Source organism: Nilaparvata lugens, chromosome 3 (assembly GCF_014356525.2).
Source record: "Nilaparvata lugens isolate BPH chromosome 3, ASM1435652v1, whole genome shotgun sequence".
Taxonomy (NCBI): domain Eukaryota; kingdom Metazoa; phylum Arthropoda; class Insecta; order Hemiptera; family Delphacidae; genus Nilaparvata; species Nilaparvata lugens.
Genome location: NC_052506.1, coordinates 29832202 through 29904290, shown reverse-complemented (window position 1 = coordinate 29904290; position 72089 = coordinate 29832202). Strand labels below are relative to the sequence as shown.

The window sequence follows — 72089 nt, the reverse complement described above, 5'->3', positions numbered from 1 at the left end:
TAGATGAATTGATCTATCTATTCCGTCAGGTGCCGAATCTTGCACCCTGAGATAAAAAAATATTTATTATAAGGAAATCTATTGGAAACCATAGAATTTAATATATATTTGGATTATTAATTTGTCAATTCATCCTGCTGATTTAAGAAATTTATTCGAAATAGAATTGTCCAAGTCGACAAGTATCAGCAAGCTGATATCGAAGCTACATGCAAATAGATGCATATGATCATGAAATGAAAGCACATGGTAACATTTCGTGCTATAGAACTTAAAGAATAATATTAATCTGTGATATTTTATTGATTTCGTTTCTTGTTATATTATACATTTCTGTTGCTCTATATATTTTTTTTTGACTTATTTTTTGAGATATTTGTTTATATATGTATCAAATTTTTTATGGTGTACGATTTATTTTTATTCCTCAATACTATAGGATAAGTTTTATATATATTTTTTTATAAATTATCAGTATTATTGTGGAAGCTCATAATTGGGCCTATAAAGATTTTTATGAGACTATATCCTAGTAAAACCACGATCAGATTTTATAATTATTGAAATATTTCTCATGCTCTACCGATTGATGCCAAGCAGGAGGCTAATCGTTATTTAAAAATATAAAAAATAACGTGACAACGGGCAAAAATGTTTTTCCGGCTCTCGAACGCTTCAAGTTCTCGACTTTGGTTCGAACTTGAAAACCGCGATCTCGAGCCGGAAAACGTACATTTTCGACCCTAGGTGCGAAATATACTATTACGGCCCTAGGGCTGTAAAATAGCCATGAAGTCAGCTGATTCTAATTTGATGTGAACGTGTTTACAAAATAGTTTTTGAAATGGAATCAGTTTATGCTTCTAGAATTGAATAAAGTATTATGCAATAATATAATATCATTTTATTTGGATGAATGAAATACAGATAAGATATATATATATTATAAACTATTCAAATTCGATTTTCAGAGTAGGATAGAACTTCTAACCTGAACTTCCAAAGTCGACAACAAGCATTGTTGATGTTGACATTCAGATTGGCCAAATTTCAAGTGTGCTAAAACAGCTGATCAAAAAACTTTTCATCATTCTTGTTTATTATTCAATAATAATTAAAACGATTATTATAATATCATCTTATCGTTATTTAAAAGAAAAAAAAGTATAAACTCAACCTTTCACATAATTGAACATAATCTTTTAGGTTATTTAGACAAATCAGAATGAAAAATAAAAGTACTTGGACAATTTCCTGATATTCAGATTACCTCAGATTTGCTAGAGCTATGACCTTCCACTTTTGCTTTTGGAAGTGCATAATAAACAACTATCCTCATATATATATTGTTTATTTTTCTGTGTGGCGAAAAATAGCGTTCACACCACGGGCAAAAATGTTTTTCTGGCTCTCAATCTTTTCTAGTCCTCGGCCTACAGCCTCGGACTTGAAAACTGATTTCGAGCCGGAAAAGTCTCATTTTCGGCCCTAGGTGCGAAATATACTATAAATGAATTTTTTCAAGTTATGATAGGAGGTAATAGGTAGGACCCATTATAAGCAAGTTAGTGAAATCGTTTTCTATCTTTTTTTCTAGTTGAACGGCCATGACATCTAAACCATAGATAAAGGATAAGCGTAAGCGATACTATATTTCTTGTCTCTGATCTAAACCCAAACAAGCTTCCCAGGATAGATATTTGAAAATCTTGGCTCCTAGTTGTCGGGAAAGTAGATAATAGAATAATCTCTTAATTCAACCTTTTTGGCCTGACATAGAACTCGCAATCTAATGTAGGGCAGGTGGGGCCATGTTTCATCTATTCTTGTTACATTGAGAATAGCTTTAGAATTGCTCAATATTCTGTTTTAGTGAATTAAGGATTCAGCAGTTCTTACGATCGCCCAATGTCCTGGAAGCAACGCGATGATTGGCTGAATCTGTTCCCCATCAATAGGGTAAATAGGATACCAGTTTCAGGAGTTTTTAGTGGGACGAATCCCCCAACTGAGAGACCAGATTACGTTCGAAGGATACTTCGATGGAAGAAGTACCAAAGTAATGATGAGATGTGAATTTTTCATTCTCCTCCTTTTGGCAAGTTGATTAGTAATAGGTAGCTTCCTTTTTCTTAGTGTTTTATATTGTCTTAGTAGTGCCATGTCCTTGATAAGTTGATTTAGTTGAATTTGAGACCGTAGTTTTATATTTTCTGACTGTATTTTCTTATGACGTTAAGTACTTCCAGTACATGTTGACTAGTTGTTCTGGAATCTTGAATCATACCAAAACTTTTAAATTATATGTGAAGGAAGATCCATCAATTCTGATACAATAAATGATTGTAAGGTAATTAAATGACCTGATTTGAATTTACATGAATTCCAATTTCATCAACCTTATGTCAATTCACATGTAATTAATAGTATATTTCGCACCTAGAGCAGAAAATGAGATTTTTCCGGCTCGAAATCAGTTTTCAAGTCGGAGGCCGTAGGCCACTAGAAAAGATTGAGAGCCGGAAAAACATTTTTACCCATGGTGCAAATGATATTTTTTGCCACACTACAGGTATTGCTGACAAAATAAATAAAGAATACTTGTTATCGTACCTATCTCTTGATTCTAGTGGTAGAAGATTTTGAAGTCAGGATTTCAGATTCTTTTAAAATTTCACTTGGAATATCACGGGCATCGTCATCTTCAAGCATTTTTGGAAATTTAGAATGAGCTAATCAATAATAAATAATAGAATAAGAATGGTTGCAAAGCGAATGCTGAATTAGTTTGATTAGTTTGAATTCGAAACTCGAACTGAAATCATGGCGACTTTGTTGGAGAAATTGGCCACTCGCCCGATCTAGCAGATGACTTATAAACTACAGACTTCCATGTTAGCGGCTAGAAAGAGTACGTTTTCCGGTCTAGGCCGGAAAGAAACCTTTTTCTGACGTCAGACGAGAGTCGTCTGCAAACAAGGTCTTTCAGATCTACGTAGGGACTGGAAAGCAGCTGCTTTCTGTGCAGTGTGGCGAAAACAAATAATAGGTGAATTTACCTAATATGGTAAGGCTTATAGGTTTCAAGTTGACAGAATTATTATGCATTATTGTAGAGAATTCATAGAAGGAAAAAGTAAGTTTTCAAGTTCTGTAAAATTGACTGATAATAATTATAGACATTGATTAATTCTTGAAATAAATTCAGATGTAAATAATAATTATATGTTGGGTTTGAAACTCTCTATACTTGATGTAGTGTCGCGAAAAAAAATAATAGGTGAATTTACCTAATATGGTAAGGCTTATAGGTTCCAAGTTGACAGAATTATTATGCATTATTGTAGAGAATTCATAGAAGGAAAAAATAAGTTTTCATGTTCTGTAAAATTGACTGATAATAATTATAGTCATTGATTAATTCTTGAAATAAATTCAGAAGTAAATAATAATTATATGTTGGGTTTAAGACTCTCTATACTTGATTATGTTTCTTTTTTATAACAAGATAATTTTTGTTTTAGCTAATCATGAATAGTAGGTAGATTAGGTTAGTATAGTGAGGTCCACGTTATAATGGCAGTGCTTGATCAGCAATGGTATTGCTATCCTTGTCTATCATTCAACAAAACGGATAGCGATCAGCTCTGTTGCCAGATCGTCTTTTAAGAATGTAGAATTGATAATTAATTGATAAAATAGTTCATCTTAGTTATGGAAATTCATTATAAAATTATTGAAAAATATGATTTCTTGCTTAATAAAATATAAATGATCACTTCAAACGAGAATGAACCTTTAATATTACATCAATAAACCTGCATCAGCTACCGTCTATAGAAGGCATTGACAAGACAGATGATCGGCAACTTTTTTCTCCTATCTTTCTCCACTGACATTATAACGTAGACCTCACTGTAATGCTATGAATACATTTATTTACAGCGTTAATATTTTATCCTTCCACAAACCAACTCCAAGACCACCACTTTAAGAACTAAACCTCCTAGATTAACAACGCAGGACACCCCATCAAAAGTCACCACTTCAAGAATTACTTCTTCAAATCACAGATCAAGGGCGTACGATGACGTCGCTCTCAAGCCAGATTCAGCCGCAAAAAAAAGGTAACCTCGACGACAAAACGATGAAACGATCAACGAAAGTTCAGTGCAGTGAAAAAAGGTTTTTACAAAATTTCAAAGATGAAAGGGGCTCTGAAATTCAGTGATGGATTATCGACGAAAATTGGTTTAATTGTGTTTTTTTCAATTAAGGGCTTAAGTACACTCAACAATGAATCTTCCATTTTCCGACCGAATTGGATTTATGATGCATGATTTTGGACCGCCTTGACGAGCCGAGAAGAATGAAGTGTAGTACGATGAAATCTGAACATTGTGTCAGAAGTTTAAAGTGTTTGAAATTTGGATCCTTGAGGTGTCCTTAAGCACGCCTGTCCACTAGGAAATACTGAAATGAAGTGCATCTAACGGGTGATTCTCAAACAAAATAATCTCATGAACTTATGTCATTGACTCATCAATGTGAAGTATCAATGTGAGGACAATGTAGTTGGTGATGATGGTTGAAGCTGAAAATTAGGTGCTTTTCACAATACAAGGAGCATTGTTGTCAGGTGTACATGGAAATCTATATGGGATGGAGCGCTCTACCTGATCTCGAATTGTACAGCACAAAAATACGCCCAGAGGGATTTTGAATTATACATCTAAATGATAACAATCGGGAGATATTGTTGATCGAAATCTAAAATTCTTCAAAATTGATTTTTCCTCAAATTTCACTCATTTTTGAAAAATCATAACTCAGTACTCATTGGAGATAGAGAGTTCCGAATGATTTCATTTTATTCAGAATTTTATAATGTAAAAAAAGGCGAGTCCGATTACGAGATTTGGCAGGAATAGCTGAAAACTAGAAAATGACCCGAAAATACGAGGTTTTTGGGCCACCCTGTATCTAGCACAAGGGAATTTGGCATGAAAAAATTGGTTCTGGACTTCTATTATATACCCAAACAATATATCAAAAAATCAGAACTACAATATAAATTGCAAGCACACCCCCTTTTTTATGTCTATATTGACTGGACTAGATATACTTTTCTTTGTTCAAAGTGTTTAAATTGTGAGTAGAGAAGCTACTATTAGTGTTCACTTGGTGAACACTTGATTATTCAATGTATAGGTACTCATTCATTTCATTCTTGTATCATTCATTAGTATAGGCCTATTAAATTGTTAAGATCATTAATTTGATATGAAGATTGAATGTGGAATAGCATTAAAAAACTCGACGAATGGCTCCAGGCTAACCTATTAGCACTGAATTATAAAAAGACCAAAGCTCTTGCATTCAGGTGTAACAAGAATGAGGCATTGGAGGTGAATAATCATGAGATTGGGAGAGTACATGAAGTTGAAATTCCAGGAGTCACAATAGACAGTAAACTTTCATGGAAACCTCATTTAGAATGTTTGAAAAAGGAATTAAACTCTGCTGTATATATGTGCTTAGGACAATGAAAAATCTGCTAGATATTCAAACTTTGGAAGAAGTCTATTACGCGCTATTCCATTCACATATGGCATTGCATTTTGGGGTAATTCTACGGATGTCAGCCAGATCTTTAAGTTGCAGAAATGGGCAATTCGCGTTATGGTAGAAGAGTCAATAAGAACTAGTTGCAGAACCTTTTTTAAGCAATTGAAAATTCCCCCACTTCCTAGTTTATATAATATGTTGGAAGCAATTTTTACGACGTATACTTACAAAGAATATTATTCTCATAGAGATAGTCATTGAACAGATCAAGGGTGTGCAGGAGTTTATGCCTCCCGCGATTTGGACTATAAAATTTAATCTTATATTGAATCTCTCAGTCTGGTGTTCAGTAGAATTCATCCACATACTCATAAATTTGAGATTACAACACCGAGGGTTCAGTGTAAGATCTTATACCTGTGTGACGGCATTTAAATAAGGCCACCTCACAAACTTCAGATAGAATGTTGAAGGAAATACTTTCTTGTATAGAATGAACCATCTAACTGCACGTAATTCAGAAAAACAACTAAATCGAAAATTCTTATGCCATTACTTCTGTATCCGATAGGATTTCATCGGCAAACTTACGCTCACATTCGATTTATATAATTATATACCAACAACTTCAACAGTTCTACTCAGAGAGAACCCAGTGTAACAAATATGAGCCTACTGAGTTGTATATGAAACTGAAACTTGGTGCTTGAACTGTGATTTCTGAAAGGTTGAATGCTTGAAGCATTGGCCCATCAGTTCAGCTATAACACAGCTTTACAAGCATGTTGCAGGCATAATAGCAAAGGTACAAGGCCATCAGCCGTAATGGATTCTTCAACGATGGAAAGTCAAGAAGAGTGAGCAGCTATTGAATTTAAAACGTTTAAAAAGTTCAATTTGCAGTAAACGTTTTATTACAGCGCAGGAAATCGCTCTGCGTTGATGACTCGTATTTTCAACTCTTTTGTATCGAGGGTAGGGTCATTCTTTTTATTCGTTCCAAGAGATTAAGGGAAAAGGAATGAAGGGACGTTTTAATGCAGAACAAAGCTGTGCTCCACTTTCAATTCATTGATATCTTATTGATTTCAGACTAGCAGCTGATAAATACTGAAAAAAATTCTTGAATCTAATCTGAAATTTTCCGTTGGCCATTAGTTTCATGAAATAGTGTTGGGTACCTACATCTCTGAAAAATGAATACCAATGACCTCCGATGATAAACTTAGAAATTTTAACTAACAAAAAAATATTTATAATTATGCAATAAAATGGGCAAAAATTTACTATTTATTCTATCTATGAAATTCAACATTTCTCGCTTTTTAAGTGTTTGCTTGCGATTTCGACTGATCATCATTATTATATGTTCCTTATTACACTAGTCTTAACGCAGAAATTGAAACAGCTTACATGGTTGTTACTCAATAATATCACCACAGAGTGCTTCTTCAGTATGTTTGAGCCCGGACTAATTTGCAGTATATGCATATGGAAACTGCTCTTACAATTGTATTAATTTTCTGTTTAACTTGAGTAGTGCTCACAATGATGTTTGCATGTCTGAGCATCACAATGATTCTCTGGTAAGGTCACCGTTGTGTGAGATGCAACCTTATTGGTGTGCGTTTGCAACGCTACTGATACCTATTTCTTATTGATATTTTGAAAAAATATAATGCACTGGATGGGCAGTGGTCTGAAGTTTCGATTGGCATAAAAATATGACAACAATGATTCACAGTCTTCTCCTTCTTCTGGTTTCTATCAGTTCCGGATGTTGGCAACCATTCTGGCTATGATGACCCTGTTGACTGCAGCCCTGAACAGATGTGCTGTGCTCATTCCATACCATGTCATCAGGTTCCTAAGCTACAATATTCTCCTTCTTCCAGGAGCTCTTTTACTTCCCACCTTGCCCTGCAATACAAGTTGGAGTAGCTCGTATCTGCTTCCATTTCTCATATGTTCGAGGTATTGGAGCTTCCTCGCTTCTACGGTAATAAGAATTTCTTTTTCCTCTCCCATTTTTATTGAGATCTCTTCATTAGAGACATGGTCCACCCATGACATCCTCAGCATCCTCCGGTAGAGCAACAATTCAAATACCTCTAGTTTGCGCACAGTTGCAGCTGTCAATGTCCATGACTCCACACCACATAGAAGAACGGAGAAAACATAACATCGAAGAAATCTCATTCTTGAATCGCAAGTCAAATCGCAACTTTTTAACATGGTACATTTTTAAAAAACACAGATCTGGCCTTTTCGATACGGATCTTGATTTCTCGTGAGTGATCCCACTGGTCGTTCTGAGTGGCACCCAGGTAAATTCACAGTAGTTTGATGAATTGAATTCTATTTGTTTGATAGTCATGGTTTAGAGCTATGACCTGCTATTCTGTCATCGACTTGTGTCGAGCACTGTTTTTATTCAGGCCTTTTCCCAAGTTATAATAGTAAATTTTTAATACTCAATAGGCTGGAGCCTTTATTCTAAGTGAGTTGGCGAAATTGTTTTCGCTCTCTATTATGAACGGCCATGACTTTCCCAGGATAGATATTCAAAAATTGTGACTCCGAGTCGTCAAGGAATGTAGATTATGGAATTATCACTAAGGCCTACCATACACGTTTCGATCGGTCTTAAGGCCCGGACTCGTTTCGATCGGTCTTAAGACCGGGCCTCAATGGCGGTCTCCCCATTCACGTACCGATCGGCCTTGGGGCCATTGCGTATCCAGTAGGCTACCGTATCCAGTAGCGCGGTAGCTCTATTGGAAGGTGGGCGTTTGTGCAGATTTGTGAAATATTTTAGTGCAATTTTAGTCAAATTTTAGTGCAATACATTCTGTGATAGTAAGTTCAGTTCAAGACGACATGTCATCTATTGAGGACCTACAAGCAATTGCTGTTATAATGTGTGCAGTGTCCAAAAGAAAAAAACGTAAAAGGAGCATGTGGGTGAAGTCATGGCTTCAGAGGACGAAGTTCACCCACGTAAATTTATTGACAGAGTTGCAATGTCATCCAAAAGATTTGAAAAACTATCTAAGAATGAATGAGCCAACTTATTTGGAATTATTGAGAATGAGTGTGGTCACCCCGTTAATTTCAAAACAAGACTCTTTGATGAGGAAAGCAATAACGCCGCATGAAAAATTGACTGCAACATTGCGTTACTTGGCAACGGGGAGAACATTGGAAGATATGAAGTTCGACACCAGAATCTCTCCTCAATGCTTGGGGAAAATAATACCAGAGACTTGCTTGGCTTTGGCGAAAGCACTAAAGGACTACTGCAAGGTAAATATAGTTCCATTCAAGGGGCTATTCACACTGAATTATTCTATTGCCATACGAATTTATTTTATTTTTATTCTATTGTGTATTAAGTTTACAAATTTGTCTATGATGCTATAAAAATAATGCTAGATAAAATAATTATGATTATGATCTTGAATATTTATCATATGTTATCATAGAGACAAGTTTTTGAAACATGTGGCTTAAATACACGATACAATACACCAATGTGAATGCCCTAGTGATTTTGTATCTATTTAGCTCTAAATTTTTCATGTGAATTCAAAATGGTGTATTTTTTTGGATAACTTCTCTAGTTTTTGTTTAGAACTATTAAGTTATCTTTACCAAAATTCGAAATTGTTCCAAGTGAAAGATAATGGCTTTTTGAAAGTGGAAATTATTACTATTAAGTTTTATGATAACACAACTTTTTTGAACTGTCTTAGTATGTATATTAAATTGGTACAAGAGCTGTTTTGGGCAAAATGCCCAAATGGGTGTTTGAGAGCATTCACTCATGTATAGTTATTGATGAATGATGATGATCATTATGAAATTCAATTAAATGTTGCATTCACACTGCAAAATAATATTAACAGATGGAATGATTAATAAAACAAAATCAATATCATTCATCTTTAATAGTGTAACTTGCTATACAGCTGATGAAAGAATCTTTATTTTGATTTTTTCCACACTAATTCCTCCATATCAATTAATCAAGTATTTATTCAATTAATATATTTAAATATTTTAATTTCCAATTAAGTTGATAAACGTCAGCTGTCAGGTGACAAGAAATTTTGGCTTAACTGTACATGCAGCAAACCGAAATTGTGAGATACATCATTTCAGACGATTACATTCAGATATTAATATTGATATAAATCAATGTGAACGCTGTGATTTAAAAACGTTGTTTGGTTCTAACCTAAAATTAAAAAAAAGATAAAAGGGCATTCTGTTTATTCTACTAAATATTCTTAATGCAAAAGTACATATAATCCAAATGGGCTTACATAAACATGAGAATTATATTTTTATATTGAAAGGATATTTACATATAAATTACATATTTTTGAAATTTATAAATTTAGGGCTACTTTCTTGTATTTATTAAATAGAATTACAGTACTCATTGGAACAGATAAAATAATAAAACAAAAATGTAAATTGTAATGTAATTACTAGTTATCCATAACACGTGCAAAACATATTGACCAAGGGTATAATTGATTTTTCAAGAAATCGATTTTAAGAATGATTTTGCTATCCATAATACGTGCAAAACGTGTTGACCGAGGGTAGAAAATATGGCAGAGGGGGAAGAGCGGGTGTTTTGGCCTCAAGACAAAACCAGGTTTCCCCATTCACGTTCAGATCCGTCTCAAGAGCAATTAAAATTAATCTGTCTTGAGGCCGACCTCACTTGATTCCAGTGCGGCCGAAATCCGGCCTTGAGATCACTTTTCGTCTTGAGGCCACACCATACACGTTTCGATCGGCCTTAAGACCCGGATGCTTCATAATGTAGGAATAATTGTTTCTCCAAAAATAACCGCTTAGGTACGTGATATAAGGTTAAATATAATTTAGGGAATTCTACTAATTGAAACTTCCATCAGAGTATTGAATCATGTTATTGTTCAAGTTAATAATATCGATTGAGAATAGTCCTTTTGTTCTTATTAGTAATGGTAGATAATTATAATTTTTTCTAAAGAAGTATATAGAAAGTTTTCAGTTATGTTACATTTGAGTTATTGCTTCTGAAGATTTATTATTGTAGAGAATTGCTGAAAGTCAGGAAGACAGACTTTAAATTGGAATGTGATTTTGAATATTATGTCAAGTTTGAGACTTGCTAAAGTTTTATATTTTCCTGACTGTGTTTTCTCATGGCGTTAAGGATTCTAACTGAACGATAATTATTAAATTTCAACAGAACTTTTGAATTATCTGTGAACGAGGATCCTTCAATTCTTAGACAACGACTCAGTAGTTTAAAAGTAAAAATCTATACAGAGTGATTCATAATTATGGTGAAATAATTTATTACGTAATAGTAGAGGTAAAAATTAAAAAAAAAGTTCTCATAAACATATATCCATGAACGCTTCATTAGCGAGCTATACAGAGTGAAAGATTTCGCCCGGAATTCAGTTCCTCTGGTGAAATACACCGATGCTGAATTGTTTGGGGACTAGTTTTTGAAAAACTTATGCTGGATTCATATGGAAAAATATCTGAAAAATTTAATAGAACTAGTCTGGAAGCTGTAGTGTGAGTAGTTTTTGAGAAAAAAGTTGATATATGCAGAAAATCCAAGTAGAAAATCACAGACGTCTACGTTTGATGCCCAATAACTTTCTTTAATGACAAGTAAACAAAAATTTTTTGCAATAAAAATTGTAGAGAATTTAATTTTCAAAAGAATTATGTAAGCTGTGTGAACTAAATTTGAATAAAAGTTGGATAAAATGTATTCTTATGTAGTACATTACACCACAAAAATTTGCTGCTTCATGAGGAGAGAACTAATAACTTATAGGTGTAGCTGATTGCAAATAGAACATGGATTTTAATAACAGCTGTTCCAAAACAGCTGATTTATTTTGTTTTGAATGAGTAAATATTTGAAAGAAATTATCAGCTGAAAATTATTTTCAGAAATATCTTTGCTCACTGTTGAACAAAAAAATAAACTGTAAGTTATGCCTACTGTAGCTGCGCTGTGTTTTTTGTTTAATCTATTAACCAGTTATTATTTGTAATCATTTCACTTTGCTTTTGTGTTGAGTGTTAACTTTTGAAAAAATGGCAGGTGATTTTAGACATGATTCATACTCCAAATTAGCTGACATGCATTTAATGTGTGGAATGGGACACTACTGTAATAGTACTGAAGCAAGACCTTTGTAGCAAGAGAACTTACCTAACCGAGTATGTCCAAGTTCAAGATTTTTTGCCACTATCCATCAACATCTGTCTGAAACAGATTCTTTGATATTCAAAGAGCACATTTATGCAAACAGAACCCGATCTTATGACTGTTGAGTTAGAAGAACAAGTTCTTGATGAAATTTATGAACATCCAGAGAAGAGCACAAGAGAATTGTCAGTGCAGTTCAATGTCAATCAATCTATTATTTGGAGGATACTAAAAGAGCAACAATTACATCCATACCACCTCCAGAAAGTTCATACTCTATTGCCACGAGACTGTATTCCCCGTGCTGGTATTTGCCGATGGTTTTTAGTAAAACTTGTTTACCCAAACTCTTTAACAACCGTTTTATTTACCGACGAGGCACACTTTACAAGAACAGCTATCGTTTACATCCACAACCAACATATTTGGGCAGCTGAGAATCCTCATGCCATCAATCCTCATCTTCCACAACATCAGTTTTTAGTGAACATTTGGGCAGGAATCATAGTAGATCTGTTCGAGCTTCCTCCCAGGCTTAATGGCATAATCTACTAGTCTTTTGGTATAAGTTTAATGTCATTTAGATATGCTACTTCCATATAAAAGAAAACTTTTCATAAAAAACCGAATATTTTATCTGCAATCAGCTACAACTTATGAGTTATTAGTTCTCTCCTCATAAGACAGCAAATTTTTGTGGTGTGATGTACTACATAAGAATACATTTTATCCAACTTTTATTCAAATTTAGTTTACACAGCTTACATAATTCTTTTCAGAATTAAATTCTCTACAATTTTTTTTGCGAAAATTATTTGTTTACTGATCATTAAAGAAAGTTATTGGGCATCAAACGTGGAAGTCTGTGTTTTTCTACTTAGATTTTTTGCATATTTCAACTTTTTTCTCAAAAAACTACTCACACTACAGCTTCCAGATTTAGTTTTATTCAATTTTTCAGATATTTTTCCATATGAATCCAGCATAAGTTTTTCAAAAACTAGTCCCCAAACAATTCAGCATCGGTGTATTTCACCAGAGGAACTGAATTCCGGGCGAAATCTTTCACCCTTTATAGCTCGCTAATGAAGCGTTTTTGGATATATGTTTAAAAGAACTTTTTTTTAATTTTTACCTCTACTATCACGTATTAAATTATTTTACCATAATTATGAATCACCCTGTATAAAACGAGGATGCAAATAGAATGAGAGAATTTTAATAATCAGCAATCAATAGATAACTCCTGTCTTAGCTTTTGATGAATTGTAGGAAGAGTTAGAAATTAATGCTGTAAAACATTTATTTACAGCGGTTCATGTGTGACCCAAACCAACTTCATGTACCACCCCTTTGGCTCCGCAACTTTATGTAACACCGCTTCAAGACACCCGTTCAGATGACAGGATCGTCTAGGGACGTAAGATGTCGCCGTCAAGCCAAATTCAACCGGTAAAAGTTCACCGCCAAAAACAAGGTACTGTAACCTCGAAGATAAAGCACCGTACAGACCAACGAAAGTGCAGTGTAGTAAAACAAAAGCTTCATTCAAGAATGTCAATAAAAAGTGGGGATTTGAAATTTATGAAATGTGTTATATGGGTTATTATCGACGAAAATTGGGTTCAACCGGCTTTTCTTTCTTGAGTTATTGCATTGAAATAAATTTGTTATTTTATGACTGATATCGTTCGATTTTGTGACGTATTGCTATGTAAACGAGAGATAGTAATGCGCCCTCAAATCAGATGAAGAATGTCAACAAAGTAGCATGAAATTGTTGTTTCCTTTGTCCGATTTTAGTTGCCAATGTTATTGAAGTTGTTTGTATTTTCCAATTATTTCAAAGTTTAGTGTTAGTTTATAGTAGAAATCTATGAAATCAGGCATGGCAAAATTAATTGATGTTTTCGTGACTCTAGCCCGTTCACCTGCATGGATTGAGTATAGGCTCAGGTATTTTCAAGATGTGTCGGCCTATTCTCAAATTCTAAATTATATTCAAACATTTTTTTTTTAATTCTGTTTCAAAAGGCCAGGCACAGACTGCTAATGTCTGCTCAGTGCTAAGCCACCCTCACGTTCATATCATTGATTGATTTTTAATTTAATTTTAGTTCTATATTAGGCAATTCTCCTTTTTATCGAATTTATCGACAGAATTGCAGTATAGCATATACAGTATAGCACAGTACAGAATTGCATATAGGGTTAAAATCGTGTTAAAACATTAATTGGTAATATTTCACATTGATCTACTTATTCATAATGAAAAATTATAATGTATAGAGAGTATAATAATATATAGAGACTCAGACAGAGATTAAAACCAGATTTTTGTCATGGTAATGACTTTGGAAAAAATTTCATACAGTAGAAGAGTTGAGTTATTTTTCTCAAAATAGTTCTTGAGAGGATCACGCAAATTTCAGCCACATATTTGATCTTCTATTGTTTTCGCTCATAAATCGAATCATGAAATCCAAAGCAGAATAGTATGTAGATTATTCTATGATCTATGCCATGGATCGCCATAGATCAATTCGTACATTGATTCTTCCATTTGTACATAAGAATTGCATTCTTTCACATTCGAAAGCAGGAACTCAAAATTAATTCACAGATGGGGAAAGAAAATCAGGCAATCACTGGATACAATTCACGCAATTCATATGATTATCATGATAATTATATTACTTTCTCTAGTCAAAGTGTTTTCATTCGTGGAATCTCTCAAATTTCAGGATGAGTTTTTAACTCTGTGGTTTCCTCGCCATTTCATCTCACTGTCATATGTGTATTTTGCTCTCCATACATCAATCATGATTTCTTGTTTGCCAGAGAATTTCATACTTTTCCTTCTCACCGGAGTAACAGGTACACTGCTACTCCATTAGCATTATAGAAAAAACGAATGATGAATGGTGAAAAATAGCCTGAGGCGAATTGAAAATTACTATCTTACTCTTTCAATTTTAAATGCAGCAGCCTACCGTACTTCAATCATCAGAAAACCGAAATACTCATAATATGAAGAGTTTCACTCGTGATCGTGGGAAGGTGGAAAATAACAATGCTGAGGGCCATCAAAGTGTTCAAAAATTATGTTCAGTTCGTGATCTGTGTTCAAAATTTCTCATTTAATCAACTCATCAAAGTGTTTCCATTCGTAAAATCTCTCAAAGAACACACTTTTCCGCTAAAATATTACAATCTGATAAAAAAACTAAATTCGAATGATGAAGGAGCGTTATCTTACATTTGCATTTTAATTATCAATAATAAAAAATAAATTTCATGAAGTGAATAGAATGAGAGAGAATGATGATATCAAATATATCATGCAGAGCGCTTCATGTAGAGCGCTGTTCCGTAGATTGAGGTTATTGACTCTGCCTTAACTTCATGTGTTTTCATGTTGTTTATAATGTTGAAAAGCACCTTAGTAATTTTAGAGTGAATGGTGATATCCACAGTTACCCCACAAGAAGCAGTCTTAATGTTAGAATTGAGAGCAATCAATATACAAGCTCTAAGGAAAAATGGAAATACATGTCATGTGGCATATTTGTGCTCCAGACTGAGAAAATTGATTCATAAATTTGTTCAGTTGAGGAATATTTTGCCTCTACACCAACTAAGAATGGTATTCTTAGCCTTAATACAGTCTATTGTGAGCTATGGAATCATTGGTTGGGGAAACTGTGGGGCTTCTATTATGCAGCCACTAATTCTATTACACAAAAAAATTATAAAAATCTGTCTTAAAAAACCAATAAGATACCCTTCTGAATATATATACAGAGAATTTCTGGTATTTAGTATACCACATCTTTTTGAATTTGAATTATTAAAGTTTATCTATTTGAGACCACATAAATCTTCCTTTATCTGCGGTACACATGTATGGTACACGAAGACAACTTAGAGAACTCCTTGAGGAGCCCCGTCTCAGGACTACTGCAGTTGCAGATCATGCTTTTTCCAGGGGGCCCCGTTTATTCAATCAACTTCCTCTATCAATAGTTCCTGCATCAAGCTTCTCTATATTCAAAAATGGTGTCCGTTGTTTCTTTGAAATGAGGCAAAATTGAAGATTGATGTATAAGGCCTTTATGTTTACTTATGTCTCTCTCTTTTTCATCCTAAATGTTTCATTACATTGAATTGAGGATTAAGTGCATGAGAGTCTTTTCTTTGTTGCTTTTTATCCTTTCTATGCATTCTGTTAGTTTTTCTCACTGTGTCCATTATCATTATTTTGATTTTATATACCAGTTTCATTTGATTTTCAGTGACTCTGAAAGAACAATATTTCAATATAATACGGTAATGAAGAAAATTATTCTATTTATTTTCTTCTTTAAGATTAGATTAGATATGGATAGGTATGATTTTGTTTATACCAAAATAGATTGTAAATTTAGTTCTGTTGAAAGAGTTCTTTGTTGATTAAAAAATTATTTTTCTTGTTTCGTTTTTTTAAATATTGGTACAAATGTTTAAAATATTTATAACAAATAGTGTAAATGTATAACACAATTGATTCAGTTTATTTTAGTTTTGTTGGAGGAATTTTTAGTTTATTTTGTTGTAGTTAGTTTTTTGTTTAGTTGAATGATATTCCGGTTTGTTTGAATGTGTTCTGGTTTATTGTACTGTAGTCCAAGATAAAATTATTATGTTAAGCGACTCATCCCTCAGCACAAGCATTATGCTTAAAGAGGGATGAGCCATTAATATTTCTTCAAGGGCACTTACCTTTCATTGTTTTTATCTTTCATTATTATATCCTATTTTATTTTTTTTTTAAATATTGTATTATTTTATTTATTTTATCTACACATAGGGTTCTGTTCATTTATTATTTCATTATTGAATGTTTAATGATTGTGAAATTTGTTTGTGTTCTTGAATGTGATTGTAATGTAATTTATTTATTTTTATTGGTTGAATAAAGCATTTATTATTATTATGTCAGTAAAGCTATTCAAGGAACTTGATGTAGACGTTCGAACGATGAACGTTCCAAAATTCAAGACTCACTTGAGGGATTTGCTAATAAAAAGGAGGGATTCTGTGAGAGAGATTTTTGTCTGACAGTTATATATTGTTAATTGTTTTAGGCGTCCAAGTGTCTGCTATCATTATATTGTATTATTTTACTGTTCACTAATTGTATTGTCGGTCTTTGTATAAGCTATTGTAGAAAATGACGTTGTTTGTAACATTTTTATGTTCCTTGACAATAAAAGATTGATTGATTGATTGAATATAACAATAATAGTAATTTAATATGAATATTTGATATTTCAAAGAATGTTGGAAATTAATTATATAACAGCTCTTACTTCGCTCATAAATCACCAAATCAGCACTAATACAGCAGCACTAAAGCAGCACTAATACAGCAGCGCTAATACAAATCAGCATTAAAGGCCTTGTCAGACCGACTACAACAGCTACCAGTAGCGAGCTAGAGGATGACAATGTTGAAGGCCATTGAAGTTTTTACAAATTATGTTTTCAATTTTCCTCATTTCCTCAACTCATCGAAGTGTTTTCATTCCTGAAATCACCACTAAAAGGCCTTGCCAGACCGACTACTGCCAGTAGCGGATGATTTTAGCAAAGCCATGTGTGAGCGCCGGTGTTTGTAGATATTCTCAAGTAGTGGGAGAAGCCGGCTGCTTGTTATGGGAATCTATTTCCGTATATACATATTCAATCAATCCATTCTTGAAATTAATTTGTTTTTGTAATATTAAATTGAGACAAGTTTCACCGTTCACTTCGCATCCGCTCCACAAGAAAAATCACCTAGCAAGCGGTAGTGCGCAGTACTTGGTGGTACTTTCTCCTGCTAAGCAACCTCTATTTGACCTGGCATACTTCTTGATAACACAGAGAGAGATTATAGAATAATTGCTCCCGGTACAAGTCGGGTCGAAGTCGGTTTGACATGGCCTTTGAGTAACACTATACGATTTACTGAATAAATTGAACATTTCATCTCTTTCTGAATTCCAGAATAATATGTATTTTTAGAGCCTTATTTTAATGAGAATCAATTGAAAGAGATTATCTTTCTTTCATCTACCTATTTTTCCAACCATTAGATTTTTCATTCATTGAATGTGTCTTATGCTCGTCTATATTGCTCTCCCCAGCTAAAACATTTATTCCAAATATAACTAACTCTGATAACTCTTCAAATATCAAATCATTTAATAATATCAATAATAATATCAATCACTTCAGTACCGTAGTGTGCAAAGATACTGTTGAAAAACAGTTTTGATTGCTATCAATATTGAACAATGAATTATTCTATATGGCTGGAGTCCAGTCATTGCTATTTCAAAGACAATGTTTTTCAGCCGTCTTCTTTATGAAATTATTCGAGTTTGTAAATTCATCTTCGATGATCGAGCTCAAGTTCACTCATGGCTCTCCCTTGTAGGCACTTACATACCATGAGTCTCGTACTAAATGATGATAAAATAATAATAATACATGAATTTATTTCCTTAAAAAAATACAATCAAGCAATTAAAACATACTTCAAAAAAGTCTAAAGTTTTTTTTTCAATTGCCGTCAGCTACTTGAAAACGGAAATTTGAAGAGCTTTGAAGTAAATTATAATTCTTTGACAGTTTCACCCCTATGTTGGTGGGTACACCAAACTTCCCATATTCAATCTGGTAGCATAGGCTCATTCACTGGTGTAAGAATTTCTCGAACTCAATAGTTCCCTGACAAAACGAAGAGTTTGGCGATAGGTGTCATTTTGATATTGATCGAAAAATACTCTTTATGATTCGATGACAAATAATAATCTATTAAAATCGATCAATTGCAAGGTCACAATGTTTCAATTGAAGACTGTTCGTTTCCACTGCATGGTTAGATGTTTATGATACTCGTATGATTTGTTGTGCTATGCTGTTAATTTGGTTTCATAATAATACTGTTTCCATATAATGAATCTATTATTTCTACTTAGTTCTTATATCAAATATTATTTAGCTGTGAATATGTGAATGATTATTAAACTTCTTCATTCAGTGGCGTCACAGTCCCTAACATACGCCTCTATCACAACGTTATTATCTGGATAAAATGTATTCCCAATTCGAGTAAGTGATTTATTAATTGCAATCTCAGTATTAAACAGTAAACGATTTGCATCCCTTACAAGAACAAGGGCGAATACAAATGAATACATGCATTGAGTTTTGAGTATGACAAGCCCCTACAAGATCTTACAATACGAGGCTAGGGAACGCTCGTTTCCATGCAAACATCCACTCCACACCTGTGCGCTGTGCATGCATGCAGGTTACTGGGTCTGTGCCGAGTGTGAGTCGCTTGTGCTGAGCATGTTACAAACGTTGTTATATCTGGCAAATTGCTCGTCTAATTTACATTTCTTATGACACAAAGCCTTGCTGCCAGTCGTCTCAGATTTCCGTGCCATTTGTTCACAAAGGATGAGGTGGATGGGATGCAGGCATACCAACAGTAACTACATCCACTGTACTTCTAACGACGCTCCTTCTACAAACACTCGACGGAGTGCCGGCTATTTGCTTGTCATCTCCTTTGCTGATGCCAGCTACTCTGCATGCTAACATTCCAATAATAAACTTATTGACGCTCTCAAGATCCTGGACGCTGTCACCACATAATCCCCTATCATCTTGTGGATCTCTCGATGAGTGAGCAAACCTACTGAACAAACAAATGCTCAGTTGTTTCCATTGCAGTTTTGACCCACTGTTCAAATAGAAAGTACAAGGTCCACATTATTCAGTCAGGACTAAGGAGTGCGCCACAATACACCAGGGAATACTCCCAGGATATGCCTATTGTTTTCCATATGATTCCATATGATTTCCATATGAGTCAATTCAAGTCGGATATATTCATGATGAGCGGGGATAAAACAATATCCTATGTCAGAAAGAATTGAATCAAGTATTTCTATTGTATCAAGAGAACATCATAGAGTTTTCCATTTACATTTTCAAGACAGACAATTGATATTTCAATGTTGCGTGAACATGCTCTTGAGTCATAAACGTTGTTGAGCTATACTCTTCTTCTTGCCTGTTTTTTTTCTGGCGTTGAGGAGTGAGAAGGGATTGGCGATTGTGACAAGAAACTTCTAGTGACTTGTAGTGAGGATTCAGGCCCATGATGGTGTATCAAGATGATGGAAGTGGTTTGTGGTAGACAACAGCTTGAGAGTTTCAACAAAGGCGACAACTGAACACGATGAATGAAGAATGTGTGTGTTGGCGAACAAAGTAGTGGTTGGTTGTGTTTCTAACTGAAAAGAAAAGGCTGCTGCGTGTGCGTGTGAGAGTATGAGTTGAGACAAGTGAGAGAAAGAAGAAACGATAAAAGGAAGAAAATAGAAAAATCGGCAAGTGAGGTGAAGAATGAAGAGTGGAAATCTGACTCATGATGAAGAAGGGACAAAATGGAAATACTTATGACAAATACAGTATTGGGAAGAGCATTTGAGGGAAAAGAAAAAGCGAAAAGATCAATAGTCACTTTGAATGAACAATGGAAATGCGGTTGAAGAAAAAGGCCTATGTGGAAGAAAAGGTGAAGTAATAAGGTGATGAACAAATGAAGAGAAAAACTAAAGTTTTTGAATAAGAAAATTTCTCACATGAATAAAAATAAGAAAATTTTCCACTTGAATGATGATTGATTGGGAAGAAAAATATTCAAAAATAGACAAATAGAACCTTGAGAATCGGGACTCACATTATATTATTAGAGAATTTATAGGTGTGGATTGGAAAGATCCACATTGATATAGATGAGAAGAAAATAAAGGAAAGAGGAACACTGGAAAAATTATTGTGTGATTCAGAGGAAGAGAGAGAATGAATGTTTTATAAGAAAGAAAATGTTTGTTACGTGAGGAAAACTTGGGTGGAAAAAACGAGGAGAAAGGGCCGTCTAGAATGAATTGAAGAAAACAAATGAATAAGATGGTGCATGAGGAAAAGTTGAGTGAGAAGATGACGTAAAGAAAGTGTTTGCAAGCAGCGTGCCTATTTGCCGCGCCGTTGCACCTCAAACATGTGAACACGATTACATAATTTATCGGCTGTTCGTCCTTCTCGCAATCCCTCTCCTCTCGTGAGTTTCGCCTCACTCGCCAGCCAAACCCTCACTTTTACCGACACTTGAGCAGTTTTGCACCCACTTATCCCTAGCTTTGTTTCTCGAACAAGCAGGCTGAGGGCTGAGAAGCGGTGCAAAAGTGCAGCTCAACCTTTGAGTTGCCTTCTCCAGGTAGCAGACGCCAGCCACTAAAGTTATTCGATATCCAAGGAAAAAAAGGCGTCGAATATGCGTACGTCTTTTAAATTGGCGTCGTCATGCGTGTAAGCCCGCGACTACGCGTCACTCCAGGTGGGCTTGTGTTTCAGTGGTGGATGTTGTGGCAAATCATGCTTTTATCGTACATGGATACTTAAGAAAAATCGAGAGATGTTGGTGAAGTACTGACAGTTCAAAAATCGTAAGGTATTATAGCGATCGAGAACGAAAGGAATTCTGTTCGAATTGGATGTCAATATGGTTAAAGTTTCAGCAATGTTTCATCCTTCTGCAAGTTATATGTTATCATTATTCATATTTGGGCACATCGTAGCCTACTGTTGACAGGTTTCCTGCATGACTCTTCGAATGGATAAGCTGAGAACTATGGAATATTGTTTGGATAAAATCTACTACCTGAATCAATATGGACATGACACGGGCAAGAAATAACAAATTGCAGAAACCTTTGCCAATTAGATTCAGAGCATTTCTGATTAAATTAGTATTTGCTCCAATCCGTTTATCTTTAGTGACAAATCAGTTAGAATTCAAATCGTGGATTTTCATATTTCCCGTTGTCTGTAGTGGTCCATCGACGTTATTAAACTCTCAACTATGAAGTAGACTTCAACCTAGCTCATAGTGCAACATGAGGTCAGAGAACTACAGAGGCATCTCTTTCTGTAACACAGTAGGCAAAGTCTTCGCTGGGATACTACTGGATAAAATGGAGAAATGGATTAATTGCCACAACATTTTGCGGGAGTTTCAGGCTGGCTTCAGAAAACATTATTCAACGGTTGACAACATATTCAATCTGATGAGTATTGTGAATATCAAGCTCAGTGGGAAAGGGAAGAAAGTATATGCCTTTTTTGTTGATTTCTCTGCGGCATTCGATCGGATAGATAGGCATGCACTGTTCTATAAACTCGCGGAGATTGGTGTGTCGCGGAAGATGGTGAATGCATTGAGGCATTTGTATGATGAGTCAATATCGAGAGTGTGGGGCCAAGAGGGCGTGTCCGAAAAGTTTGTGACTGGCACAAGTGTTAAGCAGGGCTGTTTGTTAAGTCCCCTATTGTTATCAATTTTTTAAAACGACTTGGAGGATTGCTTGGAGGGTGGAGTCAGTGTTGGTGGGATCTGCATAAAGCTTTTGGCCTATGCGGATGATATTGTTCATCTTGCCCCAGACAGAGTATTAATGAGAAGGATGATATCAAACCTAGAGGTGTATTGTGAAAGATGGAATCTTCAAGTTAATCTGAGTAAGTCGAAGATTATGATTTTCAGGAGAGGAGGCAGAGCCAGTCATCATGATGTATGGTTCTACAACAATGAGCCAATTGAAGTTGTAGGAAGTTATAAGTATCTGGGAGTGAACTTAACACCAAAACTTTCACTGAATAATCATTTTAAAGAGAAAGATTCTGTAGCAAAGATGACACTGAATATGTTCAACAGCCTTCTGACCCAGAAAAATATTCCATTCGAACCTAATCTTGATATATTTGAGGCAATGTCTAGATCCACAGTATGCTATGGGGAGGAAGAATGATAGATGAGGTTGAGAAAGTGCACCGCCTCTTCATTAGAGGGTCTTCAACCTGCCAATGTGGGCCCCAGATTATTGTTTGTACCTGGAAACTGGACTAAAACCTCTGCTGGTTTATACATTGAGGCTGCATATCAAGTATATGCGTCGATGCCTAGAGCTTCCGGAACAAAGATACCCGCACATACTGCTGAAAAAAGTGATTGAGAAAAAGGTCTTTATGCATAATGATTGGAGCAATCTAGAGAGGGTGTATATGGTCCCTGCTACAAGTCTCCTGACAGGCGATGTTCAAGCGATTCTGAACGGAGTAGACGAGAAACTGCAGGAAAACTTCAGAAGAAGATTGATGGTGAGCCAGAGGTGTTCAATCTACCCACAGCTTGAACGTTTCACCAACTATGCTCATCAGCAGGACGACTTCACGCTGGTCAAATGGTTCCTGAAGGCAAGGACTGAGCTCATCCTGCTGAACGGGTACTCCTTCGATCGTGGTGTCAAGACGTGTTCCCTCTGCAATTTGAAGGAAGACGAGGATGTGCCCCACTTCATCGCCAGATGCCCTGTTCTCGCTGAGATCCGGACGAGACACCTGCGGAAGAGTGTCCTGTTTGAGGGGGAGTTGTGGGCACACCTGAATGGACAGGACTGGCAGGCGTTAAGCTGGTACTGCAGGGAAACATGGCAGTACAGATTCTTTCTGGTCCAGGAGTTCAATTTTTGATTGTTTTTGTTCAAGTTGTTGTCTTTGAACTTTTCACATTTCTTTATTTTATTTATTATTCATTTTACTGACAGTTCAAAAATCGTAAGGTATTATAGGGATCGAGAACGAGAGGAATTCATTATTGTTCGAATTGAATGTCAATATGGTTAAAGTTTCAGCAATGTTTCATCCTTCTGCAAGTTATGTGTTATCATTATTCATATTTGGGCACATCGTAGCCTACTGTTGACAGGTTTCCTGCATGACTCTTCGAATGGATAAGCTGAGAACTATGGAATATTGTTTGGATAAAATCTACTACCTGAATCAATATGGACATAAAACGGGCAAGAAATAACAAATTGCAGAAACCTTTGCCAATTAGATTCAGAGCATTTCTGATTAAATTAGTATTTGCTCCAATCCGTTTATCTTTAGTGACAAATCAGTTAGAATTCAAATCGTGGATTTTCATATTTCCCGTAGTCTATAGTGGTCCATCGACGTTATTATACTCTCAACTATGAAGTAGACTTCAACCTAGCTCATAGTGCAACATGAGGTTCCTGTAGAAATCTCAAGAAGATGTGACAAATATCCAAACCATGAAGGCAAACATTTTTTATCGATGTACATTCAATTGCGGAATGAAGGATAATGCCTCTTGGTGTGGAAAAAACTATGCATTCAAATGGTGAGATTCACGCAGTAAATGATGTGCCTGGCCTGTAATTTGATGATTTTATTACAAATCGGCAGTTTTATGGGCCTATTTATATGTCAAATAATTCATGTTTTTTTTGGCAGGCCAGAGTAGAAGATAGGTCTTGAGCATTACTAGGTTAAAAATCTGGTGTGGCGCACTCACACAACTTTCCTTGCTATTATGAAAATTGATCACCTGACGCTAGTGTTCCCGCGCATCTCAAGTCTTCTATTCAAAGATCTGAGCCAGCTGGTGACAGGACAATAACGCTGGATACACACGAGATCTGCTATCTCTTCACAGTGAATGATTTAATAGAAACAATAGTTGCCAACAGTTTGCAATTGAATAATCACATTTTCTCAAATTTCAAGCTTATTTTCAATTTCAGGTGAAAATGTTACTAAACATTAATTGAAGAGATTTCCATGCTCAATCTTTTCTACTCGAAAGTTTTAGTTCTATATCTGAGATCCGATAATTGAAAATCTAGAATCAAACTTTGCATAGATGGGGCGGAGCTCCTGAAATTTTTACAGATATGGGACTTGTGGCAGTTGATATAGCTTATCAATGACTATTTTAGGTATGAATTTGATCAAAATCGTTGAAGACTTTTTCGAGAAAATCACGAAAAACCCTTTTTTTGACAACATTTTCTCCATTTCAGCCGCCATCTTGAATTGCATTTGATCGAAATTGTTCGTGAAGTGTAAGGACCTTAAGATCCAAGTTTCAAGTTATTCCGTTAATTGGGAGATGAGATTTCGTGTACACAGACGCACATACACTTATATATATATATACACACACACACATTCAGACCAATACCCAAAAACCACTTTTTGGTTATAATCGAGATTGCACTGCTACTGAATACGTATCACGAATACTCACGATTCCTTCCGTGGTTTACCGAATGCTTCACTTGCCTCGGCTAGGTTCGGCTACTCTCGGATGAACTCGTGGAAACGTGGTTCAAACAGGATTGTGAACCAAATCCGTGCTAGCAAACCGATTCCCCTCCTCTGTTCCACTACCTCACCCAGCCATGTTTTTGGGTTCACATCGGGGAATGAACACTGCTTTTAACCACCACCCGTTCCGTCATGCCATTCAGTGCTGTTTCAAGCAAGCCACTCTGGCACTGGCCGCAAAAAATCGACGTTAAGTTTACGTAGATAAACATTTTGTGATCTAATTTCATGAGTATAGAATAAAAATATAATTATATGAGTAGAATTCATCATTCTATAGGAGTTGGTTCAATTCTGGGTGTTCAATGAACCATTGAACACATAGGACGAGCCGCCACTGGAAAAACCCTTTTTTTGACAACATTTTCTCCATTTCAGCCGCCATCTTGAATTGCATTTGATCGAAATTGTTCGTGAAGTGTAAGGACCTTAAGATCCAAGTTTCAAGTTATTCCGTTAATTGGGAGATGAGATTTCGTGTACACAGACGCACATACACTTATATATATATATACACACACACACATTCAGACCAATACCCAAAAACCACTTTTTTGGACTTAGGGGACCTAGAAACGTATAGAAATTTAGAAATTGGGGTACCTTAATTTTTTTCGGAAAGCAATACTTTCCTTACCTATGGTAATAGGGGAAGGGGAGTAAAAATGAACATATAAGTTCATGCATCCTAATATTAGTTTAAATGAAAGTTATATATTTAATATTTTTCTTGTGCTATTTGATATTTCCTAAACAATGGGCCCACATATTTATATTAATACCAATCAATGTAAATGGAGTTGTAACAATAAAATGTGAAATCAGTTTCATTCTGCGTTTGATTCAATCAATCAAATCAAAATTTTTATTCACAATACAAACAGTTGAGGGTCCTGCCAAACCCAAAGGTTTTTCGGCGGGTGCCCAGTTACAGGAAAAAAATGAGTTACAAAAGATAAATAAACTCAGACAAAATAAATATTACACTTCAAAGATTTTAAGTAAAAAATGAAAGAAAACAAATGCAAAATGAAAAAATAAAATAAGAAATATACATCAGATTTTGATACAAAATTAATTAAAAAAAGGGAAAAATGAAAATTTATTAGAAAGTAATGAAATAATAAGGAAAAGGGAAAAAAATTTTCACAAGTAATAGTACATTTTTATCGTTAAGGCAGGCGGCAGTGACAATAAAAGGAAAATTTCAAAACTTCTGCAGGCAAAAATTGAAAAATTCTAATAATGTGAGCATATAGCTGTCATTTTTCTTAAATTGACGTTTCTTAAAATTATGTGTACGTTTGTAATATTATTAGTTTTATAAATTGATTGTGCTGTTATTATTGAGATACAACATTACATCCTTCTTAGAGTAATCACGAATATTTGGAGGTAGTCTGTTAAATAAGTAGGGAATTACATGATGTAGGGATCTTCTACCATAAATATTATTGAATCTGGGTACTACATATATTGATGGAGATCTTAAATTGTAGGGTGAGGGAGGAGCAAGGAGTCTATAGTATAAATTTTCTTTGTGGAGTATTACAATTTTGAAAAGGTAGAAATGTTTGGGCGATAAGGTATGATAGAATATTTGTAAGCTACGTGGGTTGTATGGATCAATATTATTAACATCAGGAATTCTGGTAGTTATACATTTTAATGTTCTTGATTGTATCCATTCAACTCTAGATAAAAGATAATCGGCTGCACTTTCCCATGATTCAATGCCATATCTAATTATTGGTTCCATCAAGGACTTATAAATCAGATATAGGCAATCAGGGGTGATATTTTTATGCAAATAAAATACTTTTGCGTTAAGTGCTTGAAGTTTTTTTGATATGTAGTCTATGTGAGGACACCATCTCAGGCTGCTATCGATTATAATGCCAAGGTAACGGGTACTATTTACTAAAGTAAGAGGCGGACAAGTGCAGATCTGAGAAACATTTGCATGAAGGCAATGACAGTCGTGGCTTAATACAGTTGGATTTACGTTGCATCTTAGATGTGGAGATTTAAAGTGCATTAGTACAGTTTTTTTCCTGTTGATTATAAGATTTCTGTCATGGGACCATTTCAGAATTATGTTGTAATCAAACTGTATTAATTGTTCAGCCACTTTTAAATTCTTATGTCCAACAATCAGAGCAGTATCGTCAGCATACATCAATACTTCTCCATGTCTGATTACTTTGGAAATTGAATTCACATAAATATTGTACAAAATGGGACCTAAAATGCTTCCCTGCGGAACTCCAAAATTGTCACATTTATATAACCCACTGTGATTGCCCCCTAGGTTAACCATGAAGTGTCTATCACTCAAATAGCTCTCAAACAATTTCAATACATTGCCAGTAATTCCAATATTAAGTAATTCTTCAAGAAGTATCCTATGATTAAGTGTATCAAATGCTTTTGAATAATCTATGAATAGCGCAAGAACATGATATCTGTCATTCAGGAGAGTATTTATTTTATGTGTAAAATTTACTAGAAGTGACTCAGTGCATTTTCCTTTTTGGAATCCATACTGATAATTAGATATAATATTGTTCTGGAGTATGTATTTATTTAATTGTGTTAATAAATATTTTTCAAAAATTTTTTCTGGTACTGACAATTTAGAGATTGGTCTGTAGTTATTGAAGTTATCACGTGCACCAGATTTATGAATTGGTTTAACTATTGAATTTTTCAGGGAGTCGGGGAAAATGCCTTTTAGAATAGATAGGTTGATCATGCGGCAAAGAGGAGTGCAAAGATAGTCTTCAAGGGTTTGCAATTCCAATACTCCTATACCATCAAATCCATTTGTTTTTATCCATTTCATGAACTATTTGTTTAATGTCTCGAATAGTAGCTTGTCTTAAATAAAAGTTGTGATTAGGTGGGATTGAAACAGAGTCATCAAGAATTATTGGACATAAATGGGAAGTATTTCTAATATTTGTTATGAAAGAATCCGCGAAGGCTGAGCAAATTTGGTCTGGATTTGAGAATTTGTGAGAGAAGTCTTCAAGGATTCTACTATCTGAGACGTCAGATGATCGACCTAAAATACCATTTATACACTTCCATTTCTTCCTGATATTGTTTTTTGAATCATTGAAGCTTTTTATTATATAAGTTCGTTTAGTAAGTGTAATATCTTTATTGAGTTTGTTCCTATAAACTTGATAATCATTTTTGTACACAGTATTCGTAGGGTTGCTTTTGGAACGCCTGAATAAGATATCTCTTATTTTAAGCTTATTATATAGTTCATATGTCATCCAATTATTTTTAAAATCATTGGAATGATTGGTTTTAATACGAATAATTTTCTCAGATTGTTTTGTTGCACTATCAAAATTTAATTTAAGCATTTCATATACCAAATTGGGAGAGGAAAGTAATTGACAACTATTCCATTCACTTTGTTTTAATAAAGATATACGTTTTTTCTTATCTATGATAGTTTTGAATACTTTTTGGTCATGATTGGGTTTCGATTGTGGGTTGCAATGAATTTTGCAACCAATGATATAATGATCGGAGATCTTTTCATTGATGACTCCGGTATGAGCAATAAAATTACTATTTAGACATAGGAATAAATGATCAATACAAGTTTGAGTGAGCAAACTTTGCCTGAGCTCTTCTCTAGTGACAGCAGAAATACCTTTTTTGCAACCATAAGAAAAAAGCATTGATTCATTTAACTGTACAAATTGATCATTGGATTTAAGAATATCTAGGTTCTCATCACCGATAATGATAAGATTAGCTGTATTATCAACCTCAAGAATGAACTGCTCTAGATCAGTAATGAAATTATCTTTATGAAAACTGTGTGGTCTATACAAACTTATTATATTAAGAGTCAGGTTATTAACATTGAAATTCAGCATAATATATTCTAGATTTTCTGAACTGAAATTGACAGATACTTCCTTGAAATTAATATTTTTTTTATGAAAGCAACAAGGCCATGATAAAATCTGCTTGGAGCACACTTGTATACAGCTTTATAACCATTTTTGTACACAGTATTCGTAGGGTTGCTTTTGGAACGCCTGAATAAGATATCTCTTATTTTAAGCTTATTATATAGTTCATATGTCATCCAATTATTTTTAAAATCATTGGAATGATTGGTTTTAATACGAATAATTTTCTCAGATTGTTTTGTTGCACTATCAAAATTTAATTTAAGCATTTCATATACCAAATTGGGAGAGGAAAGTAATTGACAACTATTCCATTCACTTTGTTTTAATAAAGATATACGTTTTTTCTTATCTATGATAGTTTTGAATACTTTTTGGTCATGATTGGGTTTCGATTGTGGGTTGCAATGAATTTTGCAACCAATGATATAATGATCGGAGATCTTTTCATTGATGACTCCGGTATGAGCAATAAAATTACTATTTAGACATAGGAATAAATGATCAATACAAGTTTGAGTGAGCAAACTTTGCCTGAGCTCTTCTCTAGTGACAGCAGAAATACCTTTTTTGCAACCATAAGAAAAAAGCATTGATTCATTTAACTGTACAAATTGATCATTGGATTTAAGAATATCTAGGTTCTCATCACCGATAATGATAAGATTAGCTGTATTATCAACCTCAAGAATTAACTGCTCTAGATCAGTAATGAAATTATCTTTATGAAAACTGTGTGGTCTATACAAACTTATTATATTAAGAGTCAGGTTATTAACATTGAAATTCAGCATAATATATTCTAGATTTTCTGAACTGAAATTGACAGATACTTCCTTGAAATTAATATTTTTTTTATAAAAGCAACAAGGCCATGATAAAATCTGCTTGGAGCACACTTGTATACAGCTTTATAACCATTTATTTGAAAAAGGCTACTTAGGTCAGGATCGATATTGATTTCTGATAACAAAATAATATCGATATTCGCATTATAGATAGCTACAGTAAGTTCGTCAAAATTCTGTCGCAATGATCTAATATTAAGGTAAATAATTTTGAACGGATAACTAATCTGTTGAGCTAACAAGGAAGGGACGCTCTTATCAGCAAGCCAGCTATCGATTGTCGGAAACGTTTTGCATGGCAAAACCATCTCCTCAATTTGAAAATCATTGTCAATCATGATTGTAGTTGTTGACTAATTAAAAGGGGATTGTAATTATAATTTTGAGTTTACCTGGGATAGTATGTTCATGCATTACAGAGAATATGGTGATAATACATGTTATATAAAATGAGATTTGAAATAGCAGATAACAGGAATGAGAAAACAAATTATGTAACTACAAAGCACTACGAGTACAAATATCTTTAAATAATTTTGTCAAGGTCTGATTCGCATTTAATACGAATTACTTGTGCCTGAGGTTCCTTTCTTACAAGAATTCTACCCTGAGAGGTCCATACAAACTTATAACCAAGAGATCTTGCCTTATTCCTAGTTTGCACAAACAATCTTTTATTAAAAGCTGTGAGATTTTCATTAAAGAATATTGATTTATCTGACGGGTTTCCTAGAATTTTATTAGTTAGTTTTGCTGCACGGCCTTTGGTAAGCCATTCAGCACGAAGCAATTTCGAAACAAACTGCACAATCAACACAGGAGCATTTTCTGATGAATTTGCGGTGGATTTTCGGACAGGTAGTCTATGAGTAGCACTCACATCACTTTCTCTAAAGTTCAAGTCTATTTTCTCAGCTATGTGTTTCAAATCCTCGAGCGGAGACCTATGAGTTGCATCAAGACAGTGAATTTCCAAGTTATTTTTTCTACCGTATTGTTCAAGTTCATTAATCTGCATACTAAGATCGTTAATGATAATATCCTTAGCGCTAATTTGTTTGTTCAGTTTGGCAATCTCACTAGTCAAGCTTTTATTTTCGGTACGTAGCACTTTTATCTCATTGAGAAGTTCATCATATTTAGAGGAGATGAATACCTGACTCGCCTGTACAGAATTAACAGTCGTTTCAATACTTGCTAATTTATTGTTCAAAGAATGGAGTATTGTACGAATTTCCGGATCATTAATATTATCTCTAGGGGTTTCATTACCTGGAGATGCGATCCCTGTTGCCCCTTTCGAGTTTTTACACACATGGAAACAACGCGATTTCTTTCGCTTGTCCTCCGACATACGACGATATGTAGATTCTTTGAGACTGCACCCAAAATGAAATTTATTATTACACCCAAAACAAGTAACGACGTCACCTGATGCTGGCAGAGAACTGTTGCAATAATAACACTGCGCCATCACAATTAATGAATAATAATTTAAATGAAAGTTTTAAACTTGAAGGTTAGGATGATGAAACAAGAAAATTTCGTTATCTGAGTTCTGCTGTGATATCGACGTCCGCTCGCCTCGAACGACTGATTACGACTCTGATTTTGCAGAATGTAGTGAGAATATAATCTCTCATGTCACTATAACTATTATAATAGGAGCAAAATAGGAGCAAGAGCTGTCCTATTGTTGACAGTAACATGCTTTCTATTTAATTGATGTTCATCTTGTTTCTCGTTTCATTTTCGGAAACCAAATTATTGGATTGTTATGTGAAGAAAGGAATAGTTCTGTTCTCTGCTGTACTCTGCAAACAAACAACTAATAACTTGAATGAATTCAGAGATAGAGAGGATTTCTCCTTTCAGAAAGATAGGAAGGATTGTTTCCTTCTTTTTCCGTTCATGAGTTTCCAGACTCTACTGTTCTTTTCCAGTTTAGCGTTATTTGAAAGTGTTCTAAGATAATTTTTGACATTCGAATGCCTACCCCAGATCATCTGTATTGAATTCATGAATCCTCTCTATCTTCATGAAGAGCCTAGCCCTTCATTTTTGATTCTCTTGTACTATTTTCATGATCATTCTGATTCAGAGAAGAAGCTTCTTATTTCTACTCTACTATGGATTATTACGTCTTGACAGTAAACACGGAACGTTTTTGAACTGATATTAGACGAGCTGAGCGGGAGAATACTCTAAGCTCGTCGGATTATTGCGGATTCATATAAATGCCAGAGGTTGAAATGAAGTCTCTTGTCAGAAGTCTACAGACTTTTCAATCTCCACTCACACCTTCCTCAGTGTTCATGAACAAACGTAATGAAATATACCCAAAGAGGTATCTTCATGCTCACACGGTTTTTAATAATTTTACTTTGGACTGACATTTTTATAGCAGTTGAGCCTACTTTGAAAGAGAACAGCTCAAATAATCATAGTTTTAGAGAAGTTTCAAGTACAACAAGTCCTCCTGTTCAAGAGAAATATTCTATAGTGATAGAATATTGAACACCAGCGGCGCAATTCTATTAAGGAAATCTGATGTTTTCGAGTTTTGATCGTGAAGTAGGAAAGTGTGCTTTTGTTCCTTCCCTCTCTCTGGAAATGAAAATGGACACGAGATGAAAATTGAGAGCGATGTCACATTTCTCACGACCCAATCCTGTGCTGTCGCATCCTTCATACTACTGTCCTGCTCATGTTATCCAAATAGAGATCCTTGAGAACGTATGTTCTAACAAAAATACAACCACTGAATTGACCAAATTAAATTTTTGAGGAGACTATGAATAGGCTATTCATATCACTCTGATTTAAGAGTGATCAATATGATGATTCGGAGAATATAATGATGATTATTTAATTATTCTGGCTCTATTATTGAGTATTCAATAGAGGTTCGAGGATATTGGTAATCATCTATGATTATATCACGTACAAAGATGAAGGAAGATTCGGTACTACGGTATTACCAATTTATGTGTAGCTTCATCCATTATTCATGAGTGATACACTAAATTGAAATACCAGCGCCTGTATCGATTCAGCTGTCAATTATGTATTCGGTTGAAATTGCTCATTGGTTTACAGTGCTACTTGAATATTGATAGTATAATAATCATTGATATGGAGTCTGAATTGTATTTGCCAGCCTAAGGCCTTCACCACAAGAGTCGTTATAATTAGAACTTTTAATGATGAAACTTTCTAAAAATACATTTCAATATGAGAAATACGAGACATTATAATCATGATAAAGCGTTGATAATTTTTATGAAGTCTGAAATGCATTTTCCAGCAGAAGGCCTTTACTACAAAAGTCGTTATAAGTGGAACATTTGTGATGAAACTTCTTAGCAATACATTAAAATATAAAAAAAACATTATTATCATGATGAAGCTTCTAGATATGATTGATTGCGGATGTAAAGTGTCTCAGAAAAATAGTATTCAAAGACACATACATACACATGTTAAAATATTCCAAGTACAATATTAATTTATTTCAAGCTGTCATCAAGCAGTGTTCAGGTGATAATGGAGGTTCCTGTAAAATAAATATTCATTGATGTTATAATTTATATCCATTGTTTTATCACTAGATTCAGAAAAACTTGAGGAGAAATTTGTAGTGGGGTCATGCAATATTGAATTAAAAATGACAATGAAATGTGAAAATCTATTATAAATAGCATATTATCACGTATACACAAGGATGTTATTGTAATTAAACTTCTATTACTCTCTGTTCTAGAAATAATATTGCAGAGGGTGCAAGGGTGTGATTGGAAAAAATCATAATTTTGCTTGCGATAGCGAACGAAGTGGCAGTGATCACAGTTGACGCAGTAATAATAGGCTGTCAGGGCTGTGATTATTCGAAAACTGCGTTCAGTAGCCTGTTTTAGAACAGGTGACAGAAAAAACATTTTCTCCCCGAGGACGTGTATGCAACGTACGGTACCTAACAGCATTTCACCCAACCAATTCGAGCCACTCCAAAATACCTGTGGCTGTTCGAGAAGGCATATACCCCTCTGAAAATTGCACGGCTGATTTGCATTATTAATTCTCATTTCTAACGGAGAGTTGAAAATTCCCCTCTTTCAAAATGTTGGTCGGAGTTGGAAAGCTGTACGATTTCCAAAACTACATGTGATTGTTCAACCGGGTAGATTTTTGGAAATGTCGAGTAAATTTCGACATAATCATTCACGTGTTCAGCTGGAAATAATAGAATGAAGATTGGCAGCTACATAGCCGAAGGATCGTTCAACTTGCTTAGTATCGTTGTCATGAAGATCTGTGATGCAGGAAGCATGTTTATACTCATGAAAGTGACCTTCAGATTCGCGTCTGAAGGCTCATGTAGAAGATTTTCCATTGTAAGATGTATCAAATAATGAAGTTGTTCCATTCACTTTCAAGGATCTGCGAGAATATGAGGTAACCAACAACATGACAATAATTTTCATTTCTGTCAGGCCTACAGAATGAGAAATAAACATGTTATTCCTATGGAATCTTCTGAAATTCACGTAGTTGATACCAATGAATCTTAATCAAATATCGATGAGGAGAGATGAGCACAATGAGTTTTATTGACCGAGCGAAGTGGAGTCTAAGATTCAAGTCGACGGTTTGGAATTTCTCCTTATGTTTGAATGTATTAGGACCGGTATCTAGGGATTTAGCTAAGTTCTAGATTTTAAACAGCTGGAGTCAGAAATTGGTTTTCCAAAAACCGCAGTCATTGTCATAGTTACGTTTGAATTAAAATAATTCGAAAAGCTAGAAAATTCAACACAGAATACAATAAAGGGAAAATAGTGTAAATTTTCAGCTATTTTGAGTTATTAGGAATGTCTAATTTCGTCAAGAAACGTTTCCAATTATAGAAATGAGAAATAAAAACTACGACATCTGTTATAAAAGTTGCGACTACGCCCCGTTTTTAATGTTTAAATGTTAAATGTTTAAATGTTTAAATGTTTAAATGTTTAAATGTTCCAAGTACAATATTAATTTATTTCAAGCTGTCATCAAGCAGTGTTCAGGTGATAATGGAGGTTCCTGTAAAATAAATATTCATTGATGTTATAATTTATATCCATTGTTTTATCACTAGATTCAGAAAAACTTGAGGAGAAATTTGTAGTGGGGTCATGCAATATTGAATTAAAAATGACAATGAAATGTGAAAATCTATTATAAATAGCATATTATCACGTATACACAAGGATGTTATTGTAATTAAACTTCTATTACTCTCTGTTCTAGAAATAATATTGCAGAGGGTGCAAGGGTGTGATTGGAAAAAATCATAATTTTGCTTGCGATAGCGAACGAAGTGGCAGTGATCACAGTTGACGCAGTAATAATAGGCTGTCAGGGCTGTGATTATTCGAAAACTGCGTTCAGTAGCCTGTTTTAGAACAGGTGACAGAAAAAACATTTTCTCCCCGAGGACGTGTATGCAACGTACGGTACCTAACAGCATTTCACCCAACCAATTCGAGCCACTCCAAAATACCTGTGGCTGTTCGAGAAGGCATATACCCCTCTGAAAATTGCACGGCTGATTTGCATTATTAATTCTCATTTCTAACGGAGAGTTGAAAATTCCCCTCTTTCAAAATGTTGGTCGGAGTTGGAAAGCTGTACGATTTCCAAAACTACATGTGATTGTTCAACCGGGTAGATTTTTGGAAATGTCGAGTAAATTTCGACATAATCATTCACGTGTTCAGCTGGAAATAATAGAATGAAGATTGGCAGCTACATAGCCGAAGGATCGTTCAACTTGCTTAGTATCGTTGTCATGAAGATCTGTGATGCAGGAAGCATGTTTATACTCATGAAAGTGACCTTCAGATTCGCGTCTGAAGGCTCATGTAGAAGATTTTCCATTGTAAGATGTATCAAATAATGAAGTTGTTCCATTCACTTTCAAGGATCTGCGAGAATATGAGGTAACCAACAACATGACAATAATTTTCATTTCTGTCAGACCTACAGAATGAGAAATAAACATGTTATTCCTATGGAATCTTCTGAAATTCACGTAGTTGATACCAATGAATCTTAATCAAATATCGATGAGGAGAGATGAGCACAATGAGTTTTATTGACCGAGCGAAGTGGAGTCTAAGATTCAAGTCGACGGTTTGGAATTTCTCCTTATGTTTGAATGTATTAGGACCGGTATCTAGGGATTTAGCTAAGTTCTAGACTTTAAACAGCTGGAGTCAGAAATTGGTTTTCCAAAAACCGCAGTCATTGTCATAGTTACGTTTGAATTAAAATAATTCGAAAAGCTAGAAAATTCAACACAGAATACAATAAAGGGAAAATAGTGTAAATTTTCAGCTATTTTGAGTTATTTAGGAATGTCTAATTTCGTCAAGAAACGTTTCCAATTATAGAAATGAGAAATAAAAACTACGACATCTGTTATAAAAGTTGCGACTACGCCCCGTTTTTAATGTTTAAATGTTAAAATGTTTAAATGTTTAAATGTTTAAATGTTTAAATGTTTTAATGTTTAGATGTTTAAATGTTTAATGTTAATGTTTAAATGTTTGAATGTTTAATGTTTAATGTTTAAATGTTTAAATGTTAAATGTTTAAATGTTTAAATGTTTAAATGTTTAAATGTTAAATGTTTAAATGTTTAAATGTTAAATGTTAAATGTTAAATGTTTAAATGTTAAATGTTTAAATGTTTAAATGTTTAAATGTTTAAATGTTTAAATGTTAAATGTTTAAATGTTTAAATGTTTAAATGTTTAAATGTTTAAATGTTTAAATGTTTAAATGTTAAATGTTTAAATGTTTAAATGTTTAATGTTTAAATGTTTAAATGTTTAAATGTTTAAATGTTTAAATGTTTAAATGTTTAAATGTTAAATGTTAAATGTTTAAATGTTTAAATGTTAAATGTTTAAATGTTTAAATGTTTAAATGTTTAAATGTTTAAATGTTTAAATGTTTAAATGTTTAAATGTTTAAATGTTTAAATGTTTAAATGTTTAAATGTTTAAATGTTTAAATGTTTAAATGTTTAAATGTTTAAATGTTTAATGTTTAAATGTTTAAATGTTTAAATGTTTAAATGTTTAAATGTTTAAATGTTTAATGTTAAATGTTTAAATGTTTAATGTTTAAATGTTAAATGTTTAATGTTTAAATGTTTAAATGTTTAAATGTTAAATGTTAAATGTTTAAATGTTTAAATGTTTAAATGTTTAAATGTTTAAATGTTTAAATGTTTAAATGTTTAAATGTTAAATGTTTAAATGTTTAAATGTTTAAATGTTTAAATGTTTAAAGTTTAAATGTTTAAATGTTTAAATGTTTAAATGTTTAAATGTTTAATGTTTAAATGTTTAAATGTAAATGTTTAAATGTTTAAATGTTTAAATGTTTAATGTTTAATGTTAAATGTTTAAATGTTAAATGTTAAATGTTTAATGTTAAATGTTTAAATGTTTAAATGTTTAATGTTTAAATTTTAATGTTTAAATGTTTAAATGTTTAAATGTTTTTAAATGTTTAAATGTTTAATGTTTAAATGTTTAATGTTTAAATGTTTAAATGTTTTAAATGTTTAAATGTTTAAATGTTTAAATGTTTAAGTTTAAATGTTTAAATGTTTAAATGTTTAAATGTTTAAATGTTTAAATGTTTAAAGTTTAAATGTTTAAATGTTTAAATGTTTTAAATGTTTAAATGTTTAAATGTTTAAATGTTTAAAGTTTAAATGTTTAAATGTTAAATGTTTAAATGTTTAAATGTTTAAATGTTTTAAATGTTTAATGTTTAAATTTTAATGTTTAAATGTTTAAATGTTTAAATGTTTAAATGTTTAAATGTTTAAATGTTTAAATGTTTTAAATGTTTAATGTTTAAATGTTTAATGTTTAAATGTTTAAATGTTTAAATGTTAAATGTTTAAATGTTTAAATGTTAAATGTTTAAATGTTTGAATGTTTAAATGTTTAAATGTTTAAATGTTTAAATGTTTAAATGTTTAAATGTTTAATGTTTAAATGTTTAAATGTTTAAATGTTTAAATGTTTAAATGTTTAAATGTTTAAATGTTTAAATGTTTAAATGTTAAATGTTTAAATGTTTAAATGTTTAAATGTTTAAATGTTAAATGTTTAAATGTTTAAATGTTTAAATGTTAAATGTTTAAATGTTTAAATGTTCAATGTTTAAATGTTTAAATGTTTAAATGTTTAAATGTTCAAATGTTTAAATGTTTGTATGTTCGAATGTTAATGTTTAAATGTTTTTATGTTGCGCATTTACGGCGGAACGCAGTAATAGATTTTCATGAAATTTGGTATGGTATGTTCCTTTTTTAATTTCGCGTCAACGTATATACAAGGTTTTTGGAAATTTCGCATTTCAAGGATAATATAAAAGGAAAATGGAGCCTCCTTCATACGCCAATATTAGAGTAAAAATCAGACTATAGAATTATTCATCATAAATCAACTGACAAGTGATTACACAGATGTGTGGAGAAGCCAGTCTATGGCTGTATTTCCATAAGGTCTATAGTTTCAATCAGGTACTTGTGGATGAGAATACTGCGTGAGGTCTACTGTTCACGGAACTACTAGTATACAATAGATTTAAGTAATATTATAGAACTCCCCACATGAGAATTTATAAAATCTGGTGTGGCGCACTCACACAACTTTCCTTGCCGTTATGAAAATTGATCAACTGACGCTAGTGTTCCTGCGCAACTCAAGTCTACTATTTAAAGATCTAAGCCAGCTGGTGACAGGACAATAACGCTGCAGACACACGAAGTCTGCTATCTCTTCATAGTGAATGATTTAATAGAATCAACAGTCGCCAACAGTTTGCAATTTAATAATCTTATTTTCTCAAACTTCGAGCTTATTTTCAATTTTAGGTGAAAATGTTACTGAACATTAATGGTAGATATTTTCATGCTCAATCTTTTCCACTTGAATTTTTCCAAGGGAAGTAATAAACAGGGTATTCAAGGACTTTAGTGATAAAGAGATCAGTCTATCCAAACGATGATACTGATATAAATTATTCAAACAGCAGTCGCGCAACATGAATGATTGAATACCTTGTGTAATGTAGTGAGTGTAGTGTACCGTCAACTCTGTAGTACTTGCTCTACATCGCTCATTTTTTAAAGGAAATACAGTATTTATATCATATTGAAACTGAGATAAATCCATATTCATTTATCTATTCATTCATACATACCTATTATACAGAATGTTTCAGAAGTAGTATCGAACATTATATGGTATTGTTCCTGGAATATAGGAGACTACAAATGTCGTATTTTAAGTGTCCAAATCTCAGCGGTTATCCTTATAGCTGCCATTTTGTTTTTTCCACTTGGGAAGTTTTATCTCAAGAACGGAATGATGTATTGATCTGAAAATTTGCATCCAAAATGTTTTATCTTATTTTTTAAAGTTGAGTCTTTATAGCATAAATATTCTTGCCAGACATTTATGCTATAAAGACTCAACTTTAAAAAATAAAATAAAACATTTTGGATGTAAATTTTCAAAATTACGGCCATTTAAAGTTTTTGATTGCAAATTTCACAAAAACCGTTACTTTATAGAAAATTTACAAGAGACAAGAAAGTTAGCAAACTTTATCAAGATATCACGGATAACATACTTATTAAGATTGGTCAGAGAATAACAGAGAAATTAATTATTTTCATATTGCATGCATGACTACTTTTCACAATTTAAACATCAATATTACATTTTTAATTCCAATTTATTGTATTCAAGATGAAGCTTTGAAACTTGGTATGGCTCCAAATATCGATCCAGCTGATTTTACAATGTTTTTCAGATGATCTTGTTTGTTCATGATCATGCATGCTGTACGAAAATAATTAATTTTTCTGTTATTCTCTGACCAATCTTAATGAATAAGGTACCCATGAAGTCTTGATAACATTTTCTAACTTTTTTGTCTCTTGTAAATTTTCTTTAAAGTAAACGGTCTTCGTGAAATTTGCAATCAAAAATTTTAAATGGCCGCCATTTTGAAAATTTACATCTAAAATATTTTATTTTATCTTTCAAAGTTGAGTCTTTATAGCATAAATATTCATGCCAAATTCTAGATCAATGCATCACTTCCTCCTTGAGATAAAAATGCTCAAGTGAAAAAACAAAATGGCAGCTATAAGGATAACCGCTGAATTTTGGACGCTAAAAATACGACATTTGTAAACTCTTATCATCCAGGAACAATAACCAAAAATGTTCGACACTACTTCTGAAACACTCTGTATACATAGTCTACATTTAGGTAAATGTCATAGAATAATTTGGAGGTTACTTTTGTAATCTTCTGATTACATTATGAATATAATTATTTGTGAAGTTATGGGAACCAGTACACTGAAATTATTTTATTTTTAAGATCGGTTTAAGATTGGTGGTTGTAACATATTATTGCAATAATTCCTGAAATGAAACTTTGCGTTAGATTGTCCGCAAATATGAAGGAATAAAGCTTTAAAAATCAACCTGAAACTGGTAGAAGAGGGGCCTCTGCCTATTCTTCTCATCTCTCATAACCATCCGACTTGATATCTAGGCAAGAGCCTTGATTTCATGTGTGCATCATTATGACAGATATTAGAAATTATGGATTCAGAAGATTGAATCACTTGCTTTCAAGCAAATTTATACGAGTATTATAACTCTACTCTATTCCCCCACATATTTATACAAGAGGGAAAAATGTTTAATGGGAAATAGAGATTTTATTGAAATTCACATAGATAGATTCAATTTATTCGCATATAGTAGTGTGCACTTCTACCACCGCACAGAGCTTGTTATGAACGGTGCTGTCATTTTTGGTGACAAACTTTTTTGGTTTGAGAGGCACTTCATCTAATCAATTGATTGCCGAAACAACTTGTGTTTTATTTCATGGTTAAATCAAAGAGAGTTGAATGCAGATATCGTTATTCTTCGAACATTCGAGATAAAAATTAATTTCAATGTTATAATATTAATGGTTTGTAGATTCACGGTGTTATTTAGATTTTCTCCATTTCTGTGTCCATTGTTCAGGTCAGTTGGGTTCTGGTCAATAATGAATCTTACATTATACAGAAAACCATTTTATTGAAAATCTATTTACATAAACGGAATATGGGACAATAATTTATTACAGAACGAATAATAGGTATACAAATTACAAAGGTGAACAAACTTTTCAATTTTTTCCGAACTTACAATAGAGAAAGCTCTAATTGAACATAATATCACTTTTCTTGAAGCTCACACTCAACATCCTGATGTTTCTCTCCCCAAAAGTCTCGGTCTCCTGCTCCCATCTATAACATTGAAAAGTTGAATCTTTTGAGAAATTTAATAAAATATGATAGGACATTCAATTCAATAATAGAAATGCAGAAATCCATTCTTAATATAAATCGTTAAATATTGATGAAATTTTATACTTCCAAGGATTTCAAGTATTTCAACCTCATGTGGTTTGATAATAATAATAATTATTAATAACAAAATTGACTTAAATATAAAAAGATTCGTTATTTATAAGTCTCATCATATAATTTATTATAAATATTAGATTCAATGTTATGAATGTTATACATAACCAGATAATAGATTACAATCGTGATTTTATATATCAAATATCTATCTAATATCTGAAATGAGAGGCATTTATAGAGCAATTCTTATAGCATTCATAGAGGTAATCGTCGAATAAGCTCATGATCATGAACTGTGATACTGCTATGGAAGAAGGAGATTGGAAATATTCATAGAACTCCTGCAAAATTGAAGCAGAGTATCCTACTGCATACGGTGGAATAGGAAACAATCAGTCAATGGTAAAATCATTGCATCAGGCAGGAGCCAATAAGGTGAGATGAGTTCTCTTTTCATGTGATATTCTCCTATCAGGAAGCTAACGACAAGTCGTTCATCAAGAAGGATGTCGCAGTGTAACAATGCATATTCATTCCTACAGTAGGTTCAAGCCTCCGCAATATTGAATAGCTTGAAGTTTGTTTGCTGTCAGAGTTATTGAGTTGCTGCAGCCGTGGAGAGCCCTAGGTGCGTTTTTGCAGTGGATGGTGTTCCCTACGAGAAGGAGGAGGGTGGGATGAAATATACTGTTGTTTCAGACGAGAAGTCTCAGAAATGGAATAACGGTCACGTTGATGTTCAATCAGGAAAGATGCCGAGCAGGATATTTCTTCCCATCTTTCCCCTGCAGTCGTTTTCTTCATTCTTTCAAGCTGCTCGTAGCATTCCAGCAGCGTCGATCTCCCTTGCAGGTGGAGATAAAGGAGCTATGACGTCTGTCTTAATGCTTATAAATCCGAAATATTTTTCAGAGGAAAGAGGCGATGCTTCTCAAACAGAGCGGGAGTAATCAGCACGCACACAGCTTTCATGCTAAAAAAGAGCTTTTTAATAAAAGTCATGCCCCCTCTGAGCTTCCACCCTATAACCGCAGAGCAGCGGGAGATTGCTAGCTTCGTCCGATCATCACCACTACTAGGAGCAAAGGGTACGTCCAACTGCATCCACTCTCTCAGATACTTCAAAGCACTCACCCACTCATAATCTCTCTCTATCCGTCTCTCTATCACTTTCCTTTTGCATCTGTTTTCCTCTCTCTTCTGGAATTTTCGTCTTTCACTCAGCTGATTCTCTCTCAAGAGTTCTCTCTTTCAGCTTATATGTTCATCATCCTACATATTCTGTCTGAAGATCTACTCTTGCCCGCTGGATCCATTCACCATCGAACAGAAGGAAGTCGATTCAATTTTTGATTTTAATTTTAGATTATGGGGGAGAATATGTAAAATATCGGGAACTTGGGAAAATGATAAATTTATGAGAAGAATCTGATGTCTGAATACTTTGAAAGCAATGGCATTTTTACTGATAAACAATTTGGTTTTTGTCCTGGGAAAACTTCCCATTATCAATAAAGTAAACTGGTTCGAAAGAAAATTGAGAGAATGGTGATTCTGTAGGCTCTAGATCTTGAGACTTTTCCAAAGCTTTCGATACTGTGCAGCATCACATTTCGAAAGAAGAATTTATTTCCTATGGTTTTTCACAAAATGCTGTACAACTCATATTGTCTTATTTGAGAGACAGAAACCAGTTTGACTGTAAGGATGATGTCTTGTTCAGTAGTAGATTGGTTGAATGTGGCGTGCCCCGAGGCGCAATCCTGGGACTAGTTTTCTCCAACATTTTTTTAAATGATCTGCCAATCATTATTTATAATATAAACAATGATTGTTATTCGTTTGCAGATGATTTGGGATTAAAAATTGATTGTACCTTCAAGCCTGATCTGGATTGAAACGATTGAAATAAAACGATTGATATCATTTTCAGACTTATTGGACTGACTCGAATGAATGAAAAATGACTCGAATAAGCCTCCCCTTAAATTTTTGGGCCTTCACTTTGACCATGTATTCATCGTGGAATGCTCACCTGGATTATTTAACCGGCAGGTTGGCTAAGGGCATGTACATGTTACGGAGACTCAGTGCAACTGTTAATAATTAACAGTTTTATCAATTATAAATAATTATTAATCTATCCTACTAAATGTTTATTTTGCTCACATCCAAAGTTTGCTCATGTATGGTGTTGCTCTTTGGGGCAACAGTGCAAAAGCCAGACCAATCTTTAGTCTTCAAAAAAAGGCAGTAAAAATAATTTCCAATATGCCATCTATTACACACTGCAAGCCGCTTCTTGTTAGCCTCAGAATATTAACCCTACCATCACTTATGTTTCATGTTATGCTCATAGCAATTCAGACAGGTATTAAACAAACAGTAACTTTCTTCACTTCAATACTAGAAACAGTAAAAAACTCAGAGTTTAGCAGTACACCCATACTAAATCTCAGAAAAATGTTTTTTAATTCTGTCAAATTGTATAATCACACTCCCGACCATTTCAAGATCTGTCACCCAGTCATTTAAAGCGGGTATTGAAACAATTATCAATTTCCAAGTGCTTGTACATTTTGAGCTTGTACATTTCTTGTACATTAATTTTGAGACTGACTGGAGTTAAGTGTTACCGTACTGTACATCCTATTAATTAGTATATTAGTTTAATTGTATGAATTTAGGGCTACTTTCTTGTATTTATAGAATAAAATTATATTATCCTTTAAAATTAATGAAATAATTTTATAATATAAAAAACATAATAATAATAATACTATAATTGTTACGTTAAAATTTATATTCTTTTTTTATTGTTATTTTATTACTTTAAAGGGTACTATAATTTTATTTTATAAATAGTATTTTAGTATATTTTACTGATAGTTTTCTTTCATAATTTTGTAAACCTTTTATTGTCTGACATGGTCCATATATATTCTTGGAATTTTAAATATTATTAAATGACCAATAAAATATTCATTCATCCAATCTATCATAAACAATTGAAAGATATCAAAAGAAGGATTTTCTGAGTTTAACACGGTTTTACACAAGGCTTAGCGGTCGAATGGAGGTTATTGGAAGAGTGAAATAGGAGCTACTGAGAAAAGGAGTTGAGGATTCCAGTCAAAATCTTCCGAAATAGTCTTTGTTAGACCCTTTACACAAAGAAATTGGGAAGTGTGACTAATACGTATCTCATAATTGATTATTAGGCTCAATATTATCTTAATGATTTAAATTTTTTTGACCTCGTATTATTGATCTGGATTTGAAAGCTCTCTTCCATCTTTTGAATGAATTCAGTATTATTGTTAGATCAATCATCCCTATCTATTTATTATACCGTTTTTGCCCTTAAATATGATTTATTATAAAATATCTACATAATTCGATTCAGAAAAACTTCTGCGCAAAAAAAGATAGTGATAACAATATTTGAGAATTGTTTCGAATGGAAATTATTATGATTCATGGAATCTTACTTGGAGCTGCAGCTTACGATGATGTTACTGCAATTGTCATCAAGACCGAGAGAAAACCAACAGCGATCTCAAAGTTGAACCTATACGTGAGACTGCCCGACGCTGCTGCTAGCTCCATGTCTTTGATGTGAGGGTCTGATGGATAGTCTGTAACAGAGCAGACAGCATAAAATGTAGATGAAATTATTCCGTATAGCTTATTTCCTGAGAGATTTTTAATGAGGTAACTCTATCAAAATAATGTGATTTTTCTCAAGAACACTCGAAGGTGGATACATCGGAATTGAAAATCTTGAATCTTGGGGCAGATACCGTGGGTTTGGAGGCAAGGCAACTTCTGGAGTTGCCTTGAGGTCCATTTCAGTCGCCTCCTACGACAAGCATGGATGCTGTGGGTGAATTCTGGTTTTCAACACATTCTTGAGTACATTGATCGACTCATTGCTCCCCCAAGCCACAGGGGGCATGAATGAAGATGGTTAGAATCAGGAAATTCGTGCATGATTGTTCCCATTCTCATCGACTTGATTTTAAATGATGAGCAGAGGAAGTGAGTTTCATTATCAGGAATATAATTTTGTCGACCAGAAAAAATGAATTGAAAAACTATCTGTACAGAAAAGAGGAAGCTGTTCTCTTGTCTGTGCTATCAGGTTGGGAGTCTGATGTTCAAGTGGTCACCTGGATACTTGATTATCTGTTCCTATCGCAGAATATGAAGTTGAATACTAGGTGCAAAGCTACCTCAACTATCTGGATTCATAGTTCTATACACAGCATATAAAATAATGACTCAATCTAATCATCAATCGCTTTTGAGTAGGCGAGCAATACTTTAATCCACCAGAAGAAGTGTAACTACCATATCGCAAAAGTTGTATACGAATTTTATAAAGATTGTTCTGAATTGTCTCACCATGCAATTCGTCATCAGCCTCACTAGTGTAGAATTGGTAGAGTTCGGATACGGCATTCCACCCGTATTTGTTCTTGGCCTGTACAATTGTCTCGTAGACAGACTGTGCACTCAGCTGGTCGATATTGTACGACATGAGGTGCGTGAACGTCTCTTCACCCTGCACTGGTTTCAGCACCACGTCGTGCCACTTGCCGGGCTGCTGGTGTGTGTCGTTCATCTGTGCAACATACATTAAACATCTCTTTGCAATATTTGATCATCACTCTTATGTGTATGTCACAATTTTCTATGTGATAAGCCGGGTCCAGACGCTCAAGTTTACCATCAGTCTTTTGCTCAAACAAAACACTGATCGTTTAGTTCAAGCAAAAGACTGAGGTAAAATTGCTTCCACACGCATCCGTCTTATGTCGTCCGTTTTCCTAATTTTGTGCTCACAAGCTCAGTTCTCGATATGTTTATTTATTTGTCATGAACCACAAGGTTTGACATACCCCCAAACATCAGTTCCTTCCTTAAGAAGAGAAATAATTTTTTTCCAACTTTAAAAACTAAAAGCTGATCAGACAGTTTTGGCTGACAGACTAAAAACGCTGAGGAGAGGAAGAAGTGGGGCTAGCATTTTAGTCTCCCCTCCATCCAGCTAGTGGAAAAAGCTTTCCACTTTTCTTCTGAATAATTTCACACACTTTTTCATCGCCCACCTCCTGAGACAGACCGAGCTGACCCGTGGATGGACATCCCCTGGTACTCCATTCAGACCATGGCAAGTTAGGATGGACATCAACAGTATAACGGTATCGTTCCACATTAAATTTATTTTTCAATATTGTTTTGATTTTAGAAATTCCAAATTAATTATAAATGAATAATGCTTTTTAAACTGTCATATAACTTGTTTAAATAAAAAACACAATAATCTGTCCAACACATTTCTGTCTAACGTTTTGTAAAATCATTGGCAACAAAGTTTATTTTGAATTTTTAAAATTGATTAAATGCTCAAAATTTCATAACCTTCCTTAATTGTTGTGTATTAGAATAGTTGTAGCATAACTAATTTTATAAAACCAAAATATGATGAAATTCACATTTAAATATCACATTAATTTCTTCATTTCTATAAAATAAATCTGACTCGTAATGAAAATGTTTTCCTTTCAAATTCCAAAGAACATTTAGTTGATAATATTAAAAAAAAACCAACTGCTTTTGCTCTACTATCAAATGCTACGCAACAACAATATGACAGTGTTCCCGTCTGGGAACTGGTGGATTGCCCCCTTTTATTACTTTACAAACAGGTCACCGATCATTTATTACAAATGATGGATATCACAGTTCAATCAATTTAATGTTACAAATGGTGGAGGTTACGCCGAGCTTATTTCTGCATTACACAAATAAATTAATAAGGTAATAATAAAAACATTAGAGCAGATTAATCTAACTCTAAATGTTGGACTTTCCCCGTCCCTCAAATTATATAAAACACAAATGTTTGCAAAACTCAAATCAAAAGTTCTTGTAATCAAATTAAATTAAATAGAACTAAAAACTGGCGTTTGATCAGCGTTTGATCAACTACTCTAACTGACTTGCGTACTGTCCAAACTTCCAAACTTAATTTGGAAACAGCAAAAAAATTATCGCAGGAATACAACCTTTACATTCCCGCTAACGCTGATCTTGAGTTTGTCCGCTCAAATCTTCGTCTTATTAAAGAAAGTTTCAATGATATTTCAAAATATCAGAAAGAGCGTGATAGAGCGATTCAATACATTATAGATCGAGTCCCACTTTCAGATACGTTAAAAGATAGCTATCCCGATTCATATGTCCTTGAAAACCACCTAAGAAGTAATTTCAGACTAGCAAGCGCAGGAGAACAAAGCCTTGAAAATACACCAAATAAACTATTAACACCTTGATGGATATCACAGTTCAATCAATTTAATGTTACATATTCATTCATTCAATCATTCAGAACTATACAAGTTACAGGCTAACTTACGCCCAAAACGGTTCCAATTCTAATTTTCACAACAGTCCAAAGAGCTAGAGGTTATGTGTCACTTCAATATGAATTGTAATATGGTTCATTGAGTCTGAATTGTATATCGGGGTTGACATATATCGGGTAGATAAGTGATAATTATATCTTATTTTTTCGCTGATTCAACTGGATAATGTTATATTTAACACATACTGACAAAAATATTACTGTTAATCGCTAAATGGCTTTGTTCACATGTCATATCTCGAGACACAGTATTTGTAAATGGATTGAAATTTTGTAGATAGTATTCTTATCAACAATATAGTACATCTTTATATAATATATTATTTATTTATTTATTCATTTTCATTACATACAAAGGCTCACAGAGATCCATAAAGAGCCTTATTCACACAATTAAATGAAACAACAATTCAAACAATTCAACTCATATACATTTTGAAATCAGGTAAATAAAGAAAAGAAAGCAAAAAGCATTTACACAGTTGAAATAATCAAATTAATTACAATCATATAAATGAAAATGTGAAAAGAAAGCAAAAAGCATTTACTAAGAATAATCAAATTAATTTCATTATTATAAAGAAAAATGTGAAAAGAAAGAAGGTAAAACAATCCTCTCCAAAGATTCTAGAGGAAAATACAATGAAAAAAAACCATTTAAAGATTACAGGAAAGAAAATAATAGCTAAAAAAAAGCTAAGTAAACAGGAAAAGAAAAGTCTTAAACTAGGAGAGTTCCAGCCAGAGTTTACAAAACAATTCATCTTAAAAACGAGCGTCTTATGATAGATTCAGTTCACAATGTTTCTTATATTCATTGAATGAATTCGAAAAAGGATCAATGTGTTCATTCAAGCTATAAAACAGTCGTAAGGTTTTATAAAGAAATGAGTTGTAATGATGGTTTGTTCTAGCAAAGGGAATCTCGAACAATATATTCCTTCTAGGTCTTGCATATGGTACACTGAAATTAATTAGGCTGATAAAATATGGTAAATGGACAACTTATCCACCTTCTAAAGCCCGGTCAAGTTTAGCTTCAGTCTTTTGCTCTTTTAACTATTTTTACTCTTTACTATCTTTATGATAGTAAATCATAATATCAACATCAAATTCTGAGAGTATTATGAGAATCAAGAAAGAAAAAAGGGTTAAATGGCGTTATATACAATCGACAAAAAACTTGCTTATTTTCAAGTACTCGCGTGGCATTTTATTAATTTGAGGGCACTGAATCCGAATCTGAAATCACAATTTCTCTATCTCCATTTCCACGCGATTTAGGTTCTGGTGGATAGGCGAAAGACGGACGGTTTGATGGAAGAAGATTCCCGGCCGATACATTTTAAGTTTGACGACTTAAGCTTGAAGACCCATCCGTTTTACCGTCCAGACGCAACGACTTACATGCTCCGACTTTTGCTTGAGCAAAAGACTGAATCTGAACTTGAGCGTCTGGACCGGGCTTTAGAAGGTGGATAAGTTGTAGACTTCACCCAATTGTTTTCAAAAACGTATTCTTGACTCTACTTGAAATAGATATTACAAGCTACAAAGTTTTTGAATTTAAAATTGATATTGGTTGATGAATAAACCCGTGACAATGAATTATCACTATTCAAATCATCCATACTTTATTGCTCAACCCTACTAGTTTTGAGATGAAAAAGTAAGTTTTTCCAACTATCTGTAGGCTATGAATTTTTTATTGGTAGGAGTTGTTCATTTAAATACATGATATGGATAGAGTCAAACTTCATAACAATAATTTTTCAATGTATCGATATGTTGATGAGTTTTCTAAAAATGAGAGCTCACCTTCATTTTCCTGTAGAGTAATCTGACTTCTTCAAGAGGAGCGTAGCTTTCCAACTGCCAAGTTATATTATAGCTTGTTCGTGAGCGACTATAAGGATCACTGCGGAATCTAGCTGGACTTGGCTTACCTGTTGAGAAAATTAGAGTTCTATAGTATTCACTATTGGGATGATCCAAATAATACAAAGCTTCTGGAACTGATCGACTTAACACTGAAATAGAATAAATGTTATTAGGAGTTATGTTATTCTAGTTTCAGTTTTTTTATAGGTTTTGTCCTTGAATTATTGTATCAAGTATCCATCTCTACTGTTTCTCATCAATGAATACTGAGGAAAAGGACGAAGCCCCAATAAAATTTAGATAATAATACAGTTATATTCTATATAAGCTCTGTCATTACAACGCATTCTTTGAGGATATTGATTGGTTAATTCCAGGATATTGATTGATTGGATATTATGTGATAATTTAATAATACATTGAATTAGAATAGAATCATTCGGTTAGTGTTCCATTAAATATCATCAATTCATCTTTCTTGAATACTCTAATGTTGGTTACATAATATCATAGGATCAGTTATGTAATATTCATACGTATCACAAGTTACAACACATTATGTGATGTGAGAGTCTAATTCTGGGACCCTGGTCACTATGCAGCCCAACTATTAATATAACTCATTGTGCCGAAAGCGAGCTTGCGGAACTAACAAACATTCTGACAGGGGCCCGGTATAAATCGACGGTGAAGCCAGATTGAAGCATTATTTCTTCATTAGTATGAGATAGGATTTGGAAGATTTGCTGAAGCTACTGAAGACTTAATGCTGTCCTTGGCGCAAGAGTGGCCGCTTTCTCAAGTCCGCCCAAAGGATTTGCGTGCGTCAAGCCTTGCGACTAAATTTACTGCTACTGTGTTTCGCTAATCACTTTTTCCACCCCTTGAATTCCACGCCGACCCCATCTTCTGTCTTCAGTCCCTACTTCATCCTCCCTAACTCTTGAATGCAGTTTAATAAATCCTCTTGACCCGTCAAAGTAATTCTTCTTGGGGTGTTCTGGTGATGTTTCAAATAGGAAACTGTTTCTTGCATGTTGTGTATTCTCTCTCAATAGGATGTGTTCAAGATAATTATAAGAGAGTTGAGTTTTCCAAAGAGTTCTTGTAGAGGCATAATTATAGCCTACTGCAATAAGGAATGATCGGTGAGAATAGATATTCCACATGCTCTACTAAATTTCCATTGATGTTTTAATATATTATCATTTCATTAGGCCTACCTCTCATTTTTTCCCATATATCTTTGTTCTGGGATCATTTTATCAATTGAACGAGCGTTAGCAAGTTCTTACTTCCAACTTGAGGCCGAGATCATTGTTCATCTGTGTGTCTGTCCGTATGTTCTACAATAACTTTTGAAGGATTCGATCAATCGTCTCCAAATTTCAACACATATATTCTTCCAACCTCTTTACAGATCAAGTTCGTTGAACAACGAAATTGACTCACTCCTTCGTCCTTTTCAGGATATAAAAAAAGCATTGAAAGTGCACAAGAAAAAAATGAAATTGGAATTGAAATGAGAATAAAATCACTCCTTCGACATTTTCCAGGATAAAACTACATAATAGTGAACGTGCATAGAATGAAAATGTTGTGATTTATCATTAAGGGCTGTATGCAGATGCTTGGTTTGAACTGCGTCAAGAGTAAACGCGTTTGAACTTGAACGCTGTTTGAATCACCAATCGGTATAAATACATAAATTGAGCCTTTTTTAACATACGAAACTACCAATGCTTCAGAAATTACAGTAATTGAAAAAACAATTAATTACAGCTTGAAAAAATGTAATAAACCCATTCAGTATGAGTAACCCATCAGTATTTTTCGAACGATTTTTATTGATGATTTGGAAACTGAGCCTGACACCGAACACAAGCCTTTCCCAGGTTGTGCCATCTCTTTCGATATGTGGCGATTTCTGTTCTCTTCCCTTAGACGAGAAGGTTGTCATGTGATTTTCAAGATAAAATAATAGAATTTAAAGAGAAAATGTATGATGAAGACCGCACATTGATTTCTCAAACCATTTCAAAAATATTCACATATAAATACATTCGTATAAATCAGAAATTAATTGAATACATCGAAAATAAGTCAGATCAAATTTTATTTTTGTTAAAGTGTCAAATATGTGAGTTGGTCCCCACCTACGCACTGGAGAAAGTAGAATAAGATAGTAAGAATTCTTCAGATTTTTAATGACCTTATTTATTTAATTTTTGTGTGATTCATTAGTATCATTGAATATGAATGTCTATCCAACGGTTTTAGATATCGATGTGCAAAAACCGCAATCCATAGAATCTGTTCAAAAATAATTATTGATCACATGGCAACCTTTCCATTACGAAAAAGTTAGATAAAAAATGTAGTTAGATTCACATGACGGATAAAAAGATGGAGGATAAAAATTCTGAAGCCACTGAAGAGTAGTTTTTTGATTGGAATAGGATTCCCGATAGAACCTTCTATAGAAAATATCCTTGTGAAAGAAATATTAAGCTGTTTCCATGATTTTCACCCACTCTATATAATTGAAAGTTGCGTATTTAAAAGATCAATACAACAACAGTTCATGACGGAGTTCTTCAACCAAGATGGTCACTAGTACCAGATACAAATGATACAAGATAATGGGACAATGATATATCTTTACTTTATGCTAGTAATATGGATTATCAATAATTATATTGATGCGAAGATTAAAATGAGAATATTATTTTAAAATAGTTCATGATCGAAATATTTCCAAGTTCGTATAAGAAAAATGTGATTTTCAATTTCCCTGCTCTACCTTCCAACATAGGTAAGAGGAGTATTGTCCCCTGAGTGTAGAAACATGAATTTCGGGTATATATTCCAAGGCAGGAATCATAGTTTCCCAATCCTGAAGTTAAAGTTGTGGACGGGATCCTTAGAAAGTCAAGCTTCTCGAATCAAAAAGAGTATTCTGTATTGGAAGGGGTGAATCTGAATTATGTATGTATTTAAAAGCCTATTATCTCCATGATAAATAACGTATTCAATAGTAACTTGTCAGAAATTTCGAGTATTTTCAGTCAATAATATTGGATATCTTACATCACAGATTCATGACTTGATCCCGTAATGATTCTAATAATATTGTGTCAACTAGTGAAATTAATTATATAAGCATACTGTCAATGTTGAATAGTATCCGGTGGAGTTAAATCTCTCATGAAGTTTCCTGGCTCTATTTGAGGGTCAGTTTCAACTTAGAAACGTTCATGAAAAATGAATAATAGAATACCTCTGACAAAAGCGTTGGTATGTATCCCAGGTGAAATGGAAACGTGCAGCATACGAGAGAGCATTGTTGCGGATGATCTTTTTATTTGTTACTCACAGACTCAATTTTATTGATACAGGTTACCATGGCAGCATTGTTCACACACATTTGCCCAATGGGACCGAGCATCATTGATTGAGGATGACAGCTGACAGCTGAGCGTTTAATTATTCCTGATATTGTATGTCAACTCAACGTCTCATTCAAGATTAAACTATAATAGTCACTAGATATTCTCGATATTGAGTTGATGTGACGATTATAGATTGAAATGGATCAATAAAGAGAGAATATTCATCGATTATACCACTGGAAGTTCATCCTCTAGCGCTATACCACAACGTTGAATCCAGAACCAGACTAGTAAAGACACATGGATTATACCTGAGGAACTCTGATATATTACACTCAATTATAAAAATTAGGAAGAAAAATAGCACAAGGACTACCTTATTATTCTATCATTCAATGTTATTACATTACATTTGCATCGTGAATAAATAAAAAAATTTAAAAAATATGCAATGTCCTACTACCTTTAATGAGATTCTGACTTTTTAATACGAAAATTTGAAACGATCGCTGCGTTTTGCTGTTCTAAGTAAATTCTGGAGTTGTGAAAAGTAACAAAAAAATTACAAATCAAAATCTTATTCGGAAGTAATTTTTATCTTTTCGAATCCCACTAATTCCGAAGGTTTGCCAACAGAAGGAATACCAAGTTTCTGAGAAAAATACCCTTTCTTCAAGATGTTTTCTTCCTTTCAAGAACGTTTCCAACAAGATATTGGGAACAATTATCTGTAAAATAGAAACTAATGAATCACTTCTGAATGTGGAGGGCACACAATTGGTATGGAAAGCGATTTTTCCCTCTTCAAAAGAGGGAAATAATGCTTTACAGTGCTCTCCGAGCTTCATTGTTTCGATTGACGTCACAAGAATTGATAGAATGAATCGATTTAACTGCAGCCCCAGTGACCATAATAATTCAAACTCTTGAGATATCATTCAGATCTACATAATAGGAAATAATAAGGAATAATTTATTGTTGATCAGCATTCTTGATCCCCCTTCCAAACACAGATTATGAGTATTTTTCGATGAACAAAATGGATGAAAAAATGCATTAATCTCGAAAAAGAGAGAGTAATAATTTTATACTAGAAAAGGAAGACTTTCAGAATGATGGATTTTCCAGGAGATATTCCAGGAAAAACTGCATTCTCGCATCTTAATTGATTTGTTGATAAAAATTATGTCAAGTGGAGTTTAGAAAATTCAAGTTTATTCAGGTATGAAGAAAATAATGATTGCGTTTGGAAGCTTCTTCTCCCGCAAATCGATTTATAATTACATGCTTTGGAACCACTAAACACTAACCATTATAATATAAGTATGAAATCGTGAATCGTTATTTCTAGTTCTGATAATATAGAGTTACCAGTTAATGTACTAAAAAGTAAACTCGATGCAACCACGGTAATTTTAAAACTAAAAACCACAAATAATTGTCATTGAAAAAGAACTCTTTAGTCATGCTGTGAACTGTGATTGTCTCATACTGTTACGTGAAGCATGTGTGCAAGTCTATCAATTGAGTACCTGGAAATACTATCTCGGGAATCAAATGGTATTTGGCGTTTCAGACGGGAATTACATCAGGATTCAATCTTCAAACGCATGCATACAATGTTCTTTTCCATAAAACGCCCCGAAGCTCCAAGTACGAGTTCTGCCAGTGTTTTATATTCGTTTTCTTCTGAATCATGTGCCGAAATTTATTTTTTTTCTTTCTTTTCAAAATTATAACTTCTTCAAGATAATTTTAATAGAGTGCTGGATCAACTTGCGACTCTCACGGTATTGGAGTAGTTTCATGATGTAATTCAGCACATTAGGTAATTGAATTCTAATATTTCCTCTATTGTTATTCAACGTTTTCCTCGAGTACTTAGAATTGCTGCAGATGCTAGATCATCATAAAAAATCAGTTGAACATACATTCTATTGCTGAGTCTTCTACTCCGATTGAGAGAATTTTGCTGTATTCAGTCCTTGCTAGTTGTATTCCTTTCTCGTTCTATTGAGGGAAATTTATGGCGTCCCCACCTCATGCTTTGTAATTTGGTAATTTTTATTGGCTTCATTGCTAAGCCTGATACCTTTTTTGAGCCTCGTTCGGTCGACTAGGAGACTTGAACAAGAGACCGCTTTTAGATTCTGTAGAGTACAGACATTTCTTTTCTGAACTAAATTATTCGTTGGCCTGATTGAATCATGTCCTTTCCAGATAGTTTTTCGTTCTCTCCTGAAGACTAAAGTTTAATAATTGGGAATCATATTATATCCGATAAGCTTTGCAATTGCTAATTCTTTGTTAAATTATTAATGACATATTCTATTTAACTCCATTCTGAGCGGTTGACTGCTGCAATTTATTATTATTGTAGCCTATTAGTAACAGTCGAAAACCCATTTAAGGGTTTTCTTGTGTGCTCGTGTATTCTCGAATACTCATTCAAGGATTGAGCTGTAGATATGCCTTGCTGTCGAACGAGGGCTGACGAATTCACCGACCGAGATGGCCGGTGATATCGGACATCTGACCTTGCCGTGCGGAGCTGAAAGACGATCTTCGATCTGACGCCACTAGCCCGATGCCTGGAGGCCATCACCCTTCATCCTCATCCATCACCCTTTGGACACCGGACTTGAGGACGACAGATCTTAGATAAGTACTTGATACCCCCCACTACAACATCAGATGTGCCCCCGTGAATTTGGTCTCTCAAAGACAGATCTATTATTTGATTATTCATGTGTAGATGTGTTCTTTAATACTTTCGATATTATTTTCATTACTATTAGAGCAGACAGTCAACCGCATATCTATGTTCTTATTTCCAAGACCCTCAAACCACTAGAATTAGGATCACATTATTGACCAGATTCAAATCGACAGACCTCGGGGCCTAGCACAATTATTATTTCAACAACAGCCTTCTCCGACAAAATCATTTGTCACCAGGAGAGCGGCTTGATCATCAAGGAAGACTTGACCAATAAACTTTCATTTTTGAATTCTGTACTCATATCATGTTCAATTATTATGTTTCAAGTCGTATAGTAGTGTAATTCTGGAACTCCATGAATTGTCACCAAACTACGACCAAGAAGTGAGAACAATCCTTCTAATAACACTTCTCGTGTTGGATGCGTTCCTATATTTCATCCAGAACGATTCAACCAATGAAATTTGAATTCAGTAGACTGAAACACGCTGAGTCGACTTTTAAGAGATCTAAAAACATGTTTCTAGGATCTTCAATGTCCCTCAAATCACGTGGCATTGATATAGGGCTCTTTAAATGAATCATTCATCAATCCTTTCAAAACAACTTGAACTAGGAAGTTGTTTGCCATGTTGAAGAATCCATCCAGTTTTTTGATTTATCTGAGTTATTGGAAGGTGTGATAGAAGTTTTTTTTAACTTGAAATAAATTTTCAACAATACCTGGTGTTGATATTACTGAATATGAAAGATCATAATTTCTCTCTGAGGCTTCTTCAAAGCTGGGAAATTGATTTTTCTTCAAAATGCGAAATCCTAAGGGAATTCGGATACTCGTTGAGTTGGACTCAACTCTGGAAATTTGCCAAAGCTGTAAAGCATTACACACTTTCAAGTTCAAAATTCAACCACTCGGAAGATATAAAATATCTTGGAAAATATAAGAGTGTAATTTGAGGAAGATGCTGCAATTCAGAAGCTTTCATTAAATGATTAAGAATATGCGAATTTTGTACTCACCAGACACTTCCATGTATTTTTTCGCCCTCCCTAAAGAGTTCTCAGCAATGCAGCTGTAGTTCCCAAAATCCGAACTTTGAACATTCTTGATGGTGAGAGTGTGTTTATTCCCTCGTGTTTCCATGGTTCTTCTATCGTTCGGCTCCATAGGAAAACTGTCCTGGTACCACACCGTCTGTTGACAAATATTATAATCATTTTTATGTGTTCTATTTACCATTTTCTGAACTCAATAATATCAGGAGGACACACATCAAGATATTGGTTCATGCTGTTTCCAAAGTAGTCTTACATGAGATCAACGGACAGCCAGGAACACAGCAAATCTGTTTTTTTCTGGTTATCAATAGACATTCCTATTTTGTTGTTGATTGTAACTTGAAACCTGATCCATAATTATTTCCCAGTGTTTTTTCTATTGAGACAAAATGATCAATTATTGATGATTCGAGATTCCGAAGAACATTATTACTTTCATGAGTGGCAATCTTTATGAATTTCGTAGTTCAAAGACTCATATAATACTTGCATTACTTGGAGAGCACGCAGTTTACTTAATAATAACTCACGTAATAATTACAGAAAACCTCTTCAAATCATTGAAATCTCTGAAAAATTCAGAAGCCCTATGCATTTTGAGCAAATTATCCATCTCCTGGTGCATACATGGAATGAACATCAATAAATTCATTTTTATCCAATATTCTTCATTTGAAAGATATACAGAGTGTTCACGAACTCCAAACAATATTCTAGGGCATATTCTAGGGCATATCCTGGGTACTGTTCCAGTTACTCACACAGCTGCCATTTTGCTTTTTTTCACTAATTATTTTTTCTCTAAATAATGGTTGAACATACGAAATTGAAACTCCGCACAATCATTTATAACAACTGGACAAAGCTAGGAGAAAATTATGGTGATTTTTGAAATTCTAAAAACAAAATGGCGGTCATTTAAAGTTTTGTTTCTTAGGTAACTCAGAAGCCGTTGGTTTTACAAAAAAATGAAAGAATAACTTTTTTCAGTGAATTCAATATCTATCAATATTGGTACCTGATTTTTTTTTAATTGGACTAATATGAACCGAAATATGGCGGATTCAGTGATAGGACACCACTGGACGTTAGTTGTAGTGCATGCCAAGTCATGCGGCAAAAGTCTGCCACAACAATGCAACAGTATCCGTCTGCTTTGCATTTTATTTGTAAGCTATTTTAGATCATTTCAAACAATAATTGATGTCACATACCCCTCTTGGTCTTGGCATTAGTTTAAGATAGACTGTCATATATCTCAGTTAATATTATCTTTAAAAAAATCAGGTATTAATCGATAGATATCACTAATTATTTTTTTCCAAATAATGGTTGAACATAAGAAATTGAAACTTCGCACAATCATTTATAACAATGGATATATTCAATTCATTAAAAAAGGTTATTCTTGTATTTTTTAAAACCAATGTAATCTGAGCTATTCAAGAAACTCAATTTTGAATGGCCGCTATTTTGTTTTATGAATCTGAAAAATTATCATAATTTTTTCGTAGCTTTGTCTATTTGTTATAAATGATTGTGCAACGTTCCAATTCCGTATGTTCAATCATTATTTAGGAGAAAGTGAAAAAAGCAAAATGTTCATTAGCCAGGAACAATGCCCTAGAATATTGGTTGGGAGTTCGTGAACACTCTGTATAATACGCCAGAAGACTGGATGGGTCGTCTGAAATATATGATGGGTTTTTTTCAATTCATACTCTTGAGAATTCAAGATTTTTCAAGTGTAAGGGATATCACTCCAGTGTTCTATGAAGTGTTATTGAAGTGAAAAAGTTACTATATTCGTTTTATTTTTATCACTGGAAGTAGTAGCCCCTTATTGTTACATGTATTAATTTACATTTATTATCTCTTACTTTGTCAAATGTAACATGCATATAATTCTCATCCATCTATAATATATTGTACAATATATAAGTTTTATTCGGTTAAATTCTATCCTACAGTTTATGAGAATGATTGCAAAATAGCTCACCTATAGTCAGCAATATAATCTCTAGACCATACAACAGACAATCATTTGTATCTGCTAGTATTAGTTATTCCTGTTATACTCATAGACGTTTTTAGCAAGACAAATTATAAAACAAGTAAAAAATGTTAACTCCATTGGAAGTTAAAGTGGAGATTCGTGACGAGAACATTTTTCTGTGTGATGCATTTTGCATATCTAGCCCCTTCATTGTAATCTACATGCTACAGTACAGTACTCACCTAGAGTACAGTACAGCTACTAGTCTAACGAAACAAAGCGGTTTGTCTGCTGAACTTTGGCTTCATAATTTGTTTTGAGGGGTGGATCTAAGAAGATGAACCATTATTTCCCATGCATTCAAATGTGCTCATGATTCTAGTAGTTTGAGACATTTGTGAACGAAATAATTTATGTAAATAAACTCTCGTCCCATCCCACTAACCAGATACTGAATATTATTTAAAAGGAAACATGTGAAAACTGCTATATATTATCTTGCGTTTCACTGTTCTTCATGCTCTACTCAGATTCTTGAACAGATAATAATATTATTACTTCGTGGATGCTTGAACTTGATCCATGCACATAATTCATTGAACTTATTGATGATATATAATAGAAATTGAGTAGAAGTCGAATCTTGATTATCCTGTGAATTGTGAGTAATTTTGTCAGGTGGAACACCAAAAAATATATGGCAAAAATCCGACGAAAACTAACGAAGAAAAATCAAGTGGACGGAAAATATTCAACACTTAGTAATTAGTACGCTGAACTTGGGAAGCTGCATAAGTTTATATAACACTAATGTGTAACATACCCCTGAGCGGAGAGTTTTATTCGATGAGTGGGTTCACTAACAGTCAGTGCCAATGAGGCAAATACATCGGAATGAAATGCAATTTACATTGGTGTGGAATATCGTAATATTTTGTTTTGAAGGAGAGATAACTCGAAGAAAAATGTTTGGGATATGGACGTCATCGATGTGGACGTTATTGATAGATAATCCACGAAAGAAAAACGTTCTAGGAGTATGGGTTTCCCGAAAAAAAGTGTGGGTGGCGAATTTTGTTTCAGCGTTGCTTGTTTACACAGTGAATATCCTTCGAAAAAATCGAGTAGATGCTAAAAAGGAAACTTTTGATATTCAAGAGTTTTAAGAGCACGTGTTTTGAAGCTGGATGTTGAAATTTCGTATATTTTCCAATAGTTCCAGTATACGAATATTCAATCCAATCCAATCCAAAAATTAGTCCATAGCATAATTTCTTAAAGGAAAAAGCTATTTGTGCAACTAGTGCGCAAAGTGACAGTTTGCTGCACTGAAAGAAACTTTTTCGCCACACTTGGATGTAATGAGCTGGTTTACGTGCGTCATATGGAGGCCGAAAGTGATAGTTTTCCGACCAGGCCGGTAAGCCTCTCTCGGTAAGCCTACTTCAGATCTCTGCTGTATTTTCTTATTATTATTGTTGATTGTATTGCATTAAGAAGTGGAATTCGATAATAGAAAATAAATCATTATTACTCTACCTCACTTTAAATATTGATACAATTATTGTACTTTGATTTCAAATTCGATTCTTCACTTTTAAATACTTGCGATACGTACCTTTCTGACAATGGACAATGCAGCCAACATTATATTGTTGAGGCTATGGATATATCATCGTATTCTATCGTTTGATATCAAAAACACAATAATAAATATTAAATTATGAAACAGTAATTTATAAAATATATTATAGACATAATACCGCGATTCACGATACATAATTATATAGATTATTACAGTCGCTATGAGATTATCTCTCCATGATTTTTGTGAGATCGGACACGATCAGCTGTTATTCAAGGTCATTTTACAGCCCTAGGGCCGTAAAGTTTTACCGGCCTGGTCGGAAAACAATCACTTTCGGCCTCCATATGACGCACGTAAACCAGCTCATTACATCCAAGAGTGGCGAAAAAGTTTCTTTCAGTGCAGCAAACTGTCACTTTGCGCACTAGTTGCACAAATAGCTTTTTCCTTTAAGAAATTATGCTATGGACTAATTTTTGGATTGGATTGGATTGAATATTCGTATACTGGAACTATTGGAAAATATAAGAAATTTCAACATCCAGCTTCAAAACACGTGCTCTTAAAACTCTTGAATATCAAGAGTTTCCTTTTTAGCATCTACTCGATTTTTTCGAAGGATATTCAATGTGTAAACAAGCAACGCTGAAATTTATTTACTTTCGAATCGAAATAATCATTTTCAAAGATAGCAATGAATGGGAAATTGCATTTTTTGTTCAAATGCCAATGAATATGAAATGACTATCAAACAGAATTCAAGATTTAATGCTGTCAACTACCACATCGAATTCCCTACTAGCTGATCACCAAGTTGTCATTATTTGCAATGGCAGAAGTCTTCTGTGGAATTTATTCTTCTATGCCTCGTTGATGCCAATCAAGATAGTAGTACACACTGTTACTACAAACTCAAAGATCATAATTAATTTCTTAGACAGAAGCTCAGATTTGCCTCAATGCGTCTGTATGATGGAAATGATATTAATAAGCTGACATTTGAATAAAATGCCGTGAAATTTACTCGCCCGAGTTTTCACACAATCTATTCCAATCTAATTTACATGAAACCAGTATCTATTCAACATCTACTGGAAGTCACACACAAGGGCCGTTGGCTTTGGAAAGTTGAGAATGATTTATTTTCCTACTCACATTGGGATGAGGATCTCCGTGGACGATACACACAAGTTGAGCTTCGTAGCCTTCTCCTGTATGCACCCAGCTTCTCTCTACGTCGACTTCGGGAGGATCTGTAACAAGACAAATAGGAAATATAGAGAACGGCCATTTGAAGAGGGAATAAACTTCGGATAAGATCACAGATCACTGACTGACATTGTGACTTGATATAATGATAACAAGTCGACGATGGACTCGAATCCAGCCGATTGAGAGGGTAGAAAAAACAAAAAGAGACAGTATTGATATCAATGAATGTTAGATATCAGTACACCAGATCCAGATTCTCTTTCACAATTCCCTCTATTCTCTCCATTATCATCGCAGTAACAGTGAAAAAAATGTGAACCAACTACCATACTAGTCCATCCAAAGATCCGGGAAGTCAGATATGATTTTATTCGTTTTTTTTATTTATTTAGTCAATCAAAACAATCACAATTTCAAAGAAAATAGTATACATCACAGAAAATATAATCAGAAAAATCCTTAATAAACAAAAAATGAAATAGAATTTATCATATAACATGAGCTTAGTTTATCAAGAATGTTTGGCCAAAATACATTCAATTATAGACTTGAATAACCTTATAATTCTATCCTTATAATGATAAGGAGTAATGACGTAAAAAGTACCTTAGGTGACTTAGATTCAACGGATATTATTAGTTTTGAAGAACTTTTTTTGAATCAGCCTTTCTACATGGATGTCATGAAAAAGAATCATGCACGATTCCTATAATATCCATAGATGATTAACTTTGAAAAGAAATGGAAATATAAATACGAATAGAATATTATCTATGAATGGAATTTCATTTACAATTATTATAAATTCTTCATGCAGTAATTTATCTCTTCCTTGTTGGTTATCAGGATCTTAGTTTGTCTAACTCTACGCTTTGGAATTCACAATATTTGACTGAAGCATAATATATGATTGAAGTATAATATATGATACAATGATTGAAACTCATTGTATCCTTTACAGTAGAAGTGGAGGATTATTCAGATACTTGCAGAATAATATCATTCGCCAATGAAGAGATTCGAGAAAAAAGATCTTTTCAATGGAATGAATATTCAGATAGTTTTCAAACCTTAATGGAGATCAATAGGATTAACATAACTCTCTCCACACTCGAGTCAGGATTTGATATGAAGGATTTATCTACTATTCTACACTTCTTGATGCCAAAAAATCTCTCCAATTTTGTGGGTACGCTAATTAAGTACTTTACCAGCATTCATGTTCATATGTAGGATGATTTTCTGTACCAGATAGCTATTTGCATTGATAACCAAGAAGCAGTAACTATCGTCTCTCAACAGATTCTGCTACTATAAAGGTACACATCGTGCAAAAAAAGATCGATCATCTATGAAGTGATGTTGAGAGACTTTGTAGCTTTTTCTCCAATGATGAAAGAGGATTTACTAAGCTGCGACTCGATTCAACTATCTATGAATGCTTTTGAAGTGGTCTGACATTCAGAGTATACAATCATTATGCATTGGTGCTCATAATCCAAGTCCCACTTATCCATGTAAAAACTGAATTTCCCCAAACAACAGTAAATATTATGATAGACTCACACAGAACGTGCAGCTGCATGTCGACAGTGATGGGTTCACCGACTCCATTGGAGGCCGTGCACTGATAGACACCCGCCTGGTGTCTGTCCACCTTCTCCAATGTGATCGAGAAGCCCTCCAGCGACTTTTCACCACTTGGTAGAGTGTCATCCTGAAACAATCATTGCAAAACTGGAGGTAGAATCTCATTACTATTCCAATTATATCCCTCTTCTGGAGAAGTTTGCAAATAATTCACATGAATAATCCTCAACGAACCCAAATGTAGTTCCACACAAGAACATCCCACTCTACAGTGTACTAATGAGAATAATCTGAATTCATAGAATCATAACTATCCAATCATTTTAGCTGGATTTATAATGTTGAAAAGGGGAAACCCTGAACTGGAGTTTAAACTACGGATTCCGCTTGGTGTCAATAGCCAATTTCATATACTATTCCAGCATTCCATTTTGATTGGCATCTGGAATGTCCTACGGTTTCCGTAGTTTCTTTATAGTGTTTCAATCACTTGTTCCACCCCTTAATAGCGTTCAATCTTCAACATTGTTCTTCCTCAGATTGTGTACGATGTTTCAGGTAGAAACATAATACCCAAATATTGAATATCATATGAACAAACATCCCGATAACAGGTTGGAGGCGAATCACCAGGTAAATTTGAATACTACATACGCGAATACTGTTTCTGTGTATCAGAAGGTATTGAATAACTTCACAAGGAGGTACGAGGAAACTTTGTAAGTTTTATGTTTGATATGGACTGGCCTTGATTTGCTGCTCATATTTCGTAGAATGTTCGTCGAGTAGTAAAAATCAAGGAATATGAAAAGATTTTATCTTAATTGCATATTATCTTAATAGGTCGCTTGATCGCGGACTTCTATTGGAGCTTCCGAATACAGATCAATGGAGAAATGAGTTGTTTGATAACAATGGAAATGAGTTGATGTGAAACCTGATTAATTATTGTTAATTGACAGTATTCTAGAATATTAAAGGTATTGTGGATCGGAAAATGCTCATATCTATAATTGCTAATTCATAGATAATTAGATTGAAATTGTAGTTTAAATTGTTCCATGGAGTTCACAAAGTCCGCAATGTTCGTTCGAGAGAGTGGCTAACTGACTTTGGTCTTCGAAAAAACAAAACAATTCACGTCTACTGTATTGTGGTAATGCCACACAGAGGCCTCACTCAAGATTTACTTTGATTAGATCAGTCTCAGTATTTCAGTCTGTAGCCCTCTCCTATTACAACAAGTATTTAAGTATTTCTCTAGAGCTTTTCCCAAGTCCAAACAAGACTGTCAGAAAAATATGTCTTTGGATGATGGAATTCATATTTCTCAATGCATCAATTACACGTCAATATTGATTCATCTATACTGATATCCATTTAGTATTTGCACAGTACTACCAATAAGCTCTCCAGCGTTTAATGCTCGAGGCTGAGTGAATAATGTATGACATGTTAAGGTGTTCATGCGAGGAAGGAGAAGCGTGCCAAGCAACCGTTCAAATGGGATTATTCCACCGTGAAATTCAATTGAACGAATGTGAAGCCGCTGACCGGCTCCCTTAATCGTGACGTCACGCATCTACTAATTTATCATTACATCTTTCACATGCGCTCACATTTTAGTAATTTCCTCTAGACCGAATATCGCATACATATCTAGTTCTTTTTTACTCATATCCCTGTTCAAAATTGTGTTTCAAGAACGGTAATCAATACTCTCCCGTATCTGCACTTTCTACCTCTTCTCCCCTTCCAACGTTTATCCTGTGCTCAATACTCGAACTCATTCCAGGAATTCTCCAATCATGCGCATCATAATTTCACAGTTTTCTAAACAAATTTTGCGTGAATCGAGAGAGCACTCCACAGATGATTGATTCATCTAACTGTTTTAATGTGTCGTATATCCCTAGTCTCCCTTGTCAATAAAATCCTATGAAGAGATTCAGGAGAAAGGAAATATTGAAGCAAATTATATAATATCAGGCCTATTCCTCTATACCCTGTTTCATGAAAAATCATAAGGAAATCAATGATTAAGTATTTGTTGATTATCATAATAATTTTTTTTTCTCTCAAAATTAATATGGTTTTCAACGAGGGAAATCTACAGAATATATACTTTCAAATCTAACAAATTCAATTCATTCCTGTCTCAATAATGTCATTGAAACAACCAATCTTTTCGTAGATTCCACAAAAGCTTTTGATTCTATCAATCATGGAATATTATTCATGAAGCTCAAAGCGGCTGTGATGAAGAGATTAGCGCTGCGATGGTCTTGCAGCTTCCTGACTGGTAGAAGAGATGAAATAAATAGTTTCCTTCACTATAAATAAAAATATAAATCTGAGTAACCTTTTTAAAATTATTTCGTCGTGACATGTTCCGGCTATATAATGCCATTATAGCTAATAAAGCTATGTAATAATGTTAGCTATGAAATAATGCTATGAATGGCATTATATAGCCGAAACATGTCGTGACGAAATAATTTTAGAAAGGGTACTCAAATTCATATTCAAAAAGTAGCTCCAAAGGAAAAAATACTTTTTTCTACTCTATGCTGGTAGGCAGCAGCCGTTGTTGTAGGAGGGGGTGGCGGTGGGACGTTGTTGGTGTTGAGAGATGGTCAACTGACCGCTTCCAGTCACCTCAAAGATCCATATCATCGGCGATTTTATTAATTTGATTCATCAATGATTTTCTTGAAAGAATTTTGTTCAGATTCAAGCTTTCTCATATGAATGAATAACTTGTGTGAAATAATATAATCAGCTTTGATAATATTATATCTATTCCAGACTGGTATGCAAGTGATAGAATGGAAGTAAATGATGTAATGACACATTTTATAAATTCTGATTTTGCAGCTCCGATTAGATTCAATTTGGATAAAATTATCCTCTTCTCGAATCACATCACTTATAAGTAAAAATTGAATATTTAAAATAAAATTTATTTCAATTATTATTTAACGAAAATCCTAAATAAATGCTGTAAATTGGGAATTGGCAATTGGGAGGTACCGGGTTCGATTCCCAGGCTGGCAACTAATTTCTGGATAGTAGTTCTCATCGAATTTCCATCCAGCTGTTAACCCTGTTGTCAATGTCTTCAGTAGCAGAAGTCTTCGGGGTGATTTACAGCATTTATTTAGGATTTTCGTTAAATAATAATAATATATTAATATTAGCATTTGAATAAATGCATTCTCTATTTAATTCATCTCTAAAATTTATTTTTATTTATAATATTATTTTTGAATTTTCCATGATCACGTTCCCAGAAGCATATTCTTCGATGATTGCATAATTATATGCGTCTGGGAACGTGATCATAGAAAATTCCAAAATAATATTTTAAATAAATAAATTTTATTTTGAATATTCAATTTCTACTTATAAGTAATGTGATTTGAGAAGAGGATAATAATTTATTCATTCATTCTTCATTTATCTTTTTCCAGAGGTATTACATGTTTTCGTCGAGAAGATGATTGGAAAAATGTGTAAGACACTTTCTATGTTTCTAAGTATTTTTAATTGTCACATCCCTCTCCAATCTCCATTCAGAGACTATCGATCCACAGTAGAATCATGCAAAATTCAAAATATTGGAAATATTTCTTATTGAGAGAACACTCACATCTCATCAATAATCGGATTTTGAAAAGAAAAAATATTTTTATCTATAATCATCATTATTCTAATTGTCAGTTTCCTTGAAAACCACTTGTATTCTGAAAAACTTCTTGAAATGATATATTATCTGAAAAATATCCATTCATTGTTTCTTCCAGTCTTTTGACTATAAAATAGATTGGAATTGAAATTTCAATTCATATTACTACATCTGACTGACAATGATTGTGTTCATTGGAGTTGCGGTACATGTACGATTTCGACCAAGGACACGGAAATGCGTTCGGTGGGAGCTTATTTGACAGTTCAGGTACTGGTCGCCATCTTAGAACAGAGTGGAGTGGTGCATGCTCACTTGCACCGCGTACATGCTCACTTGCACCGCTCGAAAAGTATGTTCCACAAAACCGGTACCAGGATCAACGCTTCTTATTGGTCTAGAGTTAAAGCGTTGGTTGTCTGCTGTTTTGTTAGGTTATGTCTTCACATCCCGGATCTATAGACTGAAAAAGGATGAGGCGTACGAAGTATCTAATTCCATTGTTGGAATTATATTTACAGAATAGTCGAAAAGCAAGTAATTTATTCAGCTTTCTTGTGATAAGATAACATAAGTTTACAGACATAGGTCTGAAATGAAATAAATGATAGTATTCACCTGATGTAGCCAACATTACATTTTTAATAAGGTATGTTGCAACCTGGATGAGAAATAATATTGGCTTAGACAAGTTTGTATAATAAATTTAAAAATATTATTTCTTCAAATTATAAATAATTAATGATTATTATTGATTCAATGATAATAAACAATAACTGAAATGAATATAATGATAACACCTTTATTATTTTCTAAACTCCGCTCTGTAAACGATTAATTTCAAAAGTGCGCGCCAAAAACTGTGAACCAGAATTCGATTTTCGTTCGGTGGGAGCAAGTAGTGGTGCACCAGTCACGTGGTTTCTGGTTACTGCTCACTTCGCCGAAGCCGTACATGCACCGCAACCTCCCATGAACACAATCATTAATGACAGGTAGGCCTCAGATGGAAGATTCTCATCCTCATTCTAATTTCTCTCTACGATAAATGTGAGACAATTTCACTTCGCCAATCTCCATGTAGTTATCATATTAAACTGCAACGATACTTCCTAAATGAGTAGTCAGTGAGTTAGTTCTATTTCCAGCGCTGCAATATCTCTGACTCCGTATCAGAACATCTCTGTTTTATTAGTGAAAATGAGTGACTCTTCCAGATCCGACTGACACATATGTGTCCATCAGACATGTAAAAGGATGTAATTTCAAACTACTACAACTCCTTTCGATTATGATGCTAGTCACTTATAAGACCAAAATGCTCTTCGCAATACTAAGAACCATGAATCATATCAATGCTAGTTTGTATTTCAGTCGACGTTGAGTGCTCCCTGGTGTTTTCCATCGCTTCTAATTGGATTGAAAAGTCTTGTCCTTCCCTCGTAAACCATCACGAAAACGATAACTTATCATCTGCTAGAGTCATTCTCATCCTTACTAAACTAGATACTCAGTTCTTCTAGCTCACTAGCTCTTGGGATATTGTACTTGAACCAATAGCCAATATTCAGAAAAATCTAGTATGAATAACATGCCATTTACTAAATATTTTTCCTAGATGGATTAGTTGGATTGAGACATGACTAATAACTTTCAAGAGGATTGAGACAGTTCATACGATAACGTAGTGGTTGATTCTTTGGTCGCAGTACTAAAGCTATCGATTGGATAAGTTGTGATTCGTGCGCCTGCTATTCCCTCTGTGAGGATGACCACTTGATCTCATGTAGAGCTAACTTCTTCAAATATCAATATAAAAATAGCTTTTCGGCGATTCGGAAACCACCCGAAGTTGGAAGTCTACTCATCTCTCATCATCATCCGTCTTATCACTCAGGCCCAAGCCTTGAGCTCACGTGGGTATTATTCTCAGCAAAAAAATCCTCCAAAACTTATTCATTATTGATTATCCTAATCGGTTATTCGTTGTTTAGAGAAAATCATACACTGTTGTTATAATAAGAAGGATCAATGATATGAAGGATCAATGACGATGATTGAATGTGAGCACAATAAAAATGCTATTGAATTATATGAATGGATCCATAAATTGAATGAGGGAATGTAACGTGGAAATCAATTCTTCAGGAAGAGTTATTCATAGGATCATTGTGAGATATTATTTTAACACTCTTTTACGGACACTTGAAAATCCTATAAAAATAGATGAAATAAAAACACTTTAGAATCTAGATATTTAGAGAATCAGAGTAATAATTTCAACGCTGATACAAAGATGCCAGATTTAATGATATCCAAGCAAGTGAAGATGTTGAAATTCTATCAACAACATTCACAAGTAAGAGAGGACCAATGTCTACTACTTCTATAGAGAACCGTTTAGAGAAGGATTGTGTCTTCCTCCAGATTTTATTGAGGTTTTCAAAAAATATATTGCAGGAAAATCTCTCGTAATGAACTCGGAAGCGAAGCTCATGATGTTTGCTTCAACAGCGCCGATAAGCAATTCCGTGTGAGCTGCTGAAGGTAGGTTTGGTCATGCACGCCAGTATTCAATTTACACCGTTATTTATAAGGCTGACCAGTAAGGCAGGGATTATTAAGAGGATCAAGTGTGTACTTAGAAGTGAATTACGAGGAATTAATAGGATTTGTGTGCGTGATAAGTGGGCGGTCGGCTCGTTTAATGTAAGTGTGGCATTCAAAGTCAGACCAAAGGTTACTCCCCTCTCACCGTGCGCCTGGAAAATCAATTATTGGTTTCTGAATACAATATCGATGGTACTGGAGGTTCCCCCGGAAAATGCACTTTGAATAGAAAGAGCTTAAAATAAAAACATCTTCAGAAAACCTACTACTTGATTCTAAATAGATCCATTGAGATAAATACTCGCATGTACTTCCATGAATTCCTTGGAAAATGATGAACATTCGATAAGTTTTCATTTCGGAGAAGTTTTAAATGTTGGCATCATACAAAGGAGAGAAATGTTATACGCTTATAATAATATGTCACATCTTATAGTATTCAAATAGAATATTCTTCTCAACTTGTAAAGTGTACAATCTGGAGTGAAGCAAGATAAAAGTTGAATTACAGATGGAATTAAATAGAGAATGCATTTATTCAAATGCTAATTAATATATAATTATTATTTAACGAAAATCCCAAATAAATGCTGCAAATCACCCCGAAGACCTCTGCTACTGCAGACATTGACAACAAGGTTAACAGCTAGATGGAAATTCGATGAGAACTACTATCCAAAAATTAGAGTTAATGTTTGAATAACTAATTTTTTGATAGTAGCTCTCATCGAATTTCCATCTAGCTGTTGACCCTGTTGTCAATGTCTGCAGTAGCAGAGGTCTCCGGGGTGATTTGCAGCATTTATTTGAGATTTTCGTTAAATAATAATTAAAAAGTTGAATATACACTGACCTAATAACATTCTTACTCAAAAATTTCTGTTTCATTGAAGAATGAATTTGAAGCCGGAATTCAAAACTTTATTTCGAGGTATAACTTGATACAAGTACGACAGAATGGCACACAACTAATTTCAGGGATTGATCAAAACGTTCCTGATGTTTGCTTACAAGGCAACCAATTGTACATGTCTCTCATTATTTTTAACAATTTATGTTCTTGGATCAGGGGATCTTGAAACGTATAGAATATTTGAAATTAGAGTACTTTAATTTAAGTCAATACTCTCCTTGCTTTTGTTTGTAGGTCAGGCAAAGAAAGTGAAATAGGGGTAATATACATGTGTTCAAATAGAATCACGCTTCATTCAATGACATCACTTACATAGAAAATTCTGTTACAAAATTAATATTCCCGATCAGTGAATACAATACTGTTCGCTTGAAAAAATTCCTGTCTGCAGACAGGAGTGGAATACACTCAAACCTTAACTGAGAATACTAATAGAATAGACTCAAACAAAAATACTTATCTGAATCCAGTTTAATTATCTAAATATATTCCACACACGCACACACACACACACACATACACACACACACACACACACACACACACACACACCACACACACACACACACACACACACAGACAAACACACACACAGTCAAACACACACCCACACACACAGCCAAACACACATACACACACAGACAAACACACATACACACACACACACACACACACACACACACACACACACACACACACACCACACACACACACACATAACTAAGAGAAATCATAACTATTGATCAGATGGTAGAAAAATTGAAACATGTGATTGTCAAGGTGAACAATAAATTCGAGAATAACAAATAACCTATGTTCCCATTATGTTGTATTCATTTGAAAATCAACAAAAACAATTTGATTAGGATCAAAATTATTTATACGAAAAGCATGCGAAGGACTGATTGTAGTGCCACTCACTTTTCTTGTCCACATAATTGTAGGCACTGGATTTCCGGATGCTTTGCATTCCAAAGTTACAGAGCCCCCCTTCCTGGCTGTCAGTTGTCCTGTCGGGGGTGACGTCTTTATGCTGGGTGGCACTGTAACATCACATAAACAATAAAAATTACCATTCATCAACAAGCGAGAATAGAACATGGTGCGAAGGAAGAGTCAACTAATTGGATCTCATGCAAACCACCTACCCATGACTATACAGTAATATCAATTCATGGTTCCTGTCAATTCAAGAAACATTCCTGTCAAATTTGATTAAAATCTATTGCTGGGTTTGGCCGTGAATGTGGAACATACTTAGCTCGGTCAAAAAATCACCATTTCCTCAATTCAATTCTTCATTGCCAGAATTTAACAATGCAAAAGGTTAATGAATCAACACTTATTACAAGAAAATAAAATTAAATTAACTACCGAGAACTAAAAACTGAATTTTTTTCAGGCACCACCATCAAAAAGAAAAGTCTTTGACGGCTGGTGGGAAGCGCAAAAAGTCCGATTTAAAATAAAAACTAAAAACAAAATACAATTTACAATACAAAATCGAGTTCATGACAAGAAAATATACTTCACTGCAAAGAACAAAAGAGTGATAACGAATTTTGAGAGAGAGAGAGAGAGAAAAAAAA

The 72089-nt window shown here is 33.9% G+C and overlaps 1 protein-coding gene across 1 annotated transcript; it reads right to left on the bottom strand.

Annotated features, from left to right (window-relative positions):
* Window positions 1-41185: 41185 nt before the first annotated feature.
* Window positions 41186-71601, bottom strand: LOC111060933 (opioid-binding protein/cell adhesion molecule-like). Its single transcript, XM_039422762.1, has 8 exons — window positions 71422-71601; window positions 63266-63416; window positions 61643-61740; window positions 56865-57039; window positions 49667-49794; window positions 45823-46042; window positions 44907-45053; window positions 41186-41295 (listed from the first exon to the last, which is right to left on the bottom strand). The coding sequence occupies exons 1-7, from the start codon at window positions 71599-71601 to the stop codon at window positions 44920-44922; spliced, it is 1086 nt and encodes a 361-aa protein (XP_039278696.1). The 3' UTR covers window positions 41186-41295; window positions 44907-44919.
* Between the last annotated feature and the right edge of the window lie 488 nt (window positions 71602-72089).

What these genes read in the sequence shown, in the direction of transcription:
- LOC111060933 (XM_039422762.1), bottom strand. Translation starts at nt 71,601, where the DNA reads ATGTTCTATTCTCGCTTGTTGATGAATGGTAATTTTTATTGTTTATGT. An exon ending in CATGCAGCTGCACGTTCTGT is followed by an intron (nt 61,741 to 63,265) that starts GTGAGTCTATCA and finishes GTCTTGTTACAG; the next exon opens with ATCCTCCCGAAGTCGACGTA. An exon ending in TACTCTACAGGAAAATGAAG is followed by an intron (nt 46,043 to 49,666) that starts GTGAGCTCTCAT and finishes TATGTTGCACAG; the next exon opens with ATGAACGACACACACCAGCA.